A 72089-nucleotide genomic window follows, 5' to 3' on the forward strand; every position below is an offset into this window, starting at 1 on the left:
AATACAGTTGTAGTTATATATGATTTTTAAAATCTGATAATTTAAAATTTTCGATCATGTCTCCCAGGTCCCTCTGAGACCAGTCTGCACAGATCAGCTCCAGTCTGCGCAGATCAGCTCACGGACTGTGGAGAGTGAGCAAGCAGACTGCAGAAGCTACACAGCTTCTGCGAAAGGCAGAAGCAACACAACTTCTAGGACAGACACCAGTTTCGGGCTCCAGACATCTGGACACCTTCCCCTCCAGAGGAGAGGTGACCAACTGGGAGGGCTCTGATCTTCAGAGCAGGTGAGAGAGCCATCTTGTGTCTTGGGTCCCTCGGAGACCAGTCTGTGCAGGTGAGCAGCAGACTGCAGAGGCAACACATCTTCTAGGACAGACCCTGTTTCAGGCCTTCATCTTCAGCCAGGAGGCAGGTCTGAACACCAGACCTCTGTGCACATTCCTTGCAAGAGGAGAGTTTACCTGAAGAGAGTACTCTAACCACTAAGACTCAGAAGAGAGCTAGACTCCCAGGACAGCTGACAGAGGCTAACAGAATCACAGAAGGAACAGGCTCCAGCCAAAGACAATTATAACAACTAACACCAGAGATTACCAGAGGGCGAAAGGCAAACATAAGAATCTTACCAACAGAAACCAAGACTGCTCACCATCATCAGAACCCAGCACTCCCACCTCAGCCAGTCCTGGACACCCCAACACACCCGAAAAGCAAGATTCATATTCAAAATCATATCTCATGATGCTGGTAGAGGACATCAAGAAGGTCCTTTAATAAGTCACTTAATAAATAATTCACTTAAAGAAATACAGGAGAACACTGCTAAACTGGTAGAAGTCCTTAAAGAATCACAGAAAAAATTGCTACACAGGTAGAAGTCCTTAAAGAGGAAACACAAAAATCCCTTAAAGAATTACAGGAAAACACAACCAAACAGGTGATGGAATTGAACAAAACCATCCAAAACCTAAAAATGGAAGTAGAAACAATAAAGAAAACTCAAAGTGAGACAATGCTGGAGATAGAAACCCTAAGAAAGAAGTCAGGAACCACAGATGCGAGCATCAGCAACAGAATACAAGAGATGGAAAAGAGAATCTCATGTGCAGAAGATTCCATAGAGAACATGGGCACAACAATGAAAGAAAATGCAAAATGCAAAAAGATCCTAACTCAAAACATCCAAGAAATCCAGGACACAATGAGAAGACCAAACCTACGGATAATCGGAGTAGATGAGAATGAAGATATTCAATGTAAAAAGACCCAGCAAATATCTACAACGAAATTATAAAAGAAAACTTCCCAAACCTAAAGAAGGAGATGCCTATGAACATACATACAAGAAACCTAAAGAACTCCAAATAGACTTGACCAGAAAAGAAATTCCTCCGGACACATAATAATAGGGACAACAAATGCAATAAATAAAAATAGAATATTAAAAGCAGCAAGAAAAAAAAAAGGTCAAGTAACTTATAAAGGCAGGCCTATTAAAATTACTCCAGACTTCTCACCAAAGACTATGGAGGCCAGAAGTTCCTGGACAGTTGTTATATAGACCCTAAGAAAACACAAATGTCAACCCAGGCTACTATACCCAGCAAAACTCTCAATTACCATAGATTGAAAACCAAAGTATTCCATGACAAACCAAATTCACACAATATCTTTCCGCGAATCCAGCCTTTCAAAGAATAATAACAGAAAAAAAAAACAAAAAAAAACAATACAAGGACAGAAACCATGCCCTAGAAAAAGCAAGAAAGTAATCATTCAACAAACCTAAAAGAAGACAGCCGCAAGAATACAATCACAACTTTAACAACAAAAATAACAGGAAACAACAATTACTTTTCTTCAGTATCTCTTAACATCAATGGACTCAATTCCATAATAAAAAAACATAGACTAATAGACAGGCTGCACAAACAGGACCCAAAATTTTGCTACTTATAGGAAACCCATCTCGAGAAAAAGACAGACACTACCTCAGAGTGAAAGGCTGGAAAACAATTTTCCAAGCAAATGGTCCGAAGAAACAAGCTGGGGTAGCCATCCTAATATCGAATAAAATTGACTTTCAACCCAAAGTTATCAAAAAAGACAAGGAGGGGCACTTCATACTCATCAAAGGTAAAATCTACCAAGATGAACTCTCAATTCTGAATATCTATGCTCCAAATGCAAGGGCAGCCACATTCATTAAAGAAACTTTAGTAATGCTCAAAGCACACATTGCACCTCACACAATAATAGTGGGAGACTTCAACATTCCACTGTCACCAATGGACAGATCATGGAAACAGAAACTAAACAGAGACACAGTGAAACTAACAGAAGGTATGAAACAAATGGACTTAACAGATATCTACACTGCATTTGATCCTAAAACAAAAGGATATACCTTCTTCTAAGCACCACATGGTACCTCCTCCAAAATTGACCATATAATTGGTCACAAAACAGGCCTCAAAACATGAAAAAATATTGAAATTTTCCCATGTATCCTATCAGATCACCATGGACTAAGGCTGATTTTCAATAACAGCATAAATAATAGAAAGCCAACATTCACGTGGAAACTGAACACTCTACTCGATGATACCTTGGTCAAGGAAGGAATAAAGAAAGAAAATAAAGACTTTTTAGAGTTCAATGAAAATAAAGCCACAACATACCCAAACCTATGGGACACAAGGAAGGGCACCCTAAGAGGAAATTTTATAGCCCTAAGTGCCTCCAAAAAGAAACTAGAGAGAGGATACCCTAGCAACCTGACAGCACACCTAGAAGTTCTAGAACTAAAGGAAGGAAATTCACACAAGAGGAGTAGAAGGCAGGAAATAATCAAAATCAGGGCTGAAATCAATCAAGTGGAAATGAAAAGAACTATTCAAAGACACAACCAAACCAGGACATGGTTCTTTGAGAAAATCAACAAGATAGATAAACCCTTAGCCAGACTAACTAGAGGGCACACAGAGAGGAGTCTAATTAACAAAATCAGAAATGAAAAGGGAGACATTATAACAGAACCTGAGGAAATCCAAAACATTATCAGATCCTAATACAAAAGGCTATACTCAACAAAACTGGAAAACCTGGATGAAATGGAGAAGTTCCTAGACAGATACCATGTAACCAAGTTAAATCAGGACCAAATTAACGATCTAAACAGTCCCATTTCCCCTAAAGAAATAGAAGTATTCAAAGAATCAACCAAACAAAGAGCTGATTCTTTGAGAAAATCAACCAGATAGATAAACCTTAGCCAAACTCACTAAAGGGCACAGAGACAGCATCCTAATTAACAAAATCAGAAATGAAAAGGAGGACATAACAACAGGTCCTGAAGAAATCCAAAACACCTTCAGATCCTTCTACAAAAGACTATACTCAATAAAAATGGAGAACCTGGATGTAATGGACAAATTTCTAGACAGATACCAGGTACCAAAGTTAAATCAGGATCAGGTTAATGATCTAAACAGTCCTATATCCCCTAAAGAAATAGAGCAGTCATTAATAGTCTCCCAACCAAATGAAGCCCAGGACCAGATGGGTTTAGTGCAGAGTTCTATCAGACCCTCAAAGAAGATCTAATTCCAGTTCTTCACAAACTATTCCACAAAATAGAAGCAGAATGTACTCTATCCAACTCATTTTATGATACCTAAACCACAGAAAGACCCAACAAAGATAGAGAACTTCAGACCAATTACCCTTATGAATATCGATGTAAAAATACTCAATAAAATTCTCGCTAACTGAATCCAAGAACACATCAAAACAATCATTCATCCTGACCAAGTAGGTTTCATTCCAGGGATACAGGGATGGTTTAATATACGGAAATCCATCAACGAAATCCAGTATATAAACAAACTCAAAGACAAAAACCACATGATCATCTCATTAGATGCGGAGAATCATTTGACAAAATCCAACAGCCATTCATGATAAAAGTCTTGGAAAGTTCAGGAATTCAAGGCCCATATCTAAACATGATAAAAACAATCTACAGCAAACCAGTAGCCAACATCAAAGTACATGGTGAGTAGCTGGAAGCAATCCCACTAAAATCGGGGACTAGACAAGGCTGCCCACTTTCTCCCTACCCATTCAACATTGTACTTGAAGTCCTAGCCAGAGCAATTAGACAACAAAAGGAGATCAAGGGGATATAAATTGGAAAGGAAGAACTCAAAATGTCACTTTTTGCAGATGATATGATAGTGACCCTATAAATTCCCCCAGAAACTCCTAAGCCTGATAAACAGCTTCAGTGACCCTATAAGTGACCCTAAAAATTCCCCCAGAAACTCCTAAGCCTGATAAACAGCTTCAGTGAAGTAGCTGGATATAAAATTAATTCAAACAAGCCAATGGCCTTACTGTACACAAAGGATAAACAGGCAGAGAAAGAAATTAGGGAAACAACACCCTTCTCAATAGTCGCAAATAATATGAAATACATTGGCATGACTCTAACTAAGGAAGTGAAAGATCTGTTTGATAAGAACTTCAAGTCTCTGAAGAAAGAAATTGAAGAAGATTTCAGAAGATGGAAAAATCTCCCATGCTCATGGATTGGCAGGATCAATACAGTAAAAATGGCTATCTTGCCAAAAGCAATCTACAGATTCAATGCAACCCCCATCAAAATTCCAACTCAATTCTTCCCTGAGTTAGGAAGGGCAACTTGCCAATTCACCTGGAATAACAAAAAAACCTAGGATAGCAAAAACTCTTCTCAAGGATAAAAGAACCTCTGGTGGAATCACCATGCCTGACCTAAAACTGTACTACAGAGCTAAAAAAAAAAAACTGCATGGTACTGGTATAGCGACAGACAAGTTGACCAATGGAATAGAATTGAAGACCCAGAAATGTACTCACATACCTATGGTTACTTGATATTTGACAAGAGAGCTAAAGCCATCCAGTGGGAAAAAGACAGCATTTTCAACAAATGGTGCTGGGACAACTGGTAGTTATCATGTAGACGAATGTGAATTGATCCATTTCTATCTCCTTGTATTAAGGTCAAATCTAAGTGGATTAAGGAACTCCACATAAAACCAGAGACACTGAAATTCATAGAGGAGAAAGTGGAGAAAAGCCTCAAAGATATGGGCAGAGGGGGAAAATTCCTGAATAGAACAGCAATGGCTTGTGCTGTAAGATCGAGAATGGATAAATGGGACCTCATAAAATTGCAAAGCTTCTGTAAGGCAAAAGACACTGTCAATAAGACAAAAAAGGCCACCAACAGATTGGGAAAGGATCTTTACCTATCCTAAATCAGATAGGGTACTAATATCCAATATATATAAAGAACTCAAGAAGATGGACTCTAGAAAATCAAATAACCCCATTAAAAAAATGGGGCTCAGAGCTAAACAAAGAATTCTCACCTGAGGAATACCGAATGGCTGAGAAACACCTGAAAATGTTCAGCATCCTTAATCATCAAGAAAATGCAAATCAAAACAACCCTGAGATTCCACCTCACACCAGTCAGAATGGCTAAGATCAAAAATTCAGATGACAGCAGATGCTGGCGAGGATGTGGAAAAAGAGGAATAGTCCTCCATTGTTCCTGGGATTGCAAGCTTGTACAACCACTCTGGAAATCAGTCTGGAGGTTCCTCAAAAAACTGGACGTAGTACTACCAGAGGATCCCACAATACCTCTCCTAGGCATATATCCAGAAGATTTTCCAACCAGTAAGAAGGACACATGCTCCATTATGTTCATAGCAGCCTTATTTATAATAGCCAGAAGCTGGAAAGAACCCACATGTCCCTCAACAGAGGAATGGATACAGAAAATGTGGTACATTTACACAATGGAGTACTACTCGGCTATTAAAAAGAATGAATTTATGAAATTCCTAGGCAAATGGATGGACCTGGAGGACATCATCCTGATTGAGGTAACTCAATCACAAAAGAAGTCACATATATGTACTCACTGATAACTTGATATTAAGCCAGAAACTGAGAATACCCAAGATATAAGATACAATTTGTGAAACATATAAAGCCCGGGAAGAACAAAGACCAAGTTGTGGATACTTTGCCCCTTCTTGGAATTGGGAGCAAGTACCCATGGAAGTAGCTACAGAGACAGTGTTTGGAGCTGAGACGAAAGGATGGATCATCTAGAGATTGCCATACCCAAGAATCCATCCCATAATCAGCCTCCAAACGCTGACACCATTGCATATACTAGCAAGATTTTGCTGAAAGGACCCTGATATAGCTGTCTCTTGTGAGACTATGCCTGGGCCTAGCAAACACAGATTTGGATGCTCACAGTCAGCTATTGGATGGATCATAGACCCCCAGTGGAGAAGCTGGAGGAAGTACCCAGGGAGCTGGGGGGATCTGCAACGCTATATGTGGAACAACAATATATACTAACCAGTACACCCACCCCCACCCCACAGAGCTTGTGTCTCTAACTGCATATGTATCAGAAGATGGCCTGGTTGGCCATCAATGGAAAGAGAGGCCCATTGGTAGTGCAGACCTTATATGCCTCAGTATGGGGAATGCCAGGGTCAAAGGTGGGAGTTGGTGGATGGGGGAGTAGGTGTGGGAGGGCATGGTGGACTTTTGGGATAGCATTGGAAATGTAAATGAAATAAATACATAATAATAATAATAATAATAATAATAATAATAATAATAATAAAGAAATAGAAGCAGTCATCAATAGTCTTCCAACCAAAAAAAGGTCAGGGCCAGATGAGTTTAGTGCAGAGTTTTATCAGACCTTCACAGAGGACCTTATTCCAACTCTCCTCAAACTATTCCACAAAATAGAAACAGAAGGGACTCAACCCAATTCATTCTATAAAGATACAATTAATCTGATACCTAAACCACAGAATGATCCAACAAAGATAGAGAACTTCAGACCAATTTCCCTTATGAATATCAAAGCAAAAATCCTCAATAAGGTTCTTGCTAACCGAATCCAAGAACACATCAAAACAATCATCCATCCTGACCAAGTAGGTTTCATCCCAGGGATGCAGGGATGGTTCAATATATGGAAATCCATCAACGTAATCCAGTATATAAACAAACTCAAAGACAAAAACCACATGATCATCTCATTAGCTGCGGAGAAAGCATTTGACAAAATCCAACACCCATTCATGATAAAAGTCTTGGAAAGATCAGGAATTCAAGGCCCATATCCAAACATGATAAAAGCAATCTACAGCAAACCAGTAGCCAACATCAAAGTAAATGGTGAGTAGCTGGAAGCAATCCCACTTAAATCAGGGACTAGACAAGGCTCCCACTTTCTCCCTACCTATTCAACATTGTACTTGAAGTCCTAGCCAGAGCAATTCGACAACAAAAAGGAGATCAAGGGGATACAAATTGGAAAGGAAGAAGTCAAAATATCACTTTTTGCAGATGATATGATAGTATATATAAGTGACCCTAAAAATTCCACCAGAGAACTCCCAAACCTGATAAACAGCTTCGGTGAAGTAGCTGGATATAAAATTAACTCAAGCAAGTCAATGGCCTTTCTGTACACAAAGGATAAACAGGCTGAGAAAGAAATTAGGGAAACAACACCCTTCTCAATAGTCACAAATAATATAAAATATCTTGTCGTGACTCTAACTAAGGAAGTGAAAGATCTGTATGATAAGAACTCAAAGTCTCTGAAGAAAGAAATTGAAGAAGATCTCAGAAGGTGGAAAGATCTCCCATGCTCATGGATTGGCATACTTAATATAGGAAAAATGGCTATCTTCCCGAAAGCAATCTACAGATTCAATGCAACCCCCATCAAAATTCCAACTCAATTCTTCCCTGAGTTAGGAAGGGCAATTTGCCAATTTACCTGGAATAACAAAAAAACCTATAAAGCCACAATTACTCTGATACCTAAACCACAGGTAGCAAAAACTATTCTCAACAATAAAAGAACCTCTGGTGGAATATCCATGCATGACCTGAAGCTGTACTACAGAGCAATTGTGTTAAAAAACTGCATGGTACTGGTATAATGACAGACAGGTAGATCAATGGAATAGAATTGAAGAACCAGAAATGAATCCACACACCTATGGTCACTTGATCTTTGACAAGGGACCTAAAACCATTCAGTGTAAAAAAGACAGCAATTTCTACAAATGATGCTGCCACAACTTGCGGTTATCATGTAGAAGAATGTGAATTGATCCATTCTTATCTCCTTGTACAGACCTCAAGTCTAAGTGGATCAAAAAACTCCACATAAAACCAGAAACACTGAAATTTATAGAGAAGAAAGTGGGGCAAAGCCTCAAAGATATGGGCACTGGAGAAAAATTCCTGAACAGAACAGCAATAGCTTGTCCTGGAAGATTAAGAATTGACAAATGGACCTCATGAAACTGCAAAGTTTTTTTTAAGGCAAAAGACACTGTCAATAAGACAAAAAGGACACCAACAGATTGGGAAAGGATTTTTACCAATCCTAAATCTGATAGGGGACTAATATCCAATACATACAAAGAGCTCAAGAAGCTGGACTCCAGAAATTCAAATAACCCCATTTAAAAATGGGGTACAGACCTAAACAAAGAATAAGCGAGGAATACCGAAGGGCTGTGAAGCACCTGAAAAAATGTTCAACCTTCTTAACATCAGGGAAATGCAAATCAAAAAAACCTTGAGATTTCACCTCACTCCAGTCAAAATGTCTAAGATCAAAAATTCAGGTGACAATAGATGCTGGCGAGGATGTGGAGAAAGAGGAACACTCCTCCATTGCTGGTGGGATTGCAAGCTGGTACAACCACTCTGGAAATCAGTCTAGCGGTTCCTCAAAAAATTGGAAATCGTACTACTGGATGATCCAGCAATACCTCTCCTGGGCATATACCCAGAAGATTTTCCAAATGGTAATAAGGACACATGCTCCACTATGTTCATAGCAGCCTTATTTATAATATCCAGAAGCTGGAAAGAACCCAGATGTCCCTCAACAGAGGAATAGATACAGAAACTATGGTACATTTACACAATGGAGTACTACTCGGCTTTTTAAAAACAATGAATTTATGAAATTCTTGGGCAAATGGATGGATCTGGAGGATATCATCCTGAGTGAGGTGACCCAATCACAAAAGAAGTCACTTGATATGCACTAACTGATAAGTGGATATTAGCCCCGAAACTTAGAATACCCTAGATACAATTTGCAAAACACAAGAAAATCAAGAACAGAGATCAAAGTGTGGATCCTTCATACCTCCTTAGAATAGGGCAAAAAACACCCATGGAAGGAGTACAGAGACAAAATTTGGAGCTAAGACAAAAGGATGGACCATCCAGAGACTACCCCGTCTGGCGATCCATCCCATAATCAGCCACCAAACCCAGGCACTATTGCATATGTCAGCAAGATTTTGCTGAAAGGACCCAGATATAGCTGTCTCTTGTGAGACTATGCCGGGGCCTAGCAAACACAGAAGTGGATGCTCACAGTCAGCTATTGGATGGATCACAGGGCCCCCAATGGAGGAGCTAGAGAAAGTACCCAAGGAGCTAAAGGGATCTGCAACCCTATAGGTGGAACAACAATATGAACTACCCAGTACCCCCCCCCCAGAGCTCGTGTCTCTAGTTGAATATGTAGCAAAAGATGGCGTAGTCAGCCATCACTAGGAAGAGAGGCCCCTTGGTATTGCAAACTTTATATGCCCCAGTACAGGGGAATGCCTGGGCCAAGAAGTAGGAGTGGGTGGGTAGGGGAGCAGGGTGGGGGGAGGGTATAGGGAACTTTCAGGATAGCATTTAAAATGTAAATAAAGAAAATATCTACTAAGAAAAGAATGTAAACACAATAAAGGAAAAAATTTCAAAGTTGTGGTATTCATTATTGTTTTTAATCATTTATGAAAACAAAAGTGAAACAAATATTACTCTCATCATTTTTTTTGTTTTGTGTATAAAGAAGTGTGCTTGCCTACATTTATATGTCACCATGTCTATGCAATAACACCCCCCATGTCCCCCTCCCCCCGCGGCCAGAAGAAGGTTCACATTATCTGTAACCTGGAGTTCTAAGTGGTTCTGAGCCACCTTGTACATGGTCAGAACCAATCCCAGGTCCTCTCTAGGACCAACAAGTTCTCTTAACCACTAAGGCAGAACTCCAGACCCTACACATCTTTTAATATAAATATTCTGGTTAGGACACAGATGTTTCTTGGAAAATATGGTGGCAAAGCTTTATTTTCACCTATGTACATTTTGCTTCTACTCTGTGTAGTCACAAACACAGGGTCCATATTCATTCAATGTATATTCAAGTAATGATTTTACCATTCCACTCCTAATAAACTGCTCCTAAGAAAGTTGGATTAGAATACAAAACCGGTACAGTATCTTTTCCTTTGTTGCTTTGTGGCTCTGAAAACTCAAAGCATAAATACCTTCTCTATAAATAACAGCAAATATGTGCCATATGGCTTAACAGTTGTGGTAGGGCTGCATATCACATCATTAGCCCTTGTGTTAAACACACTGATTAACAAGGGAGAAGTGCTGCCTACACATCGGAATTTTAGCCGCAAGTGTCAGTGATGCAGCCACAAGTTGTAGCAACACCAGAAATCAAACAAGCCAAAAACTGTCCTCCCCCTCCCCTGCAATAGTTTAATGCCTGTCCATGCAAAGTCTATCAACAGTATTGTTCCCAGCTTCAGCTAAAACTCCTAAAGTTCTGACAACATTGTCATCTATTCAACTGTTCATTTACCTCCAGGGAGGATGAGCCCTCTCAGAAGGAGGGGAACAGCTGTGCTGATTCCTCTCTGGAATGACATTAACTTTCTTTCGTTATATTTAGCTAACATCTTAAATAAAATCACCTTTGCTGAAGAAAAAGAAATAAACCCAAGAGATTAAGGTTCAGCCATATGAAAAGAGACAGCTGGCACAGTGGGAAGCAAAGATCTGGTTTAATAGTAGCCAGCCTTCATGTGGATGGCATGGTTGGGAGTGGGGTGAGTGCCTGGAGCTGTTTAACCATTGATGCACTCCATCCATCCATCCCAGGGAATCTAAGGCTTGCAGTGTAATGCACACACACACACACACACACACACACACACACACACACACACACACATTTCACGTGTAAGAAAGCAAAGCGTCTATAATTTGAGAGACTTGGGCAGAACTGGAGTCTAAATGAAATAAGTGCCAAAGTTCCTGTACAACAACATTGAATAATGGACACCTTTATTAGATGAAGAAATAATTCACATAGAAATTGCACATGCATATACAATGTAGGAAAGTACTGTTTACAGAAAATTTTATATAAGATTCTTCATGGTACTTAATTTTCTCTGAATGTCAAAATACCTGCTGCAAAGAATATTTTGTGCATGATTTACTTGAAAGGGAACAAAATTGAGCACACACAAAAAACAACTATGTATGCCTTAATACATGCATACCAACAGGTAGGGCTGGGAATCGAGTTATATGATTTTATAAAAATTTTATCCTATATAAATATATATGACTAGATGCCTGTGCACACAATTACATGTCTATATGCATATATATATATATATATATATATATATATATATATATATATATAATTTAAACACATTAGATCAGAAAGATATAAAGAGAAACATTAATGGTTATCTTGTCATAGCACCTTCGTGTGTTTCAAATGTTCTGCATAGAACAGATGCTATGCTCTCATTAAAACCACAGGCAAAAATGTTTACATTTAATATATGCTATATGCAGCTAGCATAATGATCCCTAATCTGTAAAATCTTTTATTCTGAAATCCGTGTCAGGGTAAGACACACAGACACCCCATTTTACCATGAACAGTGAGAAGAAGCTTCACCCTCATTATTATGCTGTTTCCATTCTCGGTCTTCTCAAGGTGTTCCCAGAAATGATACAATCTCCCCAGGGGGAGAAGTCATTTAACTGAACTGGCAAAGAACTGACGTGTTCTGCCCTGGGATTGTACACAGTTCAAACTGGTCTGGCGCTTGAAGGAACTTCTATTTGCAGGAACTGTGCCTGGACCATTATCGGAAAGCAGTTTATTCTACACTCCCTTACAGAAGTAAGTCTGAAATCCCAACGCATGCCCATAGTTTCTTTCTCTCTGGTTTAAATTAACTGAACGGGATAGAAAGCATGATGCGCATTTCCGGAATCCTTTCTCTCCCTTACTACAATTTCATTTTCCTCCAGGACCACCATGAGTTAGTGACGACCTTTTTTTGCTGCTTTTCTCACAAATGAGGTCTCCACCTGCTTCGTGGGCATCAGTAGCCTTTCTCCAGGCTGCCTCTCCACGCTCATCTACTCTACCCACATAAGAGCCGGATGTTGATTTCTCACAACTCATGCCCTGTTCTTGTCTGGTCTCCCTTGCTTGGCTTATTGGAATTTCTTCAAGGCAACATGTCCTTCTTTCTCCATATGTCAACAGTCTTTGCTGCCCCCTCAGTGGTGCTTTTTATGTCCCCAAGGAGACACTTCTTTCTTCTTAACCTCCAGCACGTGTTCTGGTTCTTTGCTTAAAACACTCTCTACTTTAAAATCATCTCTACTTTGTATGGTGGAGAGTAAACAGGTATCGGTACATCCATCTTTTCTCCACCTGTTTATCATCATCATCATCTTCTTCATCATTATTATTATTGTTATTATTAGATATTTTCTTTATTTACCTTTCAAATGTAATCTCCTTTCCTGGTTTCCCCTCCAAAAACTCCCTACTCATACCCCTTACCCACCCCCACTTGCTCACCAACCCACCCACTCCTGCTTCTTGACCCTGGCATTCCCCTACACTGGGGCATAGAGCCTTCACGGGACTAAGGGCCTCTCCACCTGTTTTATCCTTAGTTTTTCTTGACATGAATCTGACAGAGAGTAGAATAAACCAGCCTCTGTACAAGGCGATATAGCAAGTGCTTCCAGATGCACTGTCACACCCAGTCCTCACAACGTTCTATGACAGATGTTCTATCGTTCCCATCTAGTAGAGGAAGAGATCAGGGTCAAAGTTGCAGGGCTGGGCAATATACTTGTCAATGGTATCTCTCTCAAATGGATCTACTGACATTTTACTCTAAGCTATCTACTTGTTTATGCTCTGGGTCTGTCCAGCCACCTCAATTAACCTGCTTCTCAGAGAAGCTGGCCCTGTCTGGCTCACACAACATCTTCCTTCACTAATGAGTCCCCAGAAGGAAAGCTATAGAATACTCTTTCTCCCTCCTTCAGTCAAGCTAGTACAGAAGGTGTAGTCCCTAAAGCCCATACCTATTATCATGGCTGTGAAGTTTACCTGTCTGAGTCTGTCATGCTAAGTCACACTGCCTCCTCTCCTATTTTCAAGTCCCTTCACACCTGCCAGAGAGACCCAAATGGAACCTTCTGAAACTGACTGCTTCAAGCAAGGCTAGTTAAGAGCTCTGAGAAAGCAGTACGGCTCTGAGAAGTTATCCCCATGACTCCAGTATACCCCCATCATTCTGCTGATCTAGAAATTTCTAGAACTGCACTTTCCTTTCAGGCTGAGGATATATGTCAGTCATCCAACAAACACTTTTTTATCCATGTTAGCTATAATATGGACTAATCTCGGCTCTGAAGATTAAATAATATCTTCCCAGAAAGCTCCTTTCCTTACACATAACCAAGTTCTCTAGAGGTGTAGCTCATTTGGATACTGTTAAGGAATGTAAAACTAGATACATTGTAAAAGGCAGAAATCTATTTCTCACAGTTCTTCTCATCTAAGTGCTAGCTGACATAGTATCTGGCAACACATATAGCATGAGTCCTGATGCCCTGTGGGTACTCATCGGCAGATGCTCAAGCATAAAATGATGCTATATTTACATATAGCCTACACAATCTTCCCCTTACATTTTAAATTGATTCTAGGTTGCTTACAGCCCCTTAACAGAATGGAATTTTGTGTGGTTATTAAACTCTTGTTTAAGGGGGTCTGTATGTGTCTCTAACACTTCCTGTCCACAGTTGGCTGAACGCAATGATACAGAATTTATGAACACAGAAAGACTCTGTGTGTGTGGTTGTGTGTGTGTGTGTGTGTGTGTGTGTGTGTGCCTGTGTGTGTGTGCAAAGACAATCCCAAGTGTTTTGCAATCACAATAAAAGATGCTAAAAGGAACATATCTTAAAGCTGAAAACCCCTGTCAGAAGAAGAGATGCACACTCCAAAAAGTCTACCTTAACTATTTTTATATCTTAAGTTCCCTGCAGAGGCAACTCTGAGGCAACAGAGGGAAAGACCACTTTTGCTTCTCATCTTCATGCCTGGTTGCTTAAGCTTGAAGAATAAGAATAAGAATAAGAATAAGAATAAGAATAAGAATAAGAATAAGAATAAGAATAAGAATAAGAATAAGAATAAGAATAAGAATAAGAATAAGAAGAATGCCACTGACATAAGTGTACTTAACAAACAGCTTGCCTGTATTTCAAGAGGCTGCTGGACATCTCTGAGATACCAGAACCCAACTACTCAGTCTAAGATAAATGTACAGTCACACACACCCTTGGGACAAGTCTATAAAAGGTCCATAACTCACTCTGGATTCTGGAAATCTGTTGCCAGTATAAGTGATCTGAAGAGGCAATGTGAGTTGTTTATCAGAGAGCCAAGAACCTGCCTAAGACTTACGTGGCTGGCCCTGGCACTAAGAACTCTGTCCCTTGGAACTGCAATCCCCAGCTGAGACTACTCTATGCCAAGGAATGTCAATTCACTTGCAAATCATCTGGATTCTCAGCCATGTTCTTTAGCTAGCATAAATCTTGCCTAATGTGAAACTGTCATTAGAAATCCTGGCCAATCTTATTGGGTTCTCTTAAACACACAGTAATGGAACAACACAATACATATATTCTCACCTAACACTCCCTGCTCCAGAATACGGTTATCATCTCTGATATTCTTTCATTCCTCCATGTGACCATTACATAATGGGCAATGCAATCTCCTTTTAAATTAGGCATGTTCCTATAGTAATTTATTCCAGAAAGCAATCAAAGCTGGGAAAAAATGCAGGCTCAAGCCTGTGTTCCCACCACTCAGGAGGCTGAGGCAAGACAACTACTGCAAGTTTGAGGCCAGCCTAGGTTACACAGTGAGTTTACCTTAAGCTTAAGCTACACAGCAAGACTGTGTATCAAAACACACAAATAATAGTAAAAAGGATAATAATGTGTATTACAGCCTCTTTTAAATAGTATTCAGTAACTCTTCCAAATATTTGATTCAAATGCATTTCTAAAAAAAAAAGAACCACATGTTCAGAAGATCCATAAATAATGCTAAGAAAACAGGGACTTAGGGACTTTGCAGCTGTCTCACATTATAATAAGAATGTAACAAAATAGCAAACAATTTACCTAAACTGATTAATTAACCACAGAGTCCTGAATACAATTCCCTAAGTACAAGAAGGAAAATAAAGCAAGTAATTATGATTTTCTCAATAAAATAAATAAGTAAACTTTCCATAAATGCGTCAATTTGGTTTGTGGATACATTCTACTACTTAATAAACAGGCAGTGCTTAAGTATTTCATAAAATTGGAAATTCAGAAACTTATGACTTGTTTTATTATAAACTAACAAATCAGAAAGAGAATTGTCCTTGAGGCTGGATAGATGGTTCAGTGGTTAAGAGTACTAACTGCTCTAACAGAGGACCCAGGTTTTATTCTCAGCACCAATTTCAGGCAGCTAATATCTGCCTCTAATTCCAGTTCCAAAGAATCTAACATTGGCACATGCAGTCTAGATCTCAGAAACCCAGCTTAACCTTACAGATCCTGCTCTAAATCCTCATTGCAGAAAATAGGAAATGAGAATGGCAAACCAAGCTAAGCAATTGAGAAACCAGACTGTTTTATATTTTCATAGCTCCTAGGATTTGACCTTATGGTGGAAACGAAGGAATGAATAAAGAACAGACAGAAAAAGCTGGGATTGTGTTGACTGCTCTCTGCTTTCAGTGTGACTTTCAATGAACAGAAGCTCTTGGTGGCAAAGTAAACGTTGATTTACAATATCATCCTGGAAGTGAGAACATAGCAAAAGCAAAGGTAAAAAGGTTTCCCTGCAAAGGGATGTACATGTGATCTTAGGGTAGTTTCATGGTAGTGAATACCATGAGGATAATGCAAGGAGGATGGTGCTAGAGATATAGCACCGCCAAGGAAAATTTGGTTAGACTGAACTATGAGAAAAGAGAAGTCATCCATTCCAATATCCAGTGGATAAACATATTCAAGAATCTCAAGGTAGAAAACAGTTTAATATTTCTGAAGCCAGAATGAAGAATGTCATTTTAATTACAGTTCATATGCAAGAGGCAGTAAAGGGGAGTGAGGTCAGAGAAGAAGAAAATACAGGTGAAGATCCTTTAGGATCTCGCAGGCAACAGGGAAGAGCTGGGATTCAGGTCCAAAAGCTCAAAATGAAAAATCCAAGTGGAGGATACTTAGAAGGTAGGAGTTTGTTCCATGGGTAAATTCACTTAGACATGAGCCCTCTGGCTGCTGCAAGAACAGCAAACTTCAAGAACAAGAGTAGCAGCAGGGAAATTCTGTTTGGAGACTATTACACTTGTACAATGTTGGTGGCAAGAGCCCGAGTATGAGCAAAGGGTCTGCGGAGTAGTCAAGCTGGGACAGGGATGGATTCCTTTAGCTCTGTCTGTCACCCTATGAGAAATCATGTAGCTATTGACAGAGTGGTGATCCTGTTCCTAAGGATACTGTCCATGGAGCTGATGGTTCAGTACACACTAACCAACTTAATCAACACTCTTGACATGTTTCCTTTTGTACTGTGAAACTACAATTATCAATAATACTGATAACCACTTTTGTTGACTGGGCATTTATGCTGCTATAGGTAATCTGATCAGGGTTTCTTATATGTCACCTCAATGAATTCTAACATCAAGACTATGATAGGAGTGGGATTATATCACTTTACCAGACAAGGGAAATGAAGTGGAGAGATGAATGTCAAAGAGAGGTAAGAGGAAAACTAGGATATACATTCGTTCTATCCCAGGTCCCAAACTTATAAAGAGATGCTTCCCAAGAAGAGTCAGTTACTTCTTATGGTACCCAACTATGCATCACATTCTAACAGCACATCATGCCCACACTTCACAGAACAAACAACCTTTCTTCAAGCAAGGTTGTTTCAATCCCGTCCTCCCTGTCCCTCTCCTTCCCAGAAAGCTCTTTGATTTAACATTTCCCTTTAAAATGTGGCGCCAGTGCAGGCACATAAACAAACCTACACGTGGCCCCATCCTCACATAGCTTTCTAAGCTCATTCTTTTTCATGATAAATCCCCAGTAATCACTTAGATTGCACTAATCTTTGTCTCTACCTGCGTATAATACTCCCCACTGAAAAACAACACAGAGTTCTAGACCAATAAATGAACAATGGAATTCATTATTTTGTGTTCAAGTCTCAACTATGATTTTCTTCAGCATCATGGCTTTGAGGAAGTCATTTAACCTATCAGCATGTCTTTACTCCCTTTGGCCAAGGAAGAAATGTTACCTATTTTGCAGAGTTGCTATGTTGATTAGACGAGATAACCACAGGACTTGGCATCACCAACACAGAGGAACTGATGGGAGAGGGGAGACAGAAAAGAGGGAAGAGAGGAGGATATGAAAGAATGTGGTGATATGAATGAGAATGCCCTTCATTGAAACATATTTGTAATGCTTGGCTCCCAGTTAGTGGGACTCTTTGGGAAGGATAAAGAGGTGTGGCCATATTGGAGGAAGTGTGTCGCAGGAGGTGGGATTTGAGGTTTCAGAAGCCCATGCCAGACACCTCCCTCTCTGCCTGCTGCTTGTAGATCAGGGGGTAGGATGTAAAGTTCACAATTACTATTTCAGTGGCATGTCTGTGTGCCTCTTGTCATAAAGATCATGAACTAAGCCTCTAAAACTGCAAGCCAGCCCCCAATAAAATGATTTCTTTTGTGAGACTAGCCGTTGTCATGGTGTTTGTCTCTTCATAGCAACAGAATAGTAACTAAGACAGTGAATATGCTCTATATATAATATATACTTGTATAAAAATGTTCTTATATAACATAGTATCCTATACAAGGAATACATAAAAGAGAATATTTTATATCATTGAGATTTAGAGTGGGAAGTTTATTTACATTGAAATTTTCCACTAAAATTCAAAGTAAAAAACAGTAAATCTTAGAAAATTTTTAGTGTTCTGAGGAAAAAACACACAAATGTGACTGGAAATTATAAGTCTGTACATGGTATTATTTCATAAACATAAAAGATTCCCCTAACTCCAATGACCAGAACATAAACCTGAAGTTACCAATTATATATGGTACTGAGTTCTAGGGGAGAGGCTGTGACTGCTTGCTACCTTGGACTACTCTGCTACATAAAGTCTCCTTCAGCCTCTCTGAAATGTCCTTCCTAGCTTCATGAGCAGTCTGAAAAAGATATGAAGTAACACATAACAAATGCTCATCATATCATATGCACTGAATATCCAGACCATAGACAGACATCCTTTCTTGTATTAATAAGAAGGTGTGTCATAATTTCCAGCTGTGTTGGGCATGGTTCTTGAACCCGAGAGATAGCATTGAATAAATCCTCCATTATTATGATGCTTACAATCTGGTGGAAGAAGACTGATAATAAACAAGTATGTTAGGTAGCAATAATTGTTATAGAGAAATCTAAACCTAGAAAAATGAGAGAGTTGGGGATTCTGGCTTTTAAAGGATACCTAGGGAAGAAAGCTCTGCCTACTGGGAACTGACTCTTGGCTCAAGTGGTGCCCTTTCCTGTTTTTTTAAGCCAAAGGTAGGGAAATAAATCACTCCATCCTTTCACCTCGGTTTGGTCCGACTTGTTTTCTTTTTTAACAAATAAGTTGATTCTAGTACAGCTTGTTAAGCAGTCAGGAGATAATTTCCATGTGGCAATGCTCTAATGAATAAAACATTGCCAAGGAGCACAAGCAAAACCTGGCGCACTGTACTTTAGATACAGAGCATTGAAAATGCAAGCAGTGCCACTGCCACAGGAAGCAAAGATCAAGCATGTCCAGAGGAACTGGAGACAAGAAAGATATGTCCATAATCGAGTAACACATCCTTGATCTGCTTGTCTGTTGGAGAAGAAACCAATGCTTCTTTCTCCCAAGTAACACCCTTTCCACCCCACCCCCCAAAAAGGCACAAAAAACCAAAGCAAAACAAAAACATTGAGACGAAAAAGTAAACTCTGTGGGAACATCCAAATTAGAAACCTTTCCAGATCGAAGCTGCTTGACTTCTAGTGATCAGTTATAGTCAAAATGCAGATGCATTCAAAATATCTAATGGTTACTGTCTGGTACTGTGCACAAGATGCATATGGAATAAGAATGAATTTCTTGTTGAAAATACAGATCCATCCTTAGTGTAATCTCAGAATGCATGTAAATATGTTCCAAAATCAGAACAAATTCCCAGGCTGGGAACATTTCATGTCCTAAGCAGTTTGGATAAACATCAAGTAGAGATTGTAGCTATAGAATCACACTGGCACCTAAGGCTCAGATTGTCTATTAGAGACACTCAACCTGCAAATAAAATAACAGAAAGTCAGACTACAATTCACAATGTAAATAAACTCACTGCCATTTACTAGAGGTGACAACTTATAAAAATATTCATAGACAAATAGGATGTGTAAATAAAAGAGGTGTGCAGTAGAAGGGGAGGAAGAAGGAAGAGAGGATTTGAAGAAGGTAACCTGGAAGTCACACTCCAATTGCACACTGCAAAAGAACAAGTGGGAAGTGAATATGAAAATAGCATCAGCCGGGCGTGGTGGCGCACGCCTTTAGTCCCAGCACTCAGGAGGCAGAGGCAGGCGGATTTCTGAGTTCGAGGCCAGCCTGGTCTACAAAGTGAGTGCCAGGACAGCCAGGGCTACACAGAGAAACCCTGTCTCGAAAAACCAAAAAAAAAAAAAAAAAAGAAAGAAAAAGAAAATAGCAGCAATTCAAACACAGTCTAGTATTCTACAAACAGCATTGTGCATTGCAAAGGAGCTGAGACTGAAAGGTGGTGGCACATGCCTTTATTGTCAGCGCTTAGGAAGCAAAGGCAGGCAGATCAGTGAGGGTTTGAGGCCAGCTTGGTCTATAGAGTGAGTTACAGGACAGCCAAAGCTACCTACAGAGAAATCTTGTCTCAAACAAATATACACACACAGGAGCTGAGAGGACTGGGGAAGTCAATCAATAAAACTCTTGCTATGCTAGCAGGAAGACCTGAGTTCAAGTCCCAGAATCCACTTAAATGGAAGGCATTGCAGCATAAGCTCCTTTTCCAAATATGTGGGGGCAGAGACAGGTGGATCAATAGAGTTAAACTGGACAGACATCGAACCCTGTGTGAGGATCCCTGTTACCAGTAAGAGACTGGTTCTCAAAAGTCACTTAAAATTGAATATCTCTTGAGGAATGATACTCAAAGTTGACATCAGGCCTCCATATGCTCATGCACACATGTAAATATAGACTCCACACAAACCACAAACTTCACAAACACAAACACACACACATGCATGTCCATAGACATATGCACACTTTCATACACAGACCAAGTAAAGAGAGCCAGAAATAGAATTGTAAGTGTCAAGGGCATAAAATAGAAATTGACCAATGTCGGGATCAGTTCAAAGAGGTGGTACAGGTCTTAACTCAGAGAACTAAGCTGCTCTCCTTCCTTCCTGCCATGCATCAAAGGACAAGATTGATCAGCTGTGCATTTAAAATTAATCATGTAAATATCCCCCTATTAATTTTGCTCCTCATTGTCATTCAGGCATCCATGTCCAATTTTTAAAACATAATTTGTGGCCTAAGATCTGTCCTTATTCTGCCCCCTCTAGATTCACACCCGAAAGTATGAAACTGAATTTATGACTAGTGAAAGGCAACAGATTAATAGCACCATAAATTAATCTATTCATCCATATACTAAGAGGAGAAAATCTAAAAAGAGGCAGTTCAATCTAACATCTTCTATTATTATGCTTTAAAAGTGAAGTTGGGGAAAATGAGATAAAAATTTATAACCCAAGACCAAAGAGCAAGTGGCAGGCCATGGCTTCACTGCTTGGCTTCCAGGCCTCTCAGAGTGACACTTTCAGGTAAAAAGTTCCTTCTTTAAAATAATCAGGTGTCTGTATATTGGATCAAGTATAAATGCTTTATAGTTTTACTGATATATAAGGAAGACATATTAAAATATGATTTATTCTAGATGCCACTCAACACATAATAAGATGATGGTGGTGATAGTAGATAAATAAGAAGAGACTTTCAGCCTCTTACAATGCTTTTTTTCCATTTATTTCTAAAGAAATAAAAGGAGGGCTACCTTTAGTAATATTTCATTGCCTATAGCTGAGATCAGAGCCATTAAATACATAGAGCTAACTGCCACCCTCCTTCTCCCTAAGTAATCAAACACTGAGAGTCTATGAGCATTCCTCCAGACACAGTCCTCAGCCATTTGTGCCACACTGTCCATTGGGAGCTGGCAGCCACTGTCCTAGGGGCAGCAGATCCCTCCCATTTGCCAAATGGTCCAGCTTCTCTCTTTCTAAATCCATCTTGCCTTCTGTCACGAGAGCTGTATTCATAAAACCCAAAGCTAACTGTAGCATAAATTCATATTAACAATTCCATTGTATTTTTAGCACGTGGAAGGTTAATGCAAGCTTTTCAGCCTAGCATGCCTAACCGGTGTTTTAGATTCATTTTATCTGCTTTCCAGGATGTATCTCAAATCCTTTTCTGTTATATACCCTTGTTAGCCACTCCACCCATCCGCAGACGTTCAGAACCTTGGAGCAAAATGTTGATTTTGCACATTCTGTTTCTTACTCTCATCTATGTGATTTGTCATCCTGCAAAGAAGGCATCAAATAAATATTATATCCCTGTGAAGCCCTTCCTTTAAGGGACATCTGATAGTACCCACCCCCTCCCATTCAAGACACACCTTACTCCTACCTCTACCACATGGAGCTCAAGAGGAGAGATCCAAAAGATCATGTGACTTGGACCTGACCAGTGATAAAGGAAGTATCACAGGACACAGTCTGGTTCAAATATGGGCTGGTGCCAAAAACTAGGTCAGAAACTTTTTTCCCCTTGAGTCCTCCAAACCAATAAGAAGGTGGCAAAAAAAATATCGATATCTGATATAAAATAGTATAGAAGCAGTGGTAGACTATTTATGTCAGGAGACTTGTGCAGGAAAATTAAGCCTCAGCCTAGGAAGACAACTTAGGAAGAAATAATGAAGATAGACACATGAAAGATATTTCTAATGGACAGTGTTGAGCCCCTGGATTCCTTTATTTTTAAGTTGGCATTAAGTTGTGGTTCTGGGCAAAAGAAAATGATCCAGCAGAAGCATGTTCTGAGGGTAATGGATCACTGTATCTCCTGTGGCTCCATAGATCTCTGTTTACATCCCCTAGAGTGGCAATTATGCTGCTCCATCATAAGTTATTGTTTGCACAGAGCAGTCATGTGAGCAGTGGCTGAATCTTACTCATTGTTAGTTCTTTAGAGTCTTTGTGGGGTATCTGTTGAATAGATAGGGGCCCAAGAAGGCAATCTTATCCTATATTTCTAATACCAATAGCTTCTTTTTTTGTTTTTGTTTTTTGTGGTTGTTGTTGGTGGTGTTTTTTTTTTTTTGAGACAGGGTTTCTCTGTGCAGCCCTGGCTGTCCTGGAACTCACTCTGTAGACCAGACTGTCCTCGAACTCAAGTGCCTCTGCCTCCCAAGTTCTGGGATTAAAAGGCGTGTGTCACCACTGCCTGGCACCAATAGCTTCTTAAGTTGGCAACACTCAAAAGCCAGTGTGTCCTGTTTGTCCCCTTTCTCAACTGTCTCAGAAGTCCCAGTGAGTCAGGAGGTGGTAATAGTTTAAGACACACTTGTAAGTCTCTCAGATCATGAACTCCCTGTTCTGGTAGAGTGAGCCATCACATCAAGACTAACATATTTAGAAACACAATGTTAGGTTTTTTATTTTATGGGTAAAAACTACTGAAAAATCTAATGTTTTTACATCTTAACTGTGACAACTAAAACTCAATCCAGTGTTTTGGGCCAGTAGGACCATAGATAAAGCAAAATAGATAAATACCATTTTCAAAGTTATCTCATAATAATATCGGGAATATTGGAAAATCCTCTTCTTCACACTGTTCTCTACTTTCAAATTGCAGATATAAGCATGACTTTGTAACAGAGAAAAAAATAAAGATTCTTTTCACTTTAGAAAACATGGCTCTCCACATCTATATCTATTTTTCTGTGGTTTTCTTGGATTCTTTTTCCTCCTGCTCATTTTGTCCTGATCCAATGTGTTTGTTTCTGTTTTATCATATTATATTGATTTTACTACATTATATTTCCTTAGATTTGTATTTTTTTTTCCAAATGAGGGACAGTAGTGGGTATATGCAGATGGGAGGTGATGTGGGGCAGGGCTTGTAGGAGTAACAGGACGAGAAACTATGACCAGAACATGTTACATTGAAAAATCTATAATTAAAAATACATCAGTGCGATTATTCAAACCATGTCTCCTGTGTCATTCAACAAAAGAAAATAGATTTTGAAATGATAAGGTTCCTAACCTTGACTCGTGAGCCTCACTTATGCATGCTTCTCTATACCTTGACATCAGGAGCAGAAATAGAAATTACTACACATCTCTGCAGCTCCCTTGGTGACTTTACAGATGTAACCCCTGACTTCTTCCTTAAAGCATTCCCTTTAGTGTCCAAAGCAACCATGTCACTAACTGTATATGTTATGGAAGAATATTCACATCGTGCAGTTTAGAAAAAATTAAATGTGCATCATAATATTGCCATATGGCAGTCAAAGTGAATCATCTTTGCAAGTAAAATTTCACACAGTCACCCGTGGCCTCTGTCTTCAAGTTTCAGCTAAGAATAAATACAAGAAAATCCAGTCTCTCCCTGAGCTGACACTCTACAGAAGGTATCTCCAGACTCTGATGGTAACTAAGGAACTGAATATAAAGAAGAAAATACATACAGATGTGAACAGTGAATGCCATATATCACCTATTGTGTAGTCTAAGAAAACACTACAAACAGAAATGGTTGTCAAAATGACTAACCATGACCTCAACACCACAGGATCATCTGTAGATCCATCCAGATCCCTAGAACCATGCAGGCTTTACGGACGGAGTTTCCATCTAAGCTTCCACACCTGCCAATCTTGGGACAAGTCTAGACAAAGTTTTCCAAAACTCCTCCTCAGTTCAGCTCACATTATGCATCACCTCCATACCCATTAGGGCTCTCTTTGTATCAGTCCATTGGCTGCTCTTACACTAAGTCTTCCACTATAATGAATGCCAAGGTTACAGTGAAATCTCACTAAATATGGAATTGGGAAGAATTGTTCAATGCTTATTCCTAGACAGACACTGAACACATAAATGATTCCAAGAGTTTGTATGATTGGCAAAGATAGAAAAATAATTAGGACTAGGCATTTCTGAGGATCATCTTTGCTTCAATGTACTATAAAATATTATAATATAAATTATATATTGTTTATAATGTCATAAAATCTATAATTATTGAAATAAATATTTGTGTTTATAGTTACACTATTTTAATAACACAACTATTTGTGCCCTTATATAACTTAACTTTTAATAATTTATGTTTAATATCCTACTCATAAAATCTCTTCAAATTGAACATTTGCTACTTATAAGTTCATATGACTCAGCTCAGCACAACACTGTACCAGGCCCTGGGAAACAGTCTAAGAATACCTGAATATAGTGTAGTCTCTGCCCTCCAAAGGCTTCAATCCTGATGCAAGAGAGAGAGAGAGAGAGAGAGAGAGAGAGAGAGAGAGAGAGAGAGAGAGAGAGAGAGAGAGAGAAATTACAGCAAAGAAGAAAGTGCTAAGTGAACATCTCTTCAAAACACTGAGAGTACAGACAGGCCTGAAAGGAGAGTCAAGGGAGAAAATCAGAAAACGTTTTATAGAAAATGCCTCCTTCCGGTCAGAAAAGCACCTGGGAAGCTAGGGCGCAGGGTCGGCAGACACTCGCCAGCTACCCACAACACCCGCCACAGGATCTTAAGACTTCTGGTGAGTGGAACACAGCTTCTGCTCCAATCCAATTGCGCGCTGGACCTGAGACTGCATTAGTTAGGGAAGCAGAAACCGGCCTGAGTAGGGCCACAGGCCTCATCCGGCTGGATCAGCACCAGGGGAGCTAGAGCGCAGGGTCGGCTGACACCCGCCAGCTACCCACGACCCCCGCCACAGGATTTTGAGACTGCTGGTGAGTGGAACACAGCTTCTGCTCCAGTCCAATCACGCGGGACCTGAGACTGCTCTGGTTGGGGAGAGAGAAATCCGGCCTACATAGGGCCACAAGCCTCTTCCGGTCAGAAAAGCACCTGGGTAGCTAGGGCGCGGGGTCAGCTGACACTCGCCAGCTACCCACAACACCCGCCACAGGATCTTAAGACTTCTGGAGAGTGGAACACAGCTTCTGCTCCAATCCAATTGCGCGCAGGACCTGAGACTGCATTAGTGAGGGAAGCAGAAAACCGGCCTGAGTAGGACCACAGGCCTCTTCCTGCTGGACCAGCACCAGGGTACCGCCAGCTACCCACGACCCCAGCCACAGGATTTTGAGACTGCTGGTGAGTGGAACACAGCTTCTGCTCCAATCTTTAAACAGTGACAACGACAACAACTAACCCCAGAGATTACCAGATGGTGAATGGTAAACGTAATAATCTTTCTAACAGAAACCAAGACCACTCACCATCATCAGAACCCAGCACTCCCACTTTGCCCAGTCCAGGGCACCCCAACACACCAGAAAAGCTAGACACGGATCTAAAAGCATATCTCCTGATGATGATAGAGGACTTCAAGAAGGACTTTAATAACACACTTAAAGAAATACAAAGGAACGCTGGTAAACAGGTAGAAGACAATAAAGAGGAAGCACAAAAATCCCTTAAAGAATTGGAGGAGAACACTGCTAAAGAGTTACAAATCCTTAAAGAAAAACAGGATAACATAATCAAACAGGTAGAAGTCCTTAATGAAAAACAGGAAAACACATCCAAACAGATGATGGAAATGAAAAAACCATACTAGACCTAAAAAGGGAAGTAGACACAATAAAGAAAACCCAAAATGAGGCAACACTGGAGATAGAAACCCTAGGAAAGAAATCTGGAACCATAGATACGAGCATCAGCAACAGAATACAAGAGATGGAAGAGAGAATCTCAGGTGCAGAAGATTCCATAGAGAACATCGGCACAACAATCAAGGAAAATGTAAAATGCAAAAAGATCCTAACTCAAAACATCCAAGAAATACAGGACACAATGAGAAGACCAAACCTACGGATAATAGGAGTGGATGAGAATGAAGATTTTCAACTCAAAGGACCAGCAAACATCTTCAACAAAATTATAGAAGAAAACTTCCCAAATCTAAAGAAAGAGATGCCCATGAACATACAAGAAGCCTACAGAACTCCAAATAGACTGGACCAGAAAAGAAATACCTCCAGACACATAATAATCAAAACAACAAATGCTCTAAATAAAGATAGAATACTAAAAGCAGTAAGAGAAAAAGGCCAAGTAACATATAAAGGCAAGCCTATCAGAATTACACCAGATTTTTCACCAGAGACTATGAGAGCCAGAAGATCCTGGACAGATGTTATACAGACACTAAAAGAACACAAATTCCAGCCCAGGCTACTATACCCAGCCAAACTCTCAATTAACATAGATAGAGAAACAAAAGTATTCCACGACAAAACCAAATTCACGAATTATCTCTCCACGAATCCAGCCCTTCAAAGGATAATAACAGAAAAAAACCAATACAAGGACAGGAACCACGCCCTAGAAACAACAAGAAGGTAATCCCTCAACAAACCTAAAAGAAGACAGCCACAAGAACAGAATGCCAACTTTAACAACAAAAATAACAGGAAACAACAATTACTTTTCCTTAATATCTCTTAATATCAATGAACTCAACTCCCCGATAAAAAGACATAGACTAACAAACTGGCTACACAAACAAGACCCAACATTTTGCTGCTTACAGGAAACTCATCTCAGAGAAAAAGATAGACACTACCTCAGAATGAAAGGCTGGAAAACAATTTTCCAAGCAAATGGTATAAAGAAACAAGCTGGAGTAGCCATTCTAATATCTGATAAGATTGACTTCCAACCCAAAGTCATCAAAAAAGACAGGGAGGGACACTTCATACTCATCAAAGGTAAAATCCTCCAAGAGGAACTATCAATCCTGAATATCTATGCTCCAAATACAAAGGCAGCCACATTCATTAAAGAAACTTTAGTAAATCTCAAAGCACACATTGCACCTCATACAATAATAGTGGGAGACTTCAACACACCACTTTCACCAATGGACAGATCATGGAAACAGAAACTAAACAGGGACACAGTGAAACTAACAGAAATTATGAATCAAATGGATCTGGCAGATATCTACAGAACATTCTATCCTAAAACAAAAGGATATACCTTCTTCTCAGCACCTCATGGTACCTTCTCCAAAATTGACCACATAATTGGTCACAAAACAGGCCTCAACAGATACAAAAATATTGAAATTGTCCCATGCATCCTATCAGATCACCATGGACTAAGGCTGATCTTCAATAACAAAATAAATAATAGAAAGCCAACATTCACGTGGAAACTGAACAACATTCTTCTCAATGATACCTTGGTCAAGGAAGGAATAAAGAAAGAAATTAAGGACTTTTTAGAGTTCAATGAAAATGAAGCCACAACATACCCAAACTTATGGGACGCAATGAAAGCATTTCTAAGAGGAAAACTCATAGCTCTGAGTGCCTCCAAAAGGAAACTAGAGAGAGCACACATTAGCAGCTAGACAACATACCTAAAAGCACTAGAACAAAAGGAAGCAAATTCGCCCAAGAGGAGTAGACGGCAGGAAATAATCAAACTCAGGGGCGAATTCAACCAAGTGGAAACAAGAAAAACTATTCAAAGAATCAACCAATCAAGGAGCTGGTTATTTGAGAAAATCATCAAGATAGATAAACCCTTAGCCAGACTCACTAGAGGGCACAGGGAAAGCATCCTAATTAACAAAATCAGAAATGAAAAAGGAGACATAACAACAGATCCTGAAGACATCCAAAACACCATCAGATCCTTCTACCAAAGGCTATACTCAACAAAACTGGAGAACCTGGATGAAATGGAGAAGTTCCTAGACAGATACCAGGTACCAAAGTTGAATCAAGATCAGGTTAATGATCTAAACAGCCCTATATCCCCCAAAGAAATAGAAGCAGTCATTAATAGTCTCCCAACTAAAAAAAGCCCAGGACCAGATGGGTTTAGTGCAGAGTTCTATCAGACCTTCAAAGAAGATCTAATCCCAGTTCTTCACAAACTATTCCACAAAATAGAAACAGAAGGTACTTTACCCAACTCATTCTATGAAGCCACAATTACTCTGATACCTAAACCACAAAAAGACCCAACAAAGATAGAAAACTTCAGACCAATATCCCTTATGAATATTGATGCAAAAATCCTCAATAAAGTTCTTGCTAACCGAATCCAAGAACACATCAAAACAATCATCCATCCTGACCAAGTAGGTTTCATCCCAGGGATGCAGGGATGGTTCAATATACGGAAATCCATCAACGTAATCCAGTATATAAACAAACTCAAAGACAAAAACCACATGGTCATCTCGTTAGATGCGGAAAAAGCATTTGACAAGATCCAACACCCATTCATGATAAAAGTCTTGGAAAGATCAGGAATTCAAGGCCCATACCTAAACATGATAAAAGCAATCTACAGCAAACCAGTAGCCAACATCAAAGTAAATGGTGAGAAGCTTGAAGCAATCCCTCTAAAATCAGGGACTAGACAAGGCTGTCCACTTTCTCCATACCTATTCAACATTGTACTTGAAGTCCTAGCCAGAGCAATTCGACAACAAAAGGAGATCAAAGGGATACAAATTGGAAAAGATGAAGTCAAAATATCACTCTTTGCAGATGATATGATAGTATATATAAGTGACCCTAAAAATTCCACCAGAGAACTCCTAAGCCTGATAAACAGTTTCAGTGAAGTAGCTGGATATAAAATGAACTCAAACAAGTCAATGGCCTTTCTGTACACAAAGGATAAACAGGCTGAGAAAGAAATTAGGGAAACAACACCCTTCTCAATAGTCACAAATAATATAAAATACCTTGGCGTGACTCTAACCTAGGAAGTGAAAGATCTGTTTGATAAGAACTTCAAGTCTCTGAAGAAAGAAATTGAAGAAGATCTCAGAAGATGGAAAAATCTCCCATGCTCATGGATTGGCAGGATCAATATAGTAAAAATGGCTATCTTGCCAAAAGCAATCTACAGATTCAATACAACCCCCATCAAAATTCTAACTCAATTTTTCCCTGAGTTAGGAAGGGCAATTTGCCAATTCACCTGGAATAACAAAAAACCTATGATAGCAAAAACTCTTCTCAAAAATAAAAGAACCTCTGGTGGAATCACCATGACTGACCTAAAGCTGTACTACAGAGCAATTGTGATTTTAAAAAAACTGCATGGTACTGGTATAGAGACAGACAAGTAGACCAATGAAATAGAATTGAAGACCCAGAAATGAACCCACACACCTACGGTCACTTGATCTTCGACAAGGGAGCTAAAAACATCCAGTGGAAGAAAGACAGCATTTTCAACAAATGGTGCTGGCACAACTGGTTGTTAACATGTAGAAGAATGCGAATCGATCCATTCCTATCTCCTTGTACTAAGGTCAAGTCTAAGTGGATCAAGGAACTTCACATAAAACCAGAGACACTGAAACTTATAGAGGAGAAAGTGGGGAAAAGCCTTGAAGATATGGGCACAGGGGAAAAATTCCTGAATAGAACAGTAATGGCTTGTGCTGTAAGATCGAGAATTGACAAGTGGGACCTCATGAAACTACAAAGCTTCTGCAAGGCTAAAGACACCATCAATAAGACAAAAAAACCACCAACAGATTGGGAAAGGATCTTCACCTATCCTAAATCAGATAAGGGACTAATATACAATATATATAAAGAACTCAAGAAGGTGGACTCCAGAAAGTCAAATAACCCCATTAAAAAATGGGGCTCAGAACTGAACAAAGAATTCTCACCTGAGGAATACCGAATGGCAGAGAAGCACCTGAAAAAATGTTCAACATCCTTAATCATCAGGGAAATGCAAATCAAAACAACCCTGAGATTCCACCTCACACCAGTCAGAATGGCTAAGATCAAAAATTCAGGTGACAGCAGATGCTGGCGAGGATGTGGAGAAAGAGGAACACTCCTCCATTGTTGGTGGGATTGCAAGCTTGTACAACCACTCTGGAAATCAGTCTGGCGGTTCCTCAGAAAATTGGACATAGTACTACCGGAGGATCCAGCAATACCTCTCCTGGGCATATATCCAGAAGATGTCCCAACCGGTAAAAAGGACACATGCTCCACTATGTTCATAGCAGCCCTATTTATAATAGCCAGAAGCTGGAAAGAACCCAGATGCCCCTCAACAGAGGAATGGATACAGAAATTATGGTACATTTACACAATGGAGTACTACTCAGCTATTAAAAAGAATGAATTTATGAAATTCCTAGCCAAATGGATGGACCTGGAGGGCATCATCTTGAGTGAAGTAACACAATCACAAAAGAACTCACACAATATGTATTCACTGATAAGTGGATATTAGCCCAAAACTTAGGATACCCAAGATATAAGATACAATTTGCTAAACGCATGAAACTCAAGAAGAATGAAGACCAAAGTGTGGACACTGTGCACCTTCTTAGAATTGGGAACAAAACACCCAGGGAAGGAGTTACAGAGACAAAGTTCGTAGATGTGATGAAAGGATGGACCATTTAGAGACTGCTGTATCCAGGGATCCATCCCATAATCAGCTTCTAAACACTGACACCATTGCATACACTAGCAAGATTTTGCTGAAAGGACCCAAATATAGCTGTCTCTTGTGAGATGATGCCGGGGCCTAGCAAACACAGGAGTGGATGTTCACAGTCAGCTATTGGATGTATCACAGGGCTCCCAATGGAGAAGCTAGAGAAAGTAACCAAGGAGCTAAAGGGATCTGCAACCCTATTGTTGGAACAACATGATGTACTAACCCGAACCCCGGAGCTCTTGTCTCTAGCGGCATATGTATCGAAAGATGGCCTAGTCGGCCATCAATGGAAAGAGAGGCCCATTGGACTTGCAAACTTTATATGCCCCAATATAGGGGAATGCCAGGGCCAAAAGAATGGGAATGGGTGGGTAGGGAAGTGGGGGGCGCTGTGGGGGACTTTTGGGATAGCATTGGAAATGTAATTGAGGAAAATATGTGATAAAAATATTAAAAATTAAAAAAAAAAAAAAAGAAAATGCCTCATTTGATCTGAGTCCCAAAGTACACAGATGCAGGCAGGGAAAAGCACACACAACAGGGTGGGGGAGACATGTGCATCCTGGTCCCCAAAGAAGCAACAAGGATCAGAGTTAAATATATGAAACAGCCAGATGTTCTCTAGGGATTACAGTATATTTGAGTCATGGAAATCCAAGTGAAGGAGAAACAAGAAAAAAATGCTGAATTTTTTTTTCCTCTCAAGAAAATACTATCTATATAAAACTGAGCTTCTCTTAAAAGTTATTTGGGAGGGTGCTAGAAAGATGGATCGGCAGTTAAGAGCACAGGCTGCTCTTACAAAATACTCAGTTTTAATTCCTAGCCTCCACATGGGGGCTTACAATCATTCGTAACCCATTCATTTTTTAGGGTATCCTGTGTTTTCTTCTGGACTCCATGGTACCAGGCAGTACATATAATGCATGCAGGCAAAATACTCATCCTCACAAAACAATTTTTAACTTAAAATTTATTTTGCACTACACATGTTGACACATACCTCTACATTGTAAAACCATGTCTGAGAAAACAGTTAACTAATGTACAAAAGATGCATAAATTTAATATATATTATATTGCATTTGGATATGGGTGCACACCAATGATACCATCAGCACAAGTAAAGTACGAGTATCTTCACTTTCAAGGTATCTTCACGTTATATTACGTAGGTAATTATGTAGGTTGCTATTACTGTATATTTGTTTCAGCAAGAACATTTGTGTGTGTGTGTGTAGTGCTGTGTGTTTATTGTAGGCACATGTTCGTGCAGTATGTTCACTTGTGCCTGCAGATGCACATGTGCACACGTGAAGTGGAGGCCAGAGGTTGACATTAGGTGTCTCCCTCAACCACTACCCATCTTGATTTATAAACCTGAAGAGTCACTGGTTCAGCTATGCTGCCTGGCTATCAAGCCCCAGGGATCTACCTTTCTCCTTCTCCCAATGCAATACAATGTCCAGCTTTTCATGTGAATGTCAGGGATCTAAACTCCCATCCTCACATTTTCCAAACAATACTTTATCTACTGATTCATCTATCTCCTCAGCCCCAAGGGCTTTTGACACAGTAACCCCTTTCCCATCCAATCCAAACTACCATGTTGATAATTGTAGTAGCTCAGTGACACATATCTTGTTAAAACATTTTTTCCTCAATAAGAGAAACTTTATACTTATTGAGGACCAATGGCCCCTTTGTCTTTCTCTATTTCCTGGTAACTACGTTTCTATAAATTTGATCATTTTTGCCTTCCTCTTATACATAGAATTGTATAGTATATGTCCTGTGACTACTGCTTGTTTAAATGTCTTAATGTCTTCTAAATTTACCATGCACATTTCCTCATTTTTAAGGTTGTATAAAATAATATTGCATTGTATGTATATTTATACTGTTCTGGTTTGCTTTATAATGCTGTAGTAAAGACCAGGAGAAAAAGCAATTTGTGGAAGAAAGGATTTATTTGGCTTATATTTCCCAATTTCAGTCCCTAATTGAGTGAAATCAAGCAGGGTAGGAACCTGGAAGTAGGAAGGAAGGAAGGAAGGTAGGAAGCTGGAACTGAAGCAGAGATCATGTATTCATGATCCTTGTGGGCTTTATCTGCAATAGCCTGCTCAATTTGTTTCTCTATACAACCCAGAGCCACCTGTGCAGGGATGTCACTGCCCACAGTAGGGTGGGTTCTCCCATATTAATCATTAATTAATAAAATTCCCGCCACACAAACATGCCTACAGGACAATCTGGTGGACATCTTTCCCCAATTGAAGTCCCCTCTTCCCAGGGGGGAAGACTTGAGTCAAATTGAAAACAATAACAAAAAACAACTTACTATCACATATATGTTTCTCACGCATCCATTTGTTGATGAGCATTGGATCATACCATATCTTGGATATTTTGTACAAGGCTGTTTTGAGTATGGCACCAATACATCTCAAAAAATCTTATTTAAATTATTTTGGATACATATCCAAGTGTGGAATTGTTATAGATCATATGGTAGTTCTATTTTAGAACTTAAAATATGTGGTTCCTAAACAGACTATTATATTAAATCAAATAAGCATTTCAGTATTTGTGTGCTATTTAATATTCCACTAGAGACAGAGAAAGTAGCTTGGAATAAGCAAGAGATTTTCAAGATGAATTAGATATGACATCCATTCTGAATAGCTCACAGAAGCCACACGATGAAATAGTAAGTGAAAGGCCATTTGCAAAGGACTAAATACTACCCCTAAATTCATGTGCTGTGACTCAAGCCTTCCATTTATTTAAGATGTAGTACTTGTGTAATTTATTAGGTCATGAATGTCAATTTGTCTTCATTTATGTCCTTACAAAAGAGACCCCAGAAAACTAGCTAGGCTATTCTTCCATAGGAAGAAAATGGGAAGTAACCATCTATACACCAGGAAGTGTGACCTTCCCAGACAGGAAACCTGCCAGGGTCTTGATCTCAGAATTTTCAAACTCTAGATCTATATGAAGTAATTTCCCATTGTTGATTTGGTTTTTGTTTGTTTTGTTTTGTTTAATTTTTTATTAGGTATTTTCTTCATTTTGTTTTGGTTTTTGAAAATAGTTCTTTCCCATATCATCTACCCTGCTTATTCTTCTCCTCCCTCTACTCCTCCAAGTTCATCCCCATCTTGTGTCCCATCCATATCTACTCCATTTCTGTCTCGTTAGAAAACAGACAGGCTTTTAAAAGATAATAATAAAATAAAATACAATGTAGTGAGACAAAACAAAAACTAATACAATATAATTTGTCAAAACAAACAAACAGGAGGAAAAGAAACTGAGAGAAGGTACAAGAAGCAGAACCCAACACCTCATGTTCAGGAATCCTATGAAAACATTAAACTGGAAGTTGAAACACACATGCAAAAGACATGCAGGGAAAAGGAGGGAAAGAAGAGAATATATGTATGTATCTTTAATTAAAACAAAATAATTTTATAAAATGTCTTACAAAGGGAAAGACCTGACACGATATTGTGAGACAAGGAACCTTCAAAGAAACCACTGAGATTGTTTTCTTTTGGTCATCTACTGCTGGTCATGCAGCCTACACTTAATAGTGGTTTTCCAAACCACCAACCAAAGAGTATACACGAGTCAGTCCATGACTCCCACTACACATATAGCAGAGGACTGCCTCATCTGACATCAGTGGGAGGGAAGGCACTTGGTCCTATGGAGGCTTGATGGCCCAGAGAAGGAAGATACTAGAGGGGTGAGGTGCAAGTGGGTGGGTGGGTAGGGGAACACCCTCTTAGAAGCAAAGGGGAGGGGGTGGGGTGGAGAAGAGACCGGGAACGGGTATAATATTTGAAATGTAAACAAATAAAATTATTTTTTCAAAGAATAATTTTTTTCCAGTGAGACTCCCTTGAGAAAAAAAATCAAATTCACATTTGCAAGTGGTATCAGCTTGGAGGTTGCTTCAGCGTTAGGGATTACGGCATGTGTCCACATCTCTTTTCAGCTCTAGGGCCCCATCTAGGGTGGACGGGGCGGGGGGCGGGGGGGGGGGGCAAGACTTGTGCATGCTACTTCAGTCTCTGCATGTTCTTTATGAATCATTCCTGTTGATTTAAAGGGCCTTGCTTTCTCAGTATCCTCCATCCTCTCTGGCTCTTACACTCCTTTTGCCTTCTCTTTTACAGGGTTCTCTAGTACCTGAGGGGAAGAATTTGATGGAGAAATCCCATGTAGGACTGAATGTTCCAAGGTCTCTCACTCTGCATTATGTCAGTCTGTAACTGTACCTGTTCCCTTTCGCAGGAGAAAGCTTTTCTGATGGTGGCTGAGCAAGGATGTCATTCGGGGTCATTTTATTGCTATGTGGTTGATTGGTTTTTTTGTTTGTTTGTTTTTTAGACCAGCAGTATGTGGTTTTACCTGAGGTCCTGGGTCCTGGGGCTATGTGGTCTTAGGTTCTTGGTTACACTAACAGTGTCAGGTACAGATTCCATCATGTAGAATGGGACTTAACTCAAAGAAGATAATGACTGGCTTCTCTCACAAGCTTTGTGTACCACTTCACTGGCATATATTTTGCAGATACCACTGTTGCTGAAAGGGTTTGTGGCTGGCTTGGTGTTTTTGTTTTTGTTTTTCCTTTAGTGGCCTACAGAATACCTTCCTATAGCAAAGTCACAAGAACATAGGGGTAAGGGTGCTATGTAGGCAATAGGCTCAACTTCTCCAATAAGTTGTGTAGATCTCCAGCAGTGGGGCCTTGGTATCAGTTTGTAGAGAGGAATGTATAGTCTTGACTACAGCCTAGAAATGTGGTCTTTCTAGAGTGCCCCACATTTCTTGAATGTCTTGTGCCAGGACTGTTTTTCATATTTCACTTTTCTTTGAACAAGGTATCCATTTCTTCTAACATGTCTTAAATCCTGATATTCTTTCTTCCATATCTTATATTCTGTTGGTGGGGCTGGCTTCTGAGGTTCCTGCACAACTTTAAAATTTTTCTTTTCCAGGTTTCCCTCAGGTTGAGCTTTTTATTTATTCTATTTCCATTTTCAGGTCTTGAACTCTTTTATTCATTTCCTTCTCCTGTTTCTATTTTCATAGATTTTTGTTGTTTTGCTTTGTTTTGTGTTTGTTTGTTTGTGTGTTTGCATATAGAACAGCAAACACCTTTATTACACTATGAATGAGACTTATTTGCCTTTCCAAGCTTTGATCTTCTGCAGTAGACCTCCTTGGCTTTGAGCACATGGCCATCTGCTCTGTCACACCGGACTGGTCTTGCAGCAATGTAGACAAAAAGCTTGCCCTGCTGGAACTGCTCCTCCAGAAGACTGCTGATTTTTGGCATTCTTCTTCCTTTCGTCAGATTTCTTTTGAATTTTCTTTGATCGTTTTTTTTGTTGTTGTTGTTCAAAATCTCTTCTTCCTCAGGAGTCAGCTTGGCCCCCTTCTTGCGGCCCAGGGGCAGTGCACAATGGGACTTGAACCACTGTCTGTACAGTGTGCTGGCAATAAGCACAATGTCGTTCTTCACCAGCATCTTATTGCAGACAAGCTCATTATTGAATGCACTGTAGATAACATCAAAGATTCTTGTTTTGTGAGTACAACAATCAGAGCCCCAGAAAAAGTTCCCCACATTCAACCTCAGGGCACAGTACTTTTATTGCCTCCTCAAAGTTGGACTATGTGTAAGCATTGAAGTCCAATGTTAATGTTGGCAGCAGGCTGTTCCAGCTCACACTTCTGCTTCTTGTGGTAGGGTTTTCTCTTACCTCCAGTCTTGTGGGGCTTGTGCCAGTTTTCCCGAAAGATGTTCATGGCTCGGCGCTGTCTGGAAAGAGGAAGCCTATAGATTTCTTTAAGGGTATATCTTTTTCCTCTTTAATGATCCATGGCATGATTTCTGAGGCTATTTTAAGGTCTTTGTCTTGTGCTTCAGCTCTGTTGCAGTACTTGGTACCTGCTGTGGTACAGTTGCTGTGCTCTAAAGGAACCCTACTGTCCTGGATGTTGTTTGTTGTCTTTTTATGCTAGTATGTCAGCATCTGTATTTGTGAAGATTGAATTCTGGGTGCTGATGTCTTGTCTTTGTTGAATGAGTGTTTTGTTCTTTGGTTCTGCTGTTGAATTGCTTGGTAGAAAATTCTCCTAGGATCCTGATAGGTAAAGCCATAGTGGTATGTTTCTAAGTAGCTAAGCCAACACTCAGGAATGGGGATGGGCTAGGAAGACATGGATGAGGGTCCACAGAATAGAGAAAAGCATCTGCTTAGTCCCCTTGGAATGGAGGTAGAAAATAAGGAGAGGCTGCCCACATAGTCTGCTATAGACTCAAGAATTTGACTTGTTGGAACAGAGGGATAGGTGAAGAGCTACAGTTTGCCTGCGGATCTGCCTGCTTTTCTGTCCAGATTGACTTCTTGTTGCTTTGAAGCCCCCTGGACTGTAGTATATTATTTCAATAGCCTAAGTATACTAAGATACAAGTTATATATTCATATTTTGTATCCAGAAATAAAATATGGAAGGGAGTACTTATGTGCTCTGTGATATACATCCTAGCTCTTACCTCAGGTGCTGGAATAATCTATGGTTTTACCTTACATCCAAGGAAGTATATATCTAAGGGATGGTCAAGTGGGCACTATAAAGTCCCTGGACCCTTTTGTTTGGTCAAGGTAACTATTAAAAATGCTCTCCTGCAAGACTGGCTGTGAAAGTTGGAAATGAAACTTTTTACAAAATTTTGTTTTCTTTTCTCATTCCCTGATATTGATCACAGCATCCTTCTATATTTAGCATCCCCCATGCTTACCTCTGCCAAGTATTCATGCCAAGGAACATAACTTGTAACACAAGCTAACATAAAAAGATGAAGTGCCTTCAAAAATAATCAATAAACATGTGTTTGATAAATATGTGTTGAGTTCTCACAATGTACAAGGAACTAACATTTCAGAAGTGAAGAGAAGAAGGTACTCAATGATAAGAGATGCCTCTGTTGGTACAGTTTGTCAACCAAGACTTGAGCTCAGATCTCCAGTCACCGAGTCCACTGTCAATAACCTCAGTCTTGTATCTAGTGAGGAAGATGAGATAGGCAGACCCCTGAAACTCACTGGCAGATGGACTAGGAGTATGGCGAGAGATCTTGCCTCAAAAATAAAGTTAAAACAAAGTAGAAGAAGAATCCAATCAACCACCTCTGGCCTATATTACATACATGTGCACATGTGCATACAGAGAGAGACAGACAAAACAGACAGACAGAGAGAGAGAAATACACACATGTATACACTCAGATACACTGACACATATCTACACAAATATACACATGTACACACACACATATGCACTTGTACATAGAAACACACACATATAAATACACACACAAACCAATATTCACATACATCCTGCCCCCCCCCAAAAAGAGGAAAAATGAATACAGGCTTTCTTTGTGTCATGAAATTCAGTGGAAAAAATAGGTGCAAATCAAATAAAATCGTGAGTGTACAGAATGTGAAATTACAAAATAATTTCTCTACAAGAAAAGAATATAACAAAAGAGCCCCATCTAGGAAACTGAACTATGCTAGGTGCTCAAATGTGGAAAGGAGTGTCAATAACTATGAAGGGTTTCAGATATTCTGTACATGAAACTAGGAAGTTACTAAGTCCACTGGACTCATATGAATTCTGATAGAAGATCCATGGCTCATAGATGAGAAAAGGAGAGTTTTCTATCCACAGCAAGTGTCAGGGTATCATGGCAACTGCATCATCTCCCTTAGACTCATTTGCAAAAGGTGATGGGAGGGTCGGGTTGTGAGTGAGGTACTTTCACATGCTGTGAACTGTATTATGGAAGAGAAATGCAGGGCTAGTGGCCTAAAACCTTTTACAATGGGTAGTAATAGCACCTGCTTTAGCTAGACCCAACATCTGTCTTCCAAAGCTATCCATCAAGTGAATAGCCATGAAAAAAAAATCAATCTGGAAGATTAATTCATAAGACATGGACATACAGACACATGCAGAAATGTAAAAGTGTCAGAGCTGTCTTCCAACAAGTAGAGTACCCAATCTTCACTGTCTGCCTTTGCTTAGATTCCTTCTCTCTAATCCTTTATTTACTTAATGAAGGTTTAATGGAAATATATGTATCTTCTCCAAAAGAGTATCTTAGAAGAAGCTTGGAATATTTCCTTTTTGCATGCTACATTTCCTTTCTTTTTTATTATCTTTAATCATTTTTACAGTCCAGTCATTATCGCCCTCCCATTGTGCCCTCTGACAGTTCTTCATCCCATTCCTTTTTCCCCATCTCCAAGTGGATGTCCCCCCACCTCCATGCCACCAGGCCTCTCAATTCCCTGAGGCCTCAAGTCTCTCAAGGATTAGGTACATCTTCTCTCATTGAGGCCAAACCAAGCAGTCCTCTGCTGTGTTTGTGTTGAGGGCCTCAGATGAGCTAGTTTATGTGCCTGTTTGGTGCCTCGTTGTCTGAGTTACCTCAGGAGTCCAGGTTAGTTGAGACCACTGGTCTTCCTTTAGAGTCACCCTCCTCCTCAGCTTCTTCTAGCCCCTAATTTAACCACAGGGGTTCCCGACTGCTGTCCATTGGTTGGGCTAAGAATCTGCTTCTGTCTCAGTCAGTGCACGGTACAGTTTTAAAGACTCTTTAGAACAGGGATATAGGACACACAGAATGTCATTTGTTGTTGCTGCTGTTTTGTTTGTTTTGTTTTGTGCTGTTCTTTAAAGATAATGGCAAGTGGTTCTTTTTTGGTATGTGAATGCAAGATGCTAGGCAAGATGTGGTTCTAGACTGGTACATGTGGATATGCAGAAGCTGGAAACAATATGTGGCAACTGAAATTTTCCAGTGTATTTCCCCGGTGTTCAGGTTTAGATGAATAAGGCCAACAAACACTGATATAAGCCATTCACAGAGAAATGCATAACCTGGGATAGGAACCGAGAGAAAGTTGAAAGGATTCCATGAAGGAGCTAGAGAAAGGACCCAAGGAGCTGAAGGGGTTTGCAGCCCCATAGGAGGAACAACAATATGAACTAACCAGTAACTCCAGAGCTCCCAGGAACTAAACCACCAACCAAAGAGTACACATGGTGGGACTCATGGCTCTAGTTGCACATGCAGCAGAGGATGGCACAGTCAATCATCAATGGGAGGAGAGTCCCTTGGTCCTGTGAAGGTTCTATGCCCCAGTGTAGGAGAATGTCAGGGCCAGGAAGCAGAAGTGGGTGGGTTGGAGAGCAGGGGGAGGGGATGGGAGTTGGAGGGGAAATCCGGAAATGGGATAACATTTAAAAAGTAAATAAAGAAAATATCTAATAAAAAATGATTCCATCATATAGACCCAAATTCTTAGAAAATACTATCCTTAAAATTGGGCTTTCAGCATGGTAAAGAATATTACCATTATAAAACTGGATATAATGAGAACAAAGGATATGCTTTATAAAACTCTAAGATTCATAGATCTGTGATCTATACATTGCTATAGGGCCCATAACTCCAAATGAAACCATGAGTTTAGAGTATTTTTGAGGGTGAACATGTAAATGCACAATGGTATCCATTAAAATGCCACAATAAAACCCATTTTTGTATGCTAGTTAAACAGTTTAATGATAGAGAGCTAGTGTTTAGCAGCTATTCTAGTGTATCTATGAAGAAAGAGACTTCTTTTTTTGTTTTGCTTTGTTTTTTTGTTTTTTTTTAATTTTTAATATTTTTTATTACATATTTTCCTCAATTACATTTCCAATGCTATCCCAAAAGTCCCCCATAGCGCCCCCCACTTCCCTACCCACCCATTCCCATTCTTTTGGCCCTGGCATTCCCCTATATTAGGGCATATAAAGTTTGCTCTAAGTAAGATGTCAAAATAGTGCTCACCATTTCCCCATCAACTATACACAGCAATTGGGTGCCATGACACAGACTAGAGACCACTTAAGAACAGCAACCTCAAACTGTGAACTCTCCACCAGTGCAAGAACCCATGTCATGTAGAAATGTATGTATGAAGACCTACCTCACACAAAGTGGATAAGAAAGTTTGGGAGGGGGTCCAGTAACCTGTTAGAACAAGCTGTCCAGAAGAATCTGGGTATATTGGCAAGACACAGTGCTGTGGAACTATGTGAGGATAATTTAAAGATTAAAACTGCTGTTTAATCCAAGGTAAACAAACAGATCCTGTAAACATGCAGCTGAGTCACCTTAACTTTAGTCTGAACCCTTCTTCCCAAAGCTGTAAAAGGAAATGGTTGACAAGTTTCACTTTATTTTGCAGTTTAACAGCCTAAGCCATAAACCCAACCGCCTGAATTATCTTTCTTATCAAAACACAGCATAGTCTGTTCTGGTGTGATATACAGAGGCAAGCACCAGATTCAAGGAAAATCAATATGCAAATCAATACATTCAACTCCAAGTCTCGTACATCAGTTCTTTCATATAAACTAGCTTAATTAGGAGCTCAGCGAAATGCAAGAATAGACCTAACTCAATATCCCATGCCAAAGCTTTATCAATAATATATAATTTTCCAGAAGATCGCTCAAGGAATTCATATGCAAGCTTCTGTGACTCAGAAAATGGAAAGGTGAATTCAGCAACAACTTGGTAAGTCAGTCTACCATCTGTTCAGACATTAGGAGCAGCAACACAAAAGAAGGATGCAGTTTTCTTTTTATTTATACTAAAACCTCATCTATATAGAAACATAGAAGAGTTGTAGAAAGTATACTAGTCATCTCAAAAGACTAAATCAGGTAAAGGACTGCAGTAAGGACATCAGATATAGCCATTCCTATGATCTAGCACAGCAGGGTAATATTACTCCTAATGATGATTTATTTCATACTTTCGAATAGCTTGAACAGAGGGCTCTGTTCCAAATACAGTGACACCCATTAGAAATTACCCCTATATCCTGATAATTATACATGTATACATGTATCAAGATGTCATATTGTAGCTCGTGGATATGTAAAGTTATGACAGATAGAGCAATATGCATAGGAAGCACACAACAACAAGCACAGCACAATAATCCTTAAAATGTATTAGTGGCATCCATACCTTGCCAGTAACCAACAACTACTTTAACTCCCACTCAGTAAGAGTAAAATCAAGCCTGATAATGAAAACAACCAACTACGCAGGGCTACTGAAGACATGGTTCTTTAAAAAGAACCAGTAATCATCGCTTTACTAAAATAGCACAAACCATGATTATATTCAAAATATCTGTCCTTATACTACTATAATCCTTCCCCCCTCAAGACGGAAACATCTCTTTGTAAGGGACAGAGACCATTATAGAAGACTATAACTAGTTAAAATTCAGAGGTATCAAATCCATGGCAATATGTATGCTTCAGCCTCCCAGATTTTGGGATTATGGGTATACACACCACATCCAATTTAAGAGTTTCTTTAAGAAATAAAATAAAAAACTTACCAGGTAATGCCAACAATAAATCCAAAACATCTCTGAATCAACTGTGTTTGACTCATGTCCAAGAACATTTTTTCTGACATGTGCTATATGGAAGCACAGGGACATGTAGAAAATTCATTTGAAGGCATAGGATAGAGACATTTCTTCAAACATGTCCAAGATTCATTAAACCATAACAACAATGGATATTTCAAGAATGTGCCCAACCACTGAAGAAAGCAAATGGTGCTAATTTCGATGAAATACACAAAATATTATGATCCTGTGAGAAATGCCAGTTCTCAAAAACTATCATCTCTACAAACTAACATGCGTATGACTGAGGCTACTCTTGTAATATAAATGGAGGACATCAGTGATCACCAAAAAGGACTGTTTAGCAGAGTAAGGGCTGTGTGTGCCTGAGTGTTCATTTACCTGTCTAGAGAAAGGACAGAGGCTGCTACATGAAGGATCCAGGAAAAATAAGGGAGGACAACACAAAACAGATCTCCTGGGAAATTTGACAGCAGGATTTAATGGATGTGATAGCTGTGAATTTGAAAATCAAAGTGACCCTAATAAACAGTTCATGTGGATCAATTTTTGTTGTGGCAATGTCTACTGCTAAACAGGAAGAGCAGCAGTGACCCTATCCTGTGAATGGTGCACACACTGTCACAATGTTGGGCACAGTATAGGAAAGGGTTAGAGACAGTCGTGTTCCTACCCTTGATGTGATGTTCCTACCTGCAGATCTCCATCCCACAGAAAATTCTGAAGATGCTATTACATTTTCACTTGCAAAGATGTATCCTGCATTATTTATAAGAGTACAAAATTTAAGACAACCACTGTGTCCAAAAGCAGTATAGCAGTAAAATAAACTATGGCACCATCTACACAATGGGACCTTTAATGAAGGGAAAGGACTTACAGCATAAAACAAAAGGATAAGAAAATAAAACTTTATCTACACCATGCCAGCAAATATGCAAGCACACACATATGTGCACAGAAAAAGGCTAGGAAAAAAATGTTCTTTAATGCACTTTTGCTGCCTGTGGGAATGTGGAAGAATTACTTTTGTCTTTATGCATAACAATATTTTTCATCCCCTCTACAATTTATAAAGCAATACATTCACAATAAAAATAATATTTTCAAAAGAAGCAAAAAGGAAATCCATAATTTTATATTGGTCCTCTTGTGAAAATGAGGACAATGAATTCAAAAGGCTAATTCATAAAATTTGCCCTTGCTTTCTCCAGAACGAAAACATTTCTATTTAAAGCTTATTAATTCTGAGATCTCACAAATGAGTACTTGACCCAGTAGTGAAATACTTCCAATCTTAGCACACCAATTGATATATTAAGCAGTTTTCAAATTTGTACTTTTCTACAATAGTTTTTTTTTCATGAAGGCTTAAACAAATGCCAATGTAGAAAATGAAAATATAACTGATCTATTCAAAATTGAAGATGGGACACAGAATAAAAAATCTCAGATTTCCTCCTGCCTCTGCAATTACATCATTGGGAACCTATGAGCAACCAAGGAACAACTGACAGGCTAGCAAAGCAGAAGCTTCGCAGTTCAAAAGCTCCTAGAGTTTTCTAAGAGCTCAAACTCAGGTTTTCTCTAACCCTCTGGTCACCACTGTGAGCAAGTGGGTTTGCAGGTAATAGCTGAAGGGAAGCCTGCCTGTTTCTGAATACAAAGCCTCTTCAGATATGTTCATGGCATTTAAGGGAACAGCAAAGATACTAGCTAAGCCTCTTCACAGAGGATTTCATGGGTTTTCTTTAATTAGATAGATAGATAGATAGATAGATAGATAGATAGATAGATAGATGATATAGATATAGATACATTTTTTTTTACTTTAGACCATGACCTGTGACCAGAAGAAACTTTTGATAATGCAGCCTTAATTAACTACCCAGTTTATCATTAAATAGATGGCTGGTTCAAAGCTAATTTTGGTACTGCTCAACCTCAGCATCCTCACAAACTCCCACTCCGGGACAAAGGTATTCATAGACTACCTCCTATAGCCCCATCATTCAGAGAGGCTCTTTGTTCTGGAAGAGGATTCAGTAGAAAAAGTGACTGCCTTGCAAGTAAAAGAACCTGAGTATTGATCCCAAGAACCCACATAGAAAAGTCTGGTATGACATTAGGCTCCTGAGATGGAGAGCCACTGGACTTGGAATGAAAGAGCAAAGACAAACAGATCCCTGAAGCTCAGGCACAACCAACCTTTACATCTATGAGTTTCAGGTTTAGTCCAAAAACCTGTCTCAAGAAATAAAGGTAGAGAGAATAAAGAATTATACTGCACATTGACTTGTGATCTTCAAACAAACACAGAAATATACACATGTACACATATGACCACACATACATATGTATACAAGAACACTAAGAAGAATGTACAACACACACACACATACACACACACACAAAATAATAAAATAAAAGAATAATTGCCTTAGAAAATTAATTTCCTTGTTCATTACTGCTCAACGAGACTAAGCACAGAATATAAAGATTTAGTTTTGTTTTACACTGAATAACATATCATATATCTTAATGCCGCAAAGCTGAAGTCTGGATTATTTTTAATCTAAAAAACTCCATGGAGTGGGTCTGTCATAAAACAGTTTGCCCTAAACATTATTTTCTGAACCACTGAACACAAGTATTTTTCAGGAAGAAAAAGCCCTTCCCAGTCCCCAACATCATAGTAAAAAAAATATGAATCAGATCTGAATCAATATGAAGTTACCTCTCAAGCAACTAGCTAGAAACTAAAAGCCTTGGGTAAGTTGTCATTATGAACAGCTACTTCTGATCAATACTCAGTGGCATCACAATTTAACACTCCCAGCTCAATGGTGAAGCCATTCATTATTGCCTCAGTCTAGCCTATTGCTGCTATTCCTGTCGGAAGCTTCACTCAGAACTCTGAATTAGCAGTTGGCTGGAAATGGCCTTAACTACACTTGTGAAATATGATCCCTCTGCTCTTGACTCCTTGGGCATCCTCAAGTTGCTCTTGTAGCTTTCAAATTTTTAAATGCTGCAGTATCTTAATCCAGTGCAGGTGTTGAAAGTGGAACAATCACCACAAGGAACTACTTGAACACCGCCATGTTCTATGAGTAATGATTCTCAAAATTCCATTCAAAAAGACAACAATTCACCAAAGAGCCCTTGATCAAGACCTTTGCTCTTGAAAAGACTTCTCTGGATAGAAACTGAAGATATCGACTTAACAAATGACAACTCTCAGATATTCTGAGTGAAAAATGTATCATAATACAAGGGCAAGAAGGATCTCACCTCTCCACCATCCCTAGCTATTTCTAGTCACTATAAATTCACTCAGTTATCAAACAAAGCAGTTAATACATCCTAATGTCAGTTCAATGGCACACAGAAAGAAAAGCAAGGATGAGAGGCATAAAACAAATATGAGCTTTGGTTTAAGAAGCAGAAAGAAGCCTGGTGTGAATGGTGGAGAGAAAAGTCACATAGTAAAGATATCTATCTTACTTAAAAATTTTTTTTAAAAATGCATATTTTATAAAGTGAAGCTTGAACAAGCCTGTAGAAAAGGTTCATGTGGGTGTGTTTTGTATATAGTTTCATTTGACTTGCCTGATAGGACCATAGAACTGAAGGAGAAAGGGTTATTATAGGGTACCAAGTTGGTTTTATGGTACTCCTCTGTACATTGCTTTGCCCTGTACTGCCACTGTTTCTAGGTACCATTAGTTGGCATCTGGCACTGCATTAGTTCAAAACCAATGGGGTTCCATTACTAAAGTACCCAAGGGTATTAAAATCCCCAAGAGTAGAACATCTATAGACTTCACCTATTACCTTAATTTGGGTTTTTGCTGATGTGATAAAACACCATGATAATACACAACTTGGGGAAGAAAGGGTTTGGTTTATCTTATAGCTTATATTCCATCAGTCAGGAAGTCAGGGCAGAACCCCAAGGCAGCAACCTGCTGGCCTGAACTGATGCAGAAGCCATAGAGAAATACTCCTTACTGGCTCACTCCTCCTGGATTTTTCAAGGTGCCCACCAAGCCAAGGGTAACACAGCCCACAGGGAGCTTGGCCCTTCCATGCCCATCATCAATCAAGAAAATGCACCACTGACTTGCCAACAGGCCAATACAGTGGAGAAATTTTATCAATTAAGGTTTTCTCTTCCCAGATGACCATATGCTTCTGACTAATTGACATAAAATCAGCCAGCACACCCATCTAAATATCTGGGAAACACAGAGTTTATACCATGAGACAGTTATTAAGAAAATAACACCTACTTAAACATATGAAACTTAATAGCTTAATAAGTAAGATTTTATTAAAGTAATAAAATTTTTCTATGCATTTGATTAAAGTAACAACATATGCTGCAGAGAGGATGGCAATAGCAGTCTTTATTGATCTAGCTCAATGGTTTACTTTAATGATTTTCTGTAAACCCTCACCTCAGTTAGCAACAAATTCTCTCTTCTTACCAACTCCAACCTGGTAAGCATCAGAAAGAATATCATACAGGGAGAGTTGAATGGGACACTTTGAAGAGCCTGGATTCAAGAGTGTTGTGTTCAGTTGGGCCATGGTGGCTTGTCCATCAGAGAGAAGAACTTTTGAACGGAAAAAATTTTGGCCTTTCAGGGAGTCTCTTTGTATTAATTCTAAAGTATCTGAACTCTTGGTGGGGTAACAGGATGGCTCTCTGGAGCCCCATTCTCTCACCTCACTAGCTCCCTTTTACTAAAGAGTACAGCTTCAAGGATGGCAAATATTGCCTAAAGAATTCATCAAAAACATTTCTGTTTCAATCTTAGGCCAGCATTTCTTTCACACTATGCTGAAAACACCTATAGCCTATTTCTATTGTTGTGTCCATCGATGATACTTCAGCATGGTGAAAAGGAACAGGCTCTTATCATGTAACCGAGGAATTGGTTGAATATGAGATTAGCAGAAAATCAATCCAAATAATACTACCACAATGCCAAATCATCCTACCACAATAAAATAAAAAGCAAGGACCACAACAAAGACATGAGCCTCTGCAACCAGTTTTGGGTATCTTCATTTCAGCACCACAGGAGAGCCAGTGAGGAAAAGATGGACATCCCTCAATTGCCGTGTTTGGACATAATTTGAACTCTATTTGTGCCACTACTGGTGCCTTAGTGTGAGAAAATGCCTTCTACAGTGTCCTGCCATAGATAACAGTTTTCGAAATTCACCTTTCTGGTACCCACAGAAACAGCTTTACAATCAGTGCTGCTCTCAACCCAAAGGCTTGCCTGCTAGCTCTCTCGACTCCTGATCCTTGAGAAAAGCAAGGTGCACTGGGATGCTGAGGGAGCACAAAGCACGCTGTTTGACACCTCTTTTCTCACTAGGAACTCATTTACCAGTGTGTTTTGCAGGCAGAGTGGAGAATGACAGACAAAGCTCCTAGTCCCCAGAGTTCTAAAAATGCTGAGGGTGAAACCCTGTAGTCCTGGCATCTTCTAGTTCCTTTAGTGATAGACAATCCACAGTCTGTGCCTCTCTCTTCCCAGAACCTTCTTTGGCCTTTCTCTTTGTCCTAATCTCATCTTGTAAGGACATAAGTCACAGGATGTCAGATAATATTGATATGCTATCATTTACTCAGATATCTGGAAGGACCCTATTTCCAAAAGAAGTCAAATCAAGACTTGGACATTTCTTTCTCTTTTTGTGTGGGTGAGGGATGTTAGGGTATCACAATTCAACACATAGCAAATAGGCAGAATAGTACTGGTCAAATGCACTTCTGTCCTGAGTCAGGCTCCTCAATTGGAAGCAGTAGGTGGCCCAACTGTGATTAAGGTGATACACCTTCTAGGTAGAAAACAGCATACATCTGGCCTGCATCTGGAGGCACTTACTGAGACAAGATTTCAAGAATAAGAAATACATGTTAAGGTGTCATCAGCCATTTGGAGGAAGGAAATAATGACAGGAAAACAATCATGAACATAGAGACACCTACATTCACAGATCCCTGTGGTAGCACTGCATGTAATGGCTAAGAAGCAAAAGTTCATGCAAACAACAGCTCATGAGAGGTCCAGTGAACCAAAATAGCTCTATTATACAGACATCTATATTGATGTTTATGCAAACAAAACAGATAGTAAGGGGAAATATTCATAATCTGACAATTTAAAAGTAGGATAAACACACATCTTTGAAACCATACTAAAATGTAAATTTTTAAATTATGAACATAGATACACCCATCTCTCAGTCTATCAGGCTTGTCATGATATTACATGGTTTTGACTGCTATGGTATGAGGTATGAAGGAGTGTAGGAGTTAACTTATCTCTAGATTTTGAATGTTTGGGTTAATATCTTTTTTTCTAGTGATAAGTAATTTTTGTATGAAAGTCATGTTTCAAAGTGCATCATAAAATGTTCATCTACAACAATCTTGTATCCACTATAACACTTATCTAATACCAGAATCCTGGTATATCTATTTCCTGTGCATACTTTAAGAAAGCATTGTGGATATAGTTGCAGCCCCCTTTGGAAAGGAGATGTTTATAAAACAAGCATGCCAGATGAAGAAAACTTTCCCATGCCATTCTCTAAACAGCATAGCTTTGAGAAGGGAACACAGCTGCCACTAGATTTGCAAAGCAGAGCATGTGGCCATCTCTGCTGCACTTGAGTTTATCTCTGCAAGAAAACCTAGCAGTTCCTGGGAGAAAATAGTGGTCCATCCTAAGAAGCGCTAGACACCAATTCCATTTCTGCTATTTCAAAGTGTGTTACATGCTCACAAAATGTTTGGGCTGTGTGTGTGTGTGTGTGTGTGTGTGTGTGTGTGTGTGTGTGTGTGTGTGTTTGCAGAATCAAATGTAATGAAAAGTAAGAAGATGTGGAGATAGACAAAGAGTCACCCCAACCCATAATCTTAAGCATTACCTAGCAATCTCACAAGCTGAACCATGGGATGGTGGCATGAGAATATTTTTGCTTAGTCTTCAGTCACAATGGATGCCAAGCAAATGTCATTTTAATGGATCTTCTTCTCTAGATTTGTCCACAAAAATTTTAGTGGAAAGGTAAACTAGTCTTACCTCTTGGTAAAACATATATCCATCTTGGTCAGGGGGCGGGATGTCAGTGAATTTTAAGTTAAGACTGTTAGCGTTAACGCTCAAAAGAAATCAAACAATGGAAAAGACTAGGTGAATTTTCCCTTTTTATTACCAAGTCTAAGAATTTGAATTTAGATAAAGATGCCAACTAAATAATCAATGCTATCAGGTGGTCTTATTTACCTTACTAAATGTGGTTTTTTGCACATGTTGAGGCCATTTGTATAAAATCAGTGATTTTATTTTTTTTAATTTATTTTTTAATTAGGTGTTTTCCTCGTTTACATTTTCAATGCTATCCCAAAAGTCCCCCATTCCCACCCCCCCAACCCCCTACCCACCCACTCCCCCTTTTTGGCCCTGGGGTTCCCCTGTACTGCGGCATATAAAGTTTGCAAGTCCAATGGGCCTCTCTTTGCAGTGATGGCCAACTAGGCCATCTTTTGATACATATGCAGCTAGAGACAAGAGCTCCAGGGTACTGGTTGGTTCATATTGTTGTTCCACCTATAGGGTTGCAGTTCCTTTTAGCTCCTTGGGTAATTTCTCTAGCTTCTCCATTGGGGGCTGTGTGATCCATCCAATAGCTGACTGTGAGCATCCACTTCTGTGTTTGCTAGGACCCAGCATAGTCTCACAAGAGACAGCTATATCTGGGTCCTTTCAGCAAAATCTTGCTAGTGTATGCAATGGTGTCAGCGTTTGGAAGCTGATTATGGGATGGATCCCTGCATATGGCAATCACTAGATGGTCCATCCTTTTGTCACAGCTCCAAATTTTGTCTCTGTAACTCCTTCCATGGGTGTTTTGTTCCCATTTCTAATAAGGGGCAAAGTGTCCACACTTTGGTCTTCGTTCTTCTTGAGTTTCATGTGTTTAACAGATTGTATCTTATATCTTGGGTATCCTAAGTTTCTGGGCTAATAGCCACTTATCAGTGAGTACATATTGTGCGAGTTCCTTTGTGATTGGGTTACCTCAATCAGGATGATGCCCTCCAGGTCCATCCATTTGCCTAGGAATTTCATAAATTCATTTTTTTAATAGCTGAGTAGTACTCCATTGTGTAAATGTACCACATTTTCTGTATCCATTCCTCTGTTGAGGGGCATCTGGGTTCTTTCCAGCTTCTGGCTATTATAAATAAGGTTGCTATGAACATAGTGGAGCATGTGTCCTTCTTACCGGTTGGGAAATCTTCTGGATATATGCCCAGGAGAGATATTGCGGGATCCTCCGGTAGTACTATGTCCAATTTTCTGAGGAACCGCCATACTGATTTCCAGGGTGGTTGTACAAGCTTGCAATCCCACCAACAATGTAGGAGTGTTCCTCTTTCTCCACATCCTTGCCAGCATCTGCTCTCACCTGAATTTTTGATCTTAGCCATTCTGACTGGAGTGAAGTGGAATCTCAGGGTTGTTTTGATTTGCATTTCCCTGATGATTAAGGATGTTGAACATTTTTTCAGGTGCTTCTCAGCCATTTGGTATTCCTCAGGTGAGAATTCTTTGTTCAGCTCTGAGCCCCATTTTTTAATGGGGTTATTTGATTTTCTGGAGTCCACCTTCTTGAGTTCTTTATATATATTGGATATTAGTCCCCTATCCGATTTGGGATAGGTAAAGATCCTTTCCCAATCTGTTGGTGGCCTTTTTGTCTTATTGACGGTGTCTTTTGCCTTGCAGAAGCTTTGTAATTTTATGAGGTCCCATTTATCGATTCTCGATCTTAGAACACAAGCCATTGCTCTTCTACTCAGGAATTTTTCCCCTGTACCCATATCTTCGAGGCTTTTCCCTGCTTTCTCCTCTATAAGTTTCAGTGTCTCTGGTTTTATATGGAGTTCCTTAATCCACTTAGATTTGACCTTAGTACAAGGAGATAGAAATGGATCAATTCGCATTTTTCTACATGATAACAACCAGTTGTGCCAGCACCATTTGTTGAAAATGATGTCTTTTTTCCACTGGATGGTTTTAGCTCCCTTGTCAAAGATCAAGTGACCATAGGTGTGTGGGTTCATCTCTGGGTCTTCAATTTTGTTCCATTGGTCTACTTGTCTGTCACTATACCAATACCATGCAGTTTTTATCACAATTGCTCTGTAGTACAGCTTTAGGTCAGGCATGGTGATTCCACCAGAGGTTCTTTTATCCTTCAGAAGAGTTTTTGCTATCCTAGGTTTTTTGTTATTCCAGGTGAATTGGCAAATTGCCTTTCCTAACTAAGGGAAGACTTGAGTTGGAATTTTGATGGGGGTTGCATTGAACCTGTAGATTGCTTTTGGCAAGATAGCCATTTATACAATGTTGATCCTGCCAATCCATGAGCATGGGAGATCTTTCCATCTTCTGAGATCTTCTTTAATTTCTTTCTTCAGAGACTTGAAGTTCTTATCATACAGATCTTTCACTTCCTTAGTTAGAGTCACGCCAAGGTATTTTATATTATTTGTGACTATTGAGAAGGGTGTTGTTTCCCTAATTTCTTTCTCATCCTATTTATCCTTTGTGTAGACAAAGGCCATTGACTTGTTTGAGTTAATTTTATATCCAGCTACTTCATTGAAGCTGTTTATCAGGCTTAGGAGTTCTCTGGTGGAATTTTTAGGGTCACTTATATATACTAACATATCCTCTGCAAAAAGTGATATTTTGACTTCTTCCTTTCCAATTTGTATCCCCTTGATCTCCTTTTGTTGTCTAATTGCTCTGGCTAGGACTTCAAGTACAATGTTGAATAGGTAGGGCGAGAGTGGACAGCCTTGTCTAGTCCCTGATTTTAGTGGTATTGCTTCCAGCTTCTCACCATTTACTTTGATGTTGACTACTGGTTTGCTGTAGATTGCTTTTATCATGTTTAGGTATGGGCCTTGAATTCCTGACCTTTCCAAGACTTTTATCATGAATGGGTGTTGGATCTTGTCAAATGCTTTCTCAGCATCTAACAAGATGATCATGTGGTTTTTGTCTTTGAGTTTGTTTATATACTGGATTACGTTGATGGATTTCCGTATATTGAACCATCCCTGCATCCCTGGGATGAAACCTACTTGGTCAGGATGGATGATTGTTTTGATGTGTTCTTGGATTCGGTTAGCAAGAACTTTGTTGAGGATTTTTGCATCGATATTCATAAGGGAAATTGGTCTGAAGTTCTTTATCTTTGTTGGATCTTTCTGTGGTTTAGGTATCAGAGTAATTGTGGCTTCATAGAATGAGTTGGGTAGAGTACCTTCCGTTTCTATTTTGTGGAATAGTTTGTGAAGAACTGGAATTAGGTCTTCTTTGAAGGTCTGATAGAACTCTGCACTAAACCCATCTGGTCCGGGGCTTTTTTTTGGTAAAATCAGTGATTTTAAATAGCTATAGTTCAAAACAGTATTAAAAAGAAATATTCTACAGACTTCTCTCGGTGCCCTAAGATGAGCAGTGTTTCACTTACTACATCAATCACTGTTTAATTGAATGACCTAATGGAAGCCCCAAACTAATTTAGACAGGTTATTTAATCTGAAAATTAGAGATAACCTAGCCCAGTTAGTATATACTGGTTAATATATCTCAGCGTTAACCTTGTTGGACTTCAGATCCACTCAACAGCAAGAGTATATGGACCTGATGCTGTAAACCTAGCCAACTCCCTGTTCCTGCTGAGGTCAGAGATCCTACTACTACCTTTGTCTTAGTTAGGGTTACTATTGCTGTGATGAAACACCATGTCCAAAGCAACTTGGAGAGGAAAGGGTTTACTCAGCTCACAGTTCACCATCATGTTTCATCAGAGAAGGAATTCAGGACACAAACAGTGTATGAACCAGCAGGGAGACACGATAGAGACGTCGTGGAAATGGGAATGCCTGCTTACAGACTTGTTCCTCATGCCTTGCTCAACCTGCTTTCTTACAGAAACCATGGATACCAGCCTAAGGGTGGCACCACCGACAATGGGGCAGACCCATCAATCACTAATTTAAACAACACCCGAAAAAGTTGTCTGCTCGAGGATGGCCTAGTAGGTCATCAATGGGAGGAGAAGCCCTTGGTCCTGTGAAGGTTCTATGCCCCAGTATAGGGGAGTGCCAGGGTCAGGAAGCTGGAGTGGGTGGGTTGGTGAGCAGGGGGAGGGGGAGATGATGGGAGGTTTTTGGAGGGGGAACCAGGAAAGGGGATAGCATTTGAAGTGTAAATGAAGAAGATATATAATTTTAAAAAGAAAAAGAAAAAAAAGTTGCCTGCTCACAGCCTGACCTGCCAGAGGGTTTTACTCAACTGAGGTTCCCTCCTCTCATATGACTGAAGCTTGTGTTGACCAAGGTGACATAAAACTAGCCAGCACAGGCACATTCCTAGATCTGTGTAATTTCTATCTGCATTCTAATCACTTATCCTTATTCTACAGATAAGTTTAGCTCACACCCTTAAGCAAATATGCTTCTTGTTGTAGTAAACAGAGATCATCAGAGAAATCCATGGCTGGTCAAAAGTCTGAACAGCTGACTGTGGAGCACCCATCCCCAACTGATATATCTCCAACAACACCACCCCCACACTAAGGCTCAGCAAGTAGAATGGAAGAAGAGATGGAAGTTTTCTAAGTCCTGGAGGACCATGATATCTGCTACAAGACAGTCTGCTATATCTGGCAGGGAGTTGAACCCATTATCTTAATAATATGGTCTTCTAAATAAGACCTGCATGATGACAACTCTGCTTGACATCCCAAAAAAACATAACCCTAGATTAGTGATTCTCATTCTTCCTAATGCTTCAAGCCTTTAATACATTTCTTCATGTTGTGGTGACCCCAAGCATAAAATTATTTTATTTTTTCTATTAATTTATTTTTTATTCACTTTATATTCCAACTGCAGTCCCTTTCTTTCCAGTGCCCACTACACATGGTCCCTGCCCCCTTCTCCCTGCCCCTTCACCTATGAGAAGAGAAGGTCCTTCCGTGAGGCCAGACAAGTCAGTTTGGGGAGCAGAATCCACAGGCAGGCAATAGAGTCACAGAAAGTCCCTGTTCCAGTTGTTGGAAGACCAAGCTACACATCTGCTACATGTGGGGGTTGGGGGAGGAGCTAGTTCCAACATTTGCATGCTCTTTAGTTGTTGGTTCAGACTAGGAGGCCCAAGAGTCCAGATTAGTTGAGTCTATTGGTCTTCTTGTGGAGTCTCTGTGCCGTCTGGGTTCCTCAATCCTTCCCCCAACTTTTCCACAAGACTTCCTAAGCTCCACCTAATGTTGGGCTGTGGGTCTCTGCATCTGTTTATATCAGTTGCTAGGTAGAGCCTCTCAGAGGACAGTTATGCTAGGCTCCTGTCTGAGAAACCAGGCTGACAGATACAAATATTTTCATTGTTACCTTATAGCTGTAATTTTGCTACTATTATGAATCTTAATGTAAATATCTGTGTTTCCCAGTTGTGTAAGACGAACCATGTAAAGGAGTCATTTGACCTCCCAGAAGAGGTCATCATCTATGGTTTGAGAACCACTGCCCTAGATGAGCATCTACTGGTACTTAAGGGCTACTAAAAGAGAGAGGTTCAGATTTCAGTATTTTGAAGAGATGAGCTGCCTTGCTCTCTCACTGCATGACTTGGGCCCAGGAGCCCTCATTAGGAACAATGAGGAAGTGAAAAGAAGACAGACATTCTTATCCTGAGTGAGGTAACATACTCACAAAAGAACGCATGTTATGCACTCACTGATAAGTGGATATTAGCCCAAAAGCTCAGAATACCCAAGATACAATTCACAGACCACATGAAGCTCAAGAAGGAAGACCAAAATGTGGATATTTCAGTCCTACTTAGAAAGGGGAAGAAAATACTCACTGGAGGTAGAAGGTGGGAGGGACTTGGGAGGAAGAAAGGAGGGGTGGGGAAAAAGGGGGTAGGAACAGGTATGGGAGGAGTCAGGGATGATATACAGAGGGTCAAGAATTTTAACAGAGGTGTGTAGCAATGGGGAATGGAAAACAGGTGGTAGCCACCAACAATTCCCAGATTGCAGGAAAACAAGAGGCTCCCAGGATCCAACAGAGATGAGATTATCTGAAATGCCCAACAAAGGGGAGGGAGAAGCTGTAGAGACCATATCCAGAGATTAGGCAAAACCCCTGGTTGGGGCATGGGGCCACGCACTCATCTCCAAATGTTTAACTCAGAATTGGTCCTGTCTAAAGGAAATACGGGGACAAAGTGTGAAACAGAGACTGAAGGAAAGGCCATCCAGAGACTGTTCCACCTGGGGATCCATCCCATATACAGACACCAAACCCAGACACTATTGCAGATGCAAGAAGTGCTTGTTAACAGGAGCCTATTATAGCTGTCTCCTGAGAGGTTCTGGCAGAGCCTAACAAATATGGAGGCAGATGCTCACAGCCAACCTTTGGACTGAGCATGGGGACCCAAAGGGAGGAGTTAGAGAAAGAACTGGAGGAGCAGAATGAGTTTGCAACCCCATAGGAAGAACAACAAAAATCAACCAACCAGACCCCCCAGAGCTCCCAGGCAACCAAAGAGTACACATGGGACAACCCATGGCTCCAGCTGCAGATGTAGCAGACGATGGCATTGTCTGACATGAATAGGAGGAGAGGCCCTTAATCCTGTGAAGTCTCAATCCCCAGTGTAGGGGAATGCCAGTGTGGTGAGGTGGGAGTGGGTGGTTGGGCAGGGGAGCAATCACATAGAAGCAGGAGGAGGGGGATGGGATAGGGGGCTTCCAGAGGGGAAACTGGGAAAGTGGATAACATGAAATTGTTCAAACTGCAGAGAACAAATGAAAATGGGTTGTTCAGCCTAAATAAGATACCTGTATCATTACCTCTATACCTAAGGCTCAGGCAGAGAGGGTAGAAAGAGTGTACAAACAGCCTGAATGACTGCTATATGACTGTGTCTTTGGGCAGGATACGGATATTATTCCCATGAATGCCTAACAATATGGTTGCCAGCATAAGACACGCAAAGACTACACCTGTCAGCAAGCCAACAAAAGCCCTACCCATAGGTGAACAGCCTTAACCAGTCATTGGCTATTTGTCTTTTTTGTTTTAATTTTCAAAGATGAGACCCCAGTCAGAAATGTCTGTTCCCAAACATATGCAAATAAAGGCAATAGTAATTGTACTTATTACATTGTGTATCACATAAAACAAAAATGAAAACAGAAGTGGTCATAAATTAAGAGAAAGTGGTTAGAAGGATATGCGGAAAATTGGAGAAAGGAAGGGTATAAATGAAGGAAATATAGTGTTTTGAGTGTCAAATCCTCAAATTTTAAAAAATGAAAAAATTAAAATGTAAGAAAAAGACTCAATATTGAAGGACTTTTAAAAGAATGACTGAAATCATCACAACTTTAATCAATAAAAAAGAAAGGACATGAGCCCATGTAAAAGAAAGCCCTCTTTTGAAAGCTGCACATCATGATTTCGTTCCACATACCCCAGCTATCAGCCAAGACCCCTTCTGTTTCATAAGCACACATATGTCTCAAATGCTGGACAATGTGCTCAAGAACATGGAAACAATTATTTATACTAATATAGGATATAAACTTTGCCTTCCTAGACCTAGACCCCTAGATCATTAATGTTTTATATTTACATAGTTTTCAATTATATCCATTTTTATGTGAGTGAACTGTATTCCTCAAGAATTCAGATACTCGCTCTTCCGGTCAGAAAAGCACCGGGGCAGCTGGGGCGCAGAGTCAACTGACACTCGCCAGCTACCCACAACACCCGCCACAGGATCTTAAGACTTCTGGTGAGTGGAGCACAGCTTCTGCTCCAATCCAATTGCGCGGGACCTGAGACTGCATTAGTTAGGGAAGCAGAAACCGGCCTGAGTAGGGCCACAGGCCTCATCCGGCCCGATCAGCACCGGGGTAGCGGGAGCGCAGGGTTGCCTGACACCCGCCAGCTACCCACGACCCCCGCCGCAGGATTTTGGGACTGCTGGTGAGTGGAACACAGCTTCTGCTCCAGTCCAATCACGCGGGACCTGAGACTGCTCTGGTTGGGGAGAGAGAAATCCGGCCTACATAGGGCCACAACCCTCTTCCGGTCAGAAAAACACCGGGGCAGCTGGGGCGCAGGGTCAGCTGACACTCGCCAGCTACCCACAACACCCGCCACAGGATCTTAAGACTTCTGGTGAGTGGAGCACAGCTTCTGCTCCAATCCAATTGCGCGGGACCTGAGACTGCATTAGTTAGGGAAGCAGAAACCAGCCTGAGTAGGGCCACAGGCCTCATCCGGCCGGATCAGCGCTGGGGTAGCAGGAGAGCAGGGTTGCATGACACCCGCCAGGTAGCCACGACCCCCGCCGCAGGATTTTGGGACTGCTGGTGAGTGGAACACAGCTTCTGCTCCAATCTTTAAACAGTGACAATGATAACAACTAACCCCAGAGATTACCAGATGGCGAAAGGTAAACGTAATAATCTTACTAACAGAAACCAAGACCACCCACCATCATCAAAACCCAGCACCCCCACTTCGCCCAGTCCAGGGCACCCCAACACACCGGAAAAGCTAGACACGGATTTAAAAGCATATCTCCTGATGATGATAGAGGACTTCAAGAAGGACTTTAATAACACACTTAAAGAAATGCAGGAGAACACTGCTAAACAGGCAGAAGACAATAAAGAGGAAGCACAAAAATCCCTTAAAGAATTGCAGAAGAACACTGCTAAAGAGTTACAAATCCTTAAAGAAAAACAGGATAACATAATCAAACAGGTAGAAGTCCTTACAGAAAAACAGGAAAACACATCCAAACAGATGATGGAAATGAACAAAACCATACTAGACCTAAAAAGGGAAGTAGACACAATAAAGAAAACCCAAAATGAGGCAACACTGGAGATAGAAACCCTAGGAAAGAAATCTGGAACCATAGATACGAGCATCAGCAACAGAATACAAGAGATGGAAGAGAGAATCTCAGGTGCAGAAGATTCCATAGAGAACATCGGCACAACAATCAAGGAAAATGTAAAATGCAAAAAGATCCTAACTCAAAACATCCAAGAAATACAGGACGCAATGAGAAGACCAAACCTACGGATAATAGGAGTGGATGAGAATGAAGATTTTCAACTCAAAGGACCAGCAAACATCTTCAACAAAATTATAGAAGAAAACTTCCCAAATCTAAAGAAAGAGATGCCCATGAACATACAAGAAGCCTACAGAACTCCAAATAGACTGGACCAGAAAAGAAATACCTCCCGACACATTATAATCAGAACAACAAATGCTCTAAATAAAGATAGAATACTAAAAGCAGTAAGAGAAAAAGGCCAAGTAACATATAAAGGCAAGCCTATCAGAATTACACCAGATTTTTCACCAGAGACTATGAAAGCCAGAAGATCCTGGACGGATGTTATACAGACACTAAAAGAACACAAATTCCAGCCCAGGCTACTATACCCAGCCAAACTCTCAATTAACATAGATGGAGAAACCAAAGTATTCCACGACAAAACCAAATTCACACATTATCTCTCCAGGAATCCAGCCCTTCAAAGGATAATAACAGAAAAAAACCAATACAAGGACAGGAACCACGCCCTAGAAACAACAAGAAGGTAATCCCTCAACAAACCTAAAAGAAGACAGCCACAAGAACAAAATGCCAACTTTAACAACAATAATAACAGGAAACAACAATTACTTTTCCTTAATATCTCTTAATATCAATGGACTCAACTCCCCGATAAAAAGACATAGACTAACAAACTGGCTACACAAACAAGACCCAACATTTTGCTGCTTACAGGAAACTCATCTCAGAGAAAAGGATAGACACTACCTCAGAATGAAAGGCTGGAAAACAATTTTCCAAGCAAATGGCATGAAGAAACAAGCTGGAGTAGCCATTCTAATATCTGATAAGATTGACTTCCAACCCAAAGTCATTAAAAAAGACAGGGAGGGACACTTCATACTCATCAAAGGTAAAATCCTCCAAGAGGAACTATCAATCCTGAATATCTGTGCTCCAAATACAAAGGCAGCCACATTCATTAAAGAAACTTTAGTAAATCTCAAAGCACACATTGCACCTCATACAATAATAGTGGGAGACTTCAACACACCACTTTCACCAATGGACAGATCATGGAAACAGAAACTAAACAGGGACACAGTGAAACTAACAGAAATTATGAAACAAATGGATCTGGCAGATATCTACAGAACATTCTATCCTAAAACAAAAGGATATACCTTCTTCTCAGCACCTCATGGTACCTTCTCCAAAATTGACCACATAATTGGTCACAAAGCAGGCCTCAACAGATACAAAAATATTGAAATTGTCCCATGCATCCTATCAGATCACCATGGACTAAGGCTGATCTTCAATAACAAAATAAATAATAGAAAGTCAACCTTCACGTGGAAACTGAACAACACTCTTCTCAATGATACCTTGGTCAAGGAAGGAATAAAGAAAGAAATTAAGGACTTTTTAGAGTTCAATGAAAATGAAGCCACAACATACCCAAACTTATGGGACGCAATGAAAGCATTTCTAAGAGGAAAACTCATAGCTCTGAGTGCCTCCAAAAGGAAACTAGAGAGAGCACACATTAGCAGCTTGACAACACACCTAAAAGCACTAGAACAAAAGGAAGCAAATTCACCCAAGAGGAGTAGACGGCAGGAAATAATCAAACTCAGGGGTGAAATCAACCAAGTGGAAACAAGAAAAACTATTCAAAGAATCAACCAATCAAGGAGCTGGTTCTTTGAGAAAATCAACAAGATAGATAAACCCTTAGCCAGACTCACTAGAGGGCACAGGGAAAGCATCCTAATTAATAAAATCAGAAATGAAAAAGGAGACATAACAACAGATCCTGAAGACATCCAAAACACCATCAGATCCTTCTACCAAAGGCTATACTCAACAAAACTGGAGAACCTGGATGAAATGGAGAAGTTCCTAGACAGATACCAGGTACCAAAGTTGAATCAAGATCAGGTTAATGATCTAAACAGCCCTATATCCCCCAAAGAAATAGAAGCAGTCATTAATAGTCTCCCAACTAAAAAAAGCCCAGGACCAGATGGGTTTAGTGCAGAGTTCTATCAGACCTTCAAAGAAGATATAATCCCAGTTCTTCACAAACTATTCCACAAAATAGAAACAGAAGGTACTCTACCCAACTCATTCTATGAAGCCACAATTACTCTGATACCTAAACCACAAAAAGACCCAACAAAGAGAAAACTTCAGACCAATATCCCTTATGAATATTGATGCAAAAATTCTCAATAAAGTTCTTGCTAACCGAATCCAAGAACACATCAAAACAATCATCCATCCTGACCAAGTAGGTTTCATCCCAGGGATGCAGGGATGGTTCAATATACGGAAATCCATCAACGTAATCCAGTATATAAACAAACTCAAAGACAAAAACCACATGGTCATCTCGTTAGATGCGGAAAAAGCATTTGACAAGATCCAACACCCATTCATGATAAAAGTCTTGGAAAGATCAGGAATTCAAGGCCCATACCTAAACATGATAAAAGCAATCTACAGCAAACCAGTAGCCAACATCAAAGTAAATGGTGAGAAGCTTGAAGCAATCCCTCTAAAATCAGGGACTAGACAAGGCTGTCCACTTTCTCCATACCTATTCAACATTGTAATTGAAGTCCTAGCCAGAGCAATTCGACCACAAAAGGAGATCAAAGGAATACAAATTGGAAAAGATGAAGTCAAAATATCACACTTTGCAGATGATATGATAGTATATATAAGTGACCCTAAAAATTCCACCAGAGAACTCCTAAGCCTGATAAACAGCTTCGGTGAAGTAGCTGGATATAAAATTAACTCAAACAAATCAATGGCCTTTCTCTACACAAAGAATAAACAGGCTGAGAAAGAAATTACGGAAACAACACCCTTCTCAATAGTCACAAATAATATAAAATATCTTGGCGTGACTCTAACTAAGGAAGTGAAAGATCTGTATAATAAAAACTTCAAGTCTCTGAAGAAAGAAATTATAGAAGATCTCAGAAGATGGAAAGATCTCCCATGCTCATGGATTGGCAGGATCAACATTGTAAAAATGGCTATCTTGCCAAAAGCAATCTACAGATTCAATGCAATCCCCATCAAAATTCCAAATCAATTCTTCAACGAATTAGAAAGTGCAATCTGCAAATTCATCTGGAATAACAAAAAACCTAGGATAGCAAAAACTCTTCTCAAGGATAAAAGAACCTCTGGTGGAATCACCATGCCGGACCTAAAGCTCTACTACAGAGCAATTGTGATAAAAACTGCATGGTACTGGCATAGTGACAGACAAATAGACCAATGGAATAGAATTGAAGACCCAGAAATGAACCCACACACCTATGGTCACTTGATCTTCGACAAGGGAGCTAAAAACATCCAGTGGAAGAAAGACAGCATTTTCAACAAATGGTGCTGGCACAACTGGTTGTTAACATGTAGAAGAATGCGAATCGATCCATTCCTATCTCCTTGTACTAAGGTCAAGTCTAAGTGGATCAAGGAACTTCACATAAAACCAGAGACACTGAAACTTATAGAGGAGAAAGTGGGGAAAAGCCTTGAAGATATGGGCACAGGGGAAAAATTCCTGAATAGAACAGTAATGGCTTGTGCTGTAAGATCGAGAATTGACAAGTGGGACCTCATGAAACTACAAAGCTTCTGCAAGGCTAAAGACACCATCAATAAGACAAAAAAACCACCAACAGATTGGGAAAGGATCTTCACCTATCCTAAATCAGATAAGGGACTAATATCCAATATATATAAAGAACTCAAGAAGGTGGACTCCAGAAAGTCAAATAACCCCATTAAAAAATGGGGCTCAGACGGAACAAAGAATTCTCACCTGAGGAATACCGAATGGCAGAGAAACACCTGAAAAAATGTTCAACATCCTTAATCATCAGGGAAATGCAAATCAAAACAACCCTGAGATTCCACCTCACACCAGTCAGAATGGCTAAGATCAAAAATTCAGGTGACAGCAGATGCTGGCGAAGATGTGGAGAAAGAGGAACACTCCTCCATTGTTGGTGGGATTGCCAGCTTGTACAACCACTCTGGAAATCAGTCTGGCGGTTCCTCAGAAAATTGGACATAGTACTACCGGAGGATCCAGCAATACCTCTCCTGGGCATATATCCAGAAGATGTCCCAACCGGTAAAAAGGACACATGCTCCACTATGTTCATAGCAGCCCTATTTATAATAGCCAGAAGCTGGAAAGAACCCAGATGTCCCTCAACAGAGGAATGGATACAGAAATTATGGTACATTTACACAATGGAGTACTACTCAGCTATTAAAAAGAATGAATTTATGAAATTCCTAGCCAAATGGATGGACCTGGAGGGCATCATCTTGAGTGAAGTAACACAATCACAAAAGAACTCACACAATATGTATTCACTGATAAGTGGATATTAGCCCAAAACTTAGGATACCCAAGATATAAGATACAATTTGATAAACGCATGAAACTCAAGAAGAATGAAGACCAAAGTGGGGACACTGTGCACCTTCTTAGAATTGGGAACAAAACACCCAGGGAAGGAGTTACAGAGACAAAGTTCGTAGCTGTGATGAAAGGATGGACCATTTAGAGACTGCCGTATCCAGGGATCCATCCCATAATCAGCTTCTAAACGCTGACACCATTGCATACACTAGCAAGATTTTGCTGAAAGGACCCAAATATAGCTGTCTCTTGTGAGATGATGCCGGGGCCTAGCAAACACAGGAGTGGATGTTCACAGTCAGCTATTGGATGTATCACAGGGCTCCCAATGGAGAAGCTAGAGAAAGTACCCAAGGAGCTAAAGGGATCTGCAACCCTATTGTTGGAACAACATGATGTACTAACCAGAACCCCGGAGCTCTTGTCTCTAGCTGCATATGTATCGAAAGATGGCCTAGTCGGCCATCAATGGAAAGAGAGGCCCATTGGACTTGCAAACTTTATATGCCCCAATATAGGGGAATGCCAGGGCCAAAAGAATGGGAATGGGTGGGTAGGGAAGTGGGGGGCGCTATGGGGGACTTTTGGGATAGCATTGGAAATGTAATTGAGGAAAATATGTAATAAAAATATTAAAAATCAAAAAAAAGGAAATATTCTATGCTTTAGGTTTTATGTAGGTTAGAGACAGCTTATATCATTCATGAACATATTAAACATCTATTATGCAATTTAAAAAAAAAAAGACATACTTGTCTTAAGTATATTTTAAGCAAATGAACATCACCAGTCTAGAAGTTTATTAAATGTCTGAATAAGCAAGTGCTTTTAAGTTTCAATGGTATTTTATTTCCATGGTGAGATTATCATGTTTTCGATATCAGCCAGTCCAATAAGGGGGTATTTTAGGATAGGGGCTTTCTATGATCATGTGAGAAAAAAATAGGCAGTAGTTCTGCTAAGGATAAGGCAGAGTCTCATAGCAGTTTTCCAGGAGCCTCTGTGTCTTTCATTAGAAAGGCTGATAGCAAACCCCAGAGACTGCCTTAGTTTTGCTCCCCAGAAAACGCTTTGGCACTTGTATGAGTGCCCTCTAGTTTTTGATTTATGGTCTACAGATTTGACCAACAGCTATTGAATTTTCAAAGTAAAAAATTTAAAAATAAAAAAAAAAAAAGAATTCAGATACTCCAGAGAGCAATTCAAGTAATACACAATGGAAGCAAGATTCACATTGTGCAGAAAAATTACCAGAAGCTCTGGACAACCTACTGAAACCCTTCCCTGTCTATCCAATCCCATGTTTTAGAATTTACCAAATCCAAAAATATTTCCAGATGTTACTTAAATATACTTGTTACAGTTCTAAATTTAGTTTTCCTTATCACACATTAAGAAAAGGAAAAAGTCCTTTTGATAATTAATGATAGAAACAATCAAGGCAGCAAAGCCAGTGGGATCAGTAAAGTCACACGATTTTTTTCTTACATTGATGGCAGTTGATGTAAGTCAATGTCATGGACATTACCTCACTCAGGGCCTGATCAAAACACTTTAAGTGAACAGAGCCTTCATTCTAAGGAGATATATGCTAAGACAGCTCAAAGGCTACATATACCTAGGCAAGAATAAAGATATGCATGACGGCATACATGTAAAAGTCTGCATATTACTCTACAAACTGAGAAGGGGCACATTGAATTGCTGTTTTATTTCCGAAGTACTAATGTCCTTGATTGCGTTGTAAAAATAAGACTAGTGAAGAAAACCTATTTTAGAGCCCTCAAAGAAAAATTAATATTCATCTACAGCTGTCCATTTGAAAGCAAACAAGGTTGAAGTCAATTATTACCATGACCAGAAAGCTTGCAGCAAGTGGCCTCATACTGAAATATTCTTCATATAAGCCTTTTCCTCTTAATTAAACCCCTTGGACATAAATTATGATGAAGATAGTTGGCTAATTCAGCCAAACCAAGTTCTCATATGCAAAAGAGTCTATCATTCTGGTGACATGACATCTGCACTTCATATTTTTTCTAGTTAAACAAGGAATATTTAAATCATTTGGCCAAGGAATTTGGTTTTTTGTTTGTTTGTTTGTACTACAATTTAGTACAGAATTTTGTTTGTAGTACAGGGTTCATTTTGTTTGTTTATTTGTTTAATGTGTATGTGTTCGTATGTGCATCATGTTCACAGAGGCTAAAAGAGGGAGGTAGAAAATGAGAGTGAGAGCTGCCATGGAGTTACAGGTTGTGAACTGTCTAGCATAGGTTCTGGGACAATGGCGGTACTAACTCTCCAGTAAGATTTAAATAATTTTTGTGACCTCATCCTATTCGCAGAAATAGGTAAGATTTTATGAGTTACAAAGCTGGCCTTTAAGAATGAAAAGCAAATTGTATCTTATATCTTGGGTATCCTAAGTTTTGGGCTAATATCCACTTATCAGTGAGTACATATTGTGTGAGTTTCTTTGTGATTCTGTTACCTCACTCAGGATGATGCCCTCCAGGTCCATCCATTTGGCTAGGAATTTCATAAATTCATTCTTTTTAATAGCTGAGTAGTACTCCATTGTGTAAATGTACCACATTTTCTGTATCCATTCTTCTGTTGAGGGGCATCTGGGTTCTTTCCAGCTTCTGACTATTATAAATAAGGCTGCTAAGAACATAGTGGAGCATGTTTCCTTCTTACCGGTTGGGACATCTTCTGGATATATGCCCAGGAGAGGTATTGCAGGATCCTCCAGTAGTATTATGTCCAATTTTCTAAGAAACCGCCAGACACTGTGCTCCTCCTTAGAATTGGGAACAAAACACCCATGGAAGGAGTTACAGAGACAAAGTTTGGAGCTGTGACCAAAGGATGGACCATCTAGAGAGTGCCATATCCAGGGATCCACCCCATAATCAGCTTCCAAATGCCGACACCAGTGCATACACTAGCAAGATTTTGCTGAAAGGACCCAGATATAGCTGTCTCTTGTGAGACTATGCCGGGGCCTAGCAAACACAGAAGTGAATGCTCACAGTCAGCTACTGAATGGATCATGGGGCTCCCAATGGAGGAGCTAGAGAAAGTACCCAAAGAGCTTAAGGGATCTGCAACCCTATAGGTGGAACAACAATATGAACTAACCAGTACCCCGGAGCTCTTGTCTCTAGCTTTATATGTATCAAAAGATGGCCTAGTCGGCCATCACTGGAAAGAGAGGCCCATTGGACTTGCAAACTTTATATGCCCCAGTACAGGGGAACGCCAGGGCCAAAAAAATGGGAATGGGTGGGTAGGGAAGAGGGGAGGAGGGTATGGGGGACTTTTGGGATAGCATTGGAAATGTAATTGAGGAAAATACGTAATAAAAAATTAAAAATTAAAAAAAAAAGAATCAAAAGCAACTCTGTCATCACCTGGCTCTGCGTATGGCCAATGTTTAAAATGGAGTTCTAAGACAACTGACAGAAATAGTAAATTATAAAACCAGGACTGGAACATAGATTTATTGGACAAGGACTGTTCATCAAGTAATTACATACACTTGTCAACTTGGACTTGAGACCTCCCCTCAAAATAAGAGCTGCACACAGGGACAATAGCAATCCTTACAATTCGAAGAGACCCAGCTTGCAAATAGGTCATTAGTACTCAGTAAAACAGATTGGTTTCCATGACTGACAGGACTAGAATAGTGATGAAGTGTCCAACAATGGGTCAGAGCCCAGAGAGGTAGGGAGTACACAGGTTCACAGACTACAAGTTCTGGCTATGTACTGATGTCTACTGATTTTCTGTCTGGTATCTTGACTTTGTCTCTGCATAGAATAGGCTCTGACTCTGCTCTAATACTTGGGATTACTCCTGATGTTACCGTTTGATAAAGTACCTTTCTGCTTTTGATTTGGGATGTCATCTGTCATTACACAAATGCTTTTTGGAGTTAGCAACTATTGCTCATAATAAATAAATGGTGAATATCACACATTTTACACTTGAAGAAGGTGACAGCAGATTGGAAGAAAGCTATGCAAAAGTCCTACAATATAATCCTTGTCATGCATTATGTTGGCTCCCATTATACATACCAGGAAGCTCACAATCACCAATAGCTCTATAGCTACAGTTCCAGGGGATTTGACACCTCTTCCTAGCCTTCTCATGGACCAATATCTATGGCATACACTCAAAGAAGCATGTTAATATGTGTGTATGCAAAATAAAAATAAATCTTTAAAAATTATTTACAAAGGCTAGAGAAATAACTCAGCAGTTAAGAGAAGTTTCTGCTCTTCCAGAGAACATAGATTCAATTTCTGGCACCCACATAGCAACTCATAACCATCTGAAAATCCACTTGCAGGGTATCCAATGCCAGCTTCTGACCTCTGCAGTCAGTGTACACCTATGGTGCATGGACATACATACAGGCAAAATAGCATACACATACTTTTAATTTCAATGATTCATGCCTTCTCTGTACTAAAAAATTCTGAACTAAAAAACTTCAGAGTGCAGCTTCTTCTTTAAATACCCTCATGTTAAGTACAGGCTTTGATCAGACTGTTTAATGGAAAGGCAATATTAAGTATTTGGAACTACATGGGAACAATTATGGCCCAAGGATTTGGAGTTACAACATGATAAGTATGTTGTTTATGTGCTATACATAAAGCCGTGTACTCAAAGGGTGTCCCACAGTGCAAACCACTCAAAGGATGAGAGCTATGGCACTAGTTCACAATCTCCACACTCACTCCAGACTCAGTATCCTCTAGTAAGTAGTGGGTACATGCAAGCTTAAACAGGGAATGATACAATGAAAGACTCTCATAACATATAATCAGTACAACTGATGGTGCCTAACAGGCTCAACAAAGACAAGACAGCATAGTTGACTTGTCATCTACTTTTAAAAATTAAAGTTTTCTTTTAAAATTCCATTTAATGTATACAAAAGCTGTAGATGATACAAAGAATTTTTATACTCTTAGGAAAATCCACCATGACTTGAGGATTTTAAAAATATATGTTCATTTTCTTATTTAGACAGGGTTTTTTTTTTGAGTGTGTGTGTGTGTGTGTGTGTGTGTGTGTGTGTGTGTGTGTGTGTTCACATATGCTTGTGTGCATACAAAAACATGTATGGGGCTAAGCATATATTCATGTGACTATGAATGAAAGAATTAACCTGAGATGAACTAAACCTCTAAACCCTATGTCTCAGAACATCTTCCTTGTATTTTTTTTATTTATTGTTGTTGTTGCTGTTTTCAGTTTTGGGTTGTTTTTCTAAAAGAGTCTCTCAATTTTACCCAAGACTCCCTAATTCAGCTACGCTGTCTGTGCAATGAGTCCATGAATCTGTCTAGCTCTGCCTCCCCAGTGCAGGGATTATAGTTGTATGCCTGCCCCCCCCCCATACACACACTCATAAACATCTCTTCTCTTTAAAATGGGTTTATTGAGGAATGCATCCTTCATAAATGCATTGGTTAATGATTTTGACAAAAACACATGAAGCCATTTAACAATACAAAATCTAATATTTTTGATCACTTCAGGGTGCTTTTGTTGCCTGTACCATACACTTCCTATCAATCATGGGTAATCTTGTATCTGAAGTTATGCTTGTTTGAGGTCATATAAAAAATTGCACAGTATGTATATAGTCTTTTGTGTCTTCTTCCTGTCACTAAGCATAATGCTTCTGAGGTTCACCTAGCTTGTTGAAGATGTCATTCATCTATACCTTATTACTTCTGAGCAATATCCCATGATACAGATGCACCACTGTCTTAGTTAGGGTTTCTATTGCTGTGAAGAGACACCATGGCCACAGCAACTCTTATTTAAACACACACACACACACACCATTTAATTAGGGCTGACATTGAGTTTAGAGGTTTAGTCCATTATCATCATGGTGAGAATCATGGAAGAACACAAACAGACTTGGTGCTAGAGAAGTAGCTAAGAGTTCTACATCTGAACTGACAGCCAGCAGTAAAAGAGTGACATTGAGCCTTGCTTTAGCATGTGAAACCTCAAAGCCCACCCCAAGTGACACACTTCTTCAACAAGGTCACACTCCCCAATGCTGTCACTCCCTATGAGCCTATGGAGACCATATTCTTTCAAACCACCAAAGCACTATTTGTTTAGGGGGTTGCTGCACACTGAACACTTGAGCTATTGATCTGTTTCCAGATTTGAGCCACTATGAAGAAAACTACCATAAGTAAATATCCATAAACATGTCTCTGTGAATATATAGCTTTTCCATCTTAGGTAAATATCTTAAGATCCAAATAGAATTTGATTTTTAATGATGATGAATTCTCCATATAAACAAAGACTTTGAGGCTTCATGATAGACTCACAAGTCATGATAGCCCAAAATACACTGAGACCTCATGATGGACTCCAAAAAAAGGCAAAATGTATCAGGAAGAGTAGAAGTTTGCCATGCTTTTCTCATCATGTAAATTAAATAAGAAAACAGCATAACCCTAAGAAAAATGGAAAATGTCTACCCACACCCACACCCTACCTCTATTGGTCATTAAGAATTCATCTTTACAAAGCTAAAGCAAGCTGTTAACTTAGAATGAGTCCTCAAAGAGTTCCACCTCAAAGACCTGGCCAACAAGATGCAGAGAGCCCAGTCTGACTCATCTTTTGATTACCAAGGAAATATCAGTCTCACAATCATTGCCTATTCTTACATACCCACAGTGTCGCTGTAAATATGATTTAAAAATAGAAGGAATCTCAAAATAATTCCCCTTCCTCTAAAAACATTCCCTAGGGTTCTGTGCTCTCTTTATTGTAGGATTTGTCTATAAAATGTCACGGTGTCCTCTGATGGCAAGGGAAGTAATGTTTTCCAACGTGTTTTACAAGCTGAGCTTATACTGACATACGCTGGCTTCTAGTTTCATACCTAATGACAGAGTTAGTTCAAGTAGGACATGTCAGCTTCACAGAACCTGGTAGGACATCATTTTGTTCTCCCTTCTATTTTTTCAAGTGAGTACCACATGCTAAGATACATTTCTTCCAGCATTCTATCTGTATTTTGTTTTGTCAAAGGAGGAGGTGTGGCAGTCCTGGAACCCTGGCATTTAACACTGAGATGTCTATGGATGGTTGAAACTGAATCTAAGATAATGACTTTGGGAACATTTTATATAAAATCAGGTACTTTAACAATGTCAAATGAAAGCTGATCGTCCCAATATTTCTTATTCCAGCATTCCTTTTTCCCATTACAGAAATCCTCAGGTAATAAAAACCAATTTTTCCTTTATTCATCATGAAATATCACATCAAATGATGTTTTGGTTGTGCCCCATGAATTTCCTAGACATCCTGAAGTAGAGCTATAGCTCTAACCAACTTGCTCACCAAAAACATAACGTTCACCCTATAGGGAAATCCACTTATCCACCAAGGATATCAGGTTCCAGCATAAGAACTTTCATGCTGTGTTTAATGGGAATGCATAGCCCACTGGCATGACTCTGTGCCTATGAGAATTCCAAAGTTGTTGGCTCCACTCTAGGCCTAGTGAATATCAATATAGGTTTTTAACAAGTTCTCCAGGTAACATATACATAATCTATATCAAAGCAGAGACATGAGGCTGGAACCCGACCTTAGCTGTGATGCTTGTGTACATCACCAAAGGTTAAAGTTCATTCTATAAAACATATTCTCTTTACAAAACATATTCTCGTTACATGTCCATTGGGATAGTTACTCTTGCATCAAAATAATTTTGAAAGTCAATGAAGTGTCACAAGTACAATTGCTAATTATGTAGTAACAAATATGAATCAACTAATCAGTGATGATACACTGTGACCCATTCTGCTTTGAGGATGATTGTTGAGGTTCAGTGCTGCTTCAGGGATGATATGCTAGGGTTGATGTTGTTTGGGATGCTATACAGGGATGATATTACTTTGGGGAGAGGTTTAATGCATGAAACATGTTGTGACAATTTGCAGGTGAGATCCATTTTTAATGTAATGCACAAGCAAAGGGTGTGATATTTTTCCTACCCCAAAGAAAGTCTAACATGAACAAAAGGACAATGAGAATAGAAAGGACAAGGTGAGAAGAAAGGGGAGTGTGTAAAAGAAAAGACTGAAGGAAAGACATAATGAGAAGGAAAACAATTAAAGACGAAGAAATGGATCTGGTTGTGAGATATATATATAGAGAGAGTACATTTATAACAAGGCTGTTGTGGTGGTTTGGATGAGAAACTTCACCCATATTTTTAAGCATTTGAATACTTGATCCCCAGTTGGTGGTGCTGTTTGAGGACCTGTAGGAAGTAGGCCTTACTGAAGGAAGTACATCACTGGGGACAGACTTCTAAGATTAGAAACCACCTATTTAATATTTCACTGTCTGTTTCATACTATTAGTTCCAGATGTGAGCGCTCAGCTTCCAGTCCCTGACACCATGCCTGCTGCCTCCTGCTATGCTGTTCCCTGCCATGATAGACTCTAACCCTTTGGAAGTATAAGGCAAAATAAACTCTACCTTATAATTTAGCTTGGTTGTGCTATTTTATTACAGTAATAGTATTTTGGGAGAAATACCAG

The 72089-nt window shown here is 39.7% G+C and overlaps 1 pseudogene; it reads right to left on the minus strand.

Annotated features, from left to right (window-relative positions):
- Nucleotides 1-36430: 36430 nt before the first annotated feature.
- Nucleotides 36431-37074, minus strand: LOC110295741 (small ribosomal subunit protein eS8 pseudogene; annotated as a pseudogene).
- Between the last annotated feature and the right edge of the window lie 35015 nt (nucleotides 37075-72089).

Source organism: Mus caroli, unplaced genomic scaffold, assembly GCF_978045245.1.
Source record: "Mus caroli unplaced genomic scaffold, Mus_caroli_1 scaffold_7, whole genome shotgun sequence".
Classification (NCBI taxonomy): Eukaryota; Metazoa; Chordata; class Mammalia; order Rodentia; family Muridae; genus Mus; species Mus caroli.